Raw genomic sequence first — 72089 nt, 5'->3', positions numbered from 1 at the left:
GCCAGCCTGGGCAAATAGTTCAAGAGACTCTATCTCAAAAAACCGTATCACAAAAAATTGGTATAGTGGACTGTCTCAAGGTGAAGGCCCTGAGTTCAAGCCCCAGTCCACAAAAAGAAGAAAGAAAATCACCATTCTTTTAAAAAATAGGAAAAAAATTGGGACTCTGCCAAATTTATTCCACACCCCCTTGCCTATCAGGAGGCCTTAGTACAGGGTCTGTTTCTAGCCCAGTCTCTTTGCTAAGTGCTAGATGATGGGGCTCGGGTGTCTGGATAGCCAACCAAGAGAGACTTTGGTGAGACTGACAAAATCATTAATGGCGTTGGAGCTATCTCGTTAGCTGCCTGGCTGGTTAAGGAGATCATCTTGTCTGCAAAGCATTTGTGTGACTTGCTTATTAGAGTACATGCTGTTTTCTATCATTATTATTAAACCGATGCAGATATATGTTTTCACTGAATGTACTTTGGAATGAACAGTTGTGAATTCTGTCTGAGGCTGGTGGAGGAGATTTGAATGTCTTCTGCTTCTGCTCTCTACCCCAGCAAGCAGGCGTGTGGTGAGCTCAAAGGAATTGTAGAGGGAAATGCCCAGGAAAGAGGAAAGTAAAAATCAGCAAGAACTGATGGGTGTGTCCACTGATTTTGTGTTGCTATAGCAAAACATTGAGACTGGGTAACTTATGGAGTGAAGAGGGTTATTTGGCTTACAATTCTGGTAGCTGGAAGTTCCAAACAGCATGGCACTATCATCTTGGTGAACGCTTCTTGGCTGTGAAGTAGAAAGGGAAACAGCCATGGGCCGAAGAGGCCAACGCATGGGGTGGACTCCCTTCATAACAACCTGCTCTCCCAAGAAGAGTCACTCCTGTAAGTAAGGTCTCACTGTCCATGAGACCAGACTTAACCCACTGACACAAGAGGTGCCCCATGACCTGATCACCATCCCCTTAGTCTCACCTCACCTTAACACTGCCACACTGGATGGAGACCAAGCTTCCAACACATGAAACTGTGGGGGGACAAACTATATCTAAATCATAACACTGGGATAGCTAAAGAAAGGAAAGGAAGAGGGGAGAGGAAATGGCAAAATACTAAAGGAAATGGAGGAAGGCAAAGGCACAAGAAAATTATAAGAAATGACATGCAGTTTTTCTCCAGTACTTTGTGATAGTGCCCGGTGCTATCTTTAACACTGTATGGCTATTTGAGGCCAAAGGGCAAACAAGGTTGTTTACATCATCCTATGAAGCTGGAATCATGCCAGGACAGGGAGCTGATGGAGTGGAGGAGGCCTGTGACTGTCTATAAGACTTGAAAGGGCCTTGTGTAAAACAGGGGGGGGCTTCCTACTGTCTCTCCTTCTCCCCATGCCGGGCACTCTGCACAAGTCTTCCCACTTAGTCCTTGGGGTTGCTGCTGGAAGCAGAGCTAACCATTCCTGCTGTTTGGAGGGAAGGTGCAATGCCTAGGAGCACAAGGCTGGGGGAAGGACAGGGGATGGACCCAGAGTTTCTGACTCCTGTTCTTCCCACTCAGCACTATGATGTCTATGGTGGACCAGAACCTGTGGCTCCGGTGGGGAAACCTTTCAGGTCAATCTAATGGAACAGCCCTTTCCCCCAGAGCTGCTAGCAACAAAAGGGTCTGCCTGGGGAAGTGGCTGGTTCTTGGAAGGGCTCAAACACAGGCAGGGCCAGCAGGTACCTGGAAGGTGGAGTGAGAGGTTCAGACTTCACACAGAGTGGGGTGGGGTGGGGTGTGACAAAGCCAGGTGCCTTTGATTCTGGTGCTGAGGCCTTGGCTGTGGAGAAGTGTCACAAACGTGTTTCTCCAAGCTCCAGGGAGACATTTGAGCTGGGACTGACAGGTCTTCTGACCTCTGGTGAGGGTTCTCCCTGCCTTAACTGGATGCTTTAAGGAAGGTGCAGAAAAGTGAATGGTGAGAAGACCACAGAAGGAAAGTACAAAGACAGAGCAAAGGTGCCAGAGCAGAGCAAATACAGGGATCAGGGAGGCACGAGGGCAGGCCATCCCCACCATCTGTACCAGCAGGGGCAACGCTAGTGCCCCACCCTGGTATTGGGATACTTTGAATATCTTTTCTTAAGATTGAATGTAATACATTTTGTTGACCAAGAAGTTCCATCTTAGAGATTTATTCCTTTGGGTAGTAAAATTTTCTCAGTCCATCAGAATACCCCAGTTAAAATGTAGATGCTTCTGGAACAACTAAACACAAGACATAATATAAACAGTTGTTTTATCAATTCTGTCCCTGGAGGAGTAAAGGGGTCTGGAAATGGGACCCAGACTGGAGGTGTGGGGGGCAGAGAGGCAGCAGCACAGGGAGAAGGGCGAAGTGGCAGTGAGCTGATTTCTAAGCATCACTCCCAGTGAAAACCAAGACAGACAATTTCTGCTTTTTCTGACCCTTGTCTCTGAGCAAGTCACTCACCTGTCTGGCATGTTGCCATCTCTGGCAGACAGCAGAAAGATCAGCCCCTTCCTTACAGGGAAATGGGTGAGCCTGAGGGCTGAAGGTAGAGGAAGGGACACTCAGACAAAGCATAGGGTTCCCATGGGGCTTGCTGTCCCTGCAGTCCCCAGAGCATGCTCCTCTCTGGACTGTCTCTCTTCTGCACTATCTGTTGCTACTCACAAAGAGACACAGGGCACAGGCAGGACTTCTAATTCCCCATCCCTAGCCTCCACCTCTCTCATACCTCTGCTATTGTTGTCAGTTTGCAAGTGGCTTTGGTCTGAACCCCACCTACTGTTTTAGCTCACACCCTAGTCCACCCTGAGTCCAGTCCTCCTCCTTCTGTGGTTGGAGCCACAGAAGGCCATGTAGTACACTGTCTAGGGAGAGAAGTGGTCCACACCTTGACCTACGTCCCTTCACCAGAAGGTTCTGGATCTTTTCCCCCAAAGAAGACAGGGAAGAAAATCAGGTGAACAACAGCCACAATGGCCAGCCTCCCCAGCTTCACTTTCTTTGCCACTCAGGGACATGTAACAATAAAAATAAATAAAAAAGACTAACTTTCTGGCCAATCATAGTTCAGCTACCCTGCAATTAAACAAATCCACAAACCCGCAACACATATTTACATCTCATTAGCAGAAGCCAAATGCAACAACGGCATTAAAATTAAGAAATTAGACACAATTATCCTGTCTGCAGCAGTTGGGGGAAGTTGTCAAGGGCTGGTTTGTTCATTAGTTTGCACAGAAGTTCAGTAGCTTCCTAATTGTGTGCTGCTATTTTTTACCCCCTCCTCCTCCTGCTTTAAAAAAAAAAAATATATATATATATATATATATATATATAGAAGAGATCGTTGGCGGCTTCATTTCTCTGCAGTGCTGCAGCCTGAGTTGGCGAGGCTCCGGGGAAGCTTACGAGGGGCTTGGCATCTCTCTGTACTCTGTCCTCAGACCCCAGTCTGGCTCTGGCTGAGCTGTGTTGGTTGTCAGTCAACAAGGCCTGGGTGACTGCTCAGTGGCCATGTGTCCCCAGTACTCCTCTGGATGCCCAGGGAGGGCTCACCACCTCCCAATGCACTCTTACCCACTCACCAACTTTCCAATCAGCCTGCCGACGGGGGCCCACTGGGGCCAGCTGTGTCCTGGGAACACAGCTCCCTTTGGTGGTGCAGGCAACTGTGCCCATCCACAGCTCTTGGATGTTTCAGGTATGTTCATTGAGTGGATGAACGAGGACTTTCTTATCAAAGCCCCTTACTGCAGTGAGAAGATTCATGGCCTAGACTGTCCCCAGGGTGGGGTCAGGGCTCTGAGGATGGTCAGGGCAGTGGCCAGCCTCAGAGAGAGGCTTTGCTTGATGCCTTCCTGCCCTGTTTCCTCACCAGGATCCTCCCTCCCACCTTCTGGGGACTCTGGGTTTCCTCCCTCATCCTGAGTGTGTGCAGAGCCCAGATGAGCTCTGCCTGGTCTTGGGCCACTGATCCTTAAGGAGTGATTGACTCAAGTGGAGCATCCCTGTGGCCTTCGAGGCTGGTGATGCCATCCTCTGCACTTCCCTGTTATTGTCAGGGAATAGGGGCTCCTCTGTTAGCTTCAGCCAGTTCAGCCTGTTGGGTTCTGATGATAGAGGGGACAGGAGCTGGGACAAAGACTTGTTGTGGTTTCTCTTTCCTGATGGGATCTTGACACTGTTGTCAGGAACCACGCACCTGGCTGGCATCCCCAGCTGTGCTTCACATTGAGCCCTGGGTTTGGGAGTGGAGGACTCAGGGCAAGTCTTGTAGTGGCTGGTGTGTAAGTCACACGGTCAATTCTGTTGGCTGTGGAATGCAAGGGGTGCAAGTTCCTCCTTCCTCAGATCCAGATTGGGAGGTGCATTGCAGAATCTGGTTCCAGTGGGGACTGGCCTGTCTCTCCCCAGCAGGCCCTTCAGCTAAGACACCAGCATTGTCTGCAAAGTCTAGTGCCCTCTGCATGGTTGCTTCTCCCTGTTTAAGGAGAGAAGCTTCCTAGTATTCCAAGTACCTGAAGGGTCCAGATAAATGATGTGCTAAATATTCTGCTTTAATATTTATGTTCAATCAGTACTTATGAACACATATTTCAAATGCAAATGGAAATTAAGATATTAACCAACAAAGCATCAAATTTAGCATTTCTTTAAAAAATTTTTTTATCATTTTATTTTTAATTTATATCATATTGTTGTCCTGGGGTACATGTGACCTTTGCAAAAGTGCCTTCTCTTTTATCCCTCCTTCCCCCTTTCAGGAGGTCTCATTTTTCCACTTTCATACATGAATACATAATATTTTCAACATGTTCACCCTCCTACACAATTTCCTTTTATCCTCCCCCCTCCCACTGGTATCAATCTCCAGACAGTATCTGTTTTAACTTCCTTGTCCTCCTTTTTTGAAAAAGAGACATTTTTGTGTGTTTAAGATATCTATACAGGGAGTCTTACTATGATATTTCCATATATATATGTATTGTATCCTGAATTGGTTCACCCTCCTCCATTTTTCTCCTTTCTACCTTAGTTCTCTTCTTATAGTGATTTCAAAAGGTTAAAAAATTCTACATTCATACTTGTATAGAAAGCACATCAACCAAATTCACTTTCTTTACTTCTTCCTTTTACCCTCCCCCTTCCATTAGTGTCCTCCCCTTAGTGTGACCTGGTTTTTGTAGAGAGCTTTCCCATGAGCTCTTGTTCTCCTGACCTAACTGGGGGCGACTGGAGATGCAGAAAGGACCAAGGATAGAAGACAAGCTGGGGCCAGGTGTGCTGGGCGCTCAGATGGAGACACACAGCAGCCTTGTTGCTTTTTTACTTTGCTTCTTTTCTCTTATTCTTTAAAACTTTAATTCTAAAGTCTTTCTTTAAAACCTTGCTTCTTTTCTACTCTTTAAAGTCTCTTTCCTTAGACTCGCCCTGTCCAATGTTTTCTTTCATCTCTCTTAAAATATTTGCCCTCAGACTTGCACTGTCCCATGTTCTCTCTAATCTCTAGCATAACTCAGCAGCAACCAACAAAACAATCCCTCATTAAAAAACCTTCCATCAAAAAACTCTCACATCCTCCTTCAGCAAGTCTTTTATATCTATTGGTAAACAAGGAGGTGGAGCAACAGTTTTCAGGGAGGGGCTGACATTGTAACAAGAGAAACCTGCAATCTTACATCTCTGAACATAAACAACTTAGGAAAAGCAGCTGTGCTGCATTTTGCCTTTGACCCCTTCTGCAGCTGGGGCCATGCCAAACTCAGCCTGTAGATCATTGAGCACAACTGTACTTATGTCATGTTCTCATAGGTTTTTCATAATCTGCTCCTCACAGTTTTTCATTCATGTCTTTCATTGTTTAGGTCTGTTTGTGGCTCAGTGGAATTTTTGCCCTGGTGTTATACCTGTACATGCATTGTGCTTAGCATTTTTTTTGTGAGTGTGGCAGAACTGTAAAGGACCTCCCCTTCCCTAACTGCCATGACCACACTGTACCCATGCCACCATTTTGCATGGCTAGTGAAAAGGCACTTGCCACCTGTGTTTTCACTGTGACAGCCTCACCTTTCCTATTACTCTGAAATTCATTCATCTTCCTAATATTTATTGAGCAAATACTATTTTTTTCCTGCTTTCTTGATCATGACCTCCAGGGTTTGAAAAAGAACTTGGTGTGATTAAATTTGAGATTCTTGGAACCACACAACAGATAGGTAAGTGCTGAGGGGAGGATGAAGGCCAGGGTGAGAAGTGGACAACAAGAATGACAATGAGGCTGCAGGGTAGCAGGAAAGGCAGACAGAAGTGATTCAGGTGGGTCCGCAGAACAAAGAGCCAGGGTGGAATGTGGCATGTGAAGGACAAGGTAGAAGTGTGATGGAAGACAATGTCAAGGTTTCTTGTTGAGATAAATGGGGGGAAAGAAGAACAGCAAAGGAGGAGTGGGTTTGGAGGTGGTGTTGAGTCCAATCCTAATGTATTGTGTTGGGACACCCACAGGTTGTCTAGGGTGGTGTCTTTCTACTCTATCTCCTTATACTCCAACTGATGCAGCATTGCTAGTAAGAATTATGGGAGTGAAGAGTGGGAGAAGGTGAGGGGAGGTTTGCTTGACTTTGACTTTGGAGCCAGCCTTGAGCACCCCACACTATCCCTGTCAGCTGTGCTTTGCTCTCTGGAGTTTGCTGACATCAAATTGCCTGAGAGAGGGAAGGTATTTAGCCTTAGGAAACTCAACTAAGATTGAGTGATTTTTCCATAAGACATTATAAATAATTCTTAATATTTGCCAGTCAATAAAAAAGGTCAGAGAAACCTCTATCCCCTTTCCATCACTCACATAGCCTCTGTTCTGTGGTCTCACTTGGGGTTCCTGCAGCCTGAGGAAGCCTAACTCTGGCAGCCAGTCAATTGCCCTGGGCCTCAGGTAGAGGCCATCCTGCTCAGTACCAATGCAGCCCGGGCATCCTACCAGAGTTTTGAGGGAAAGAGTAGATGAGGGAAGAAAAGAAAAACCAGTGGCTTATCAGAGCCTTCCCTGGCTCCCAATAGCTAACCAGCCTACATTTCCGATCTACTTTGTTTCAGGTCTTCTCTGAACTTGGAGCCCAGCTTGTTGGAGCCAACATGGCTATTTTTCTGGGATTTACTATGTGTTTGGAATATGCTTTGGATTTCCTACTCTGGGGCCACAAGCAGCTTTCTGCAAGCTCAAAAGTGTCACAGACCTCCAGCTAGGCTCTGCAAGGTTTCCTATAATTGTGACCACAGAATGTAGGGGGGTAGAGGGGAAACTCTGTACCAGCTTGTTTCTCTGTAACTGGCTTGTCTTTCTGACCACCTGTGAACCATCTACTGCAAAACCCCCCTGGTTACATAACCCACCTGGGGGGTATATAACTCATCTCCTGACTCTGATCTGGGCTCAGGGCTTTGAGAAATTATCTCCCCTGAGTCTACTAGTGTAATAAAAATTCCTGCTTCCTGCAAAGTGGTCTCGGTGACTTTGTTTCCCTCACCGTTTCCTGCAACAAACTGACAGATTCAGGGAAGAGATGAGTCATCAAGAATGGTAAGGTTTAGAGAGGGGCCATTATAGTGTTGCCATCTTTATATTATTGGTTTTTAATGTATATTTTCTGCATATTTATTTTAAATCAAATACATTTAAAGTGCATTTTAATTTTATGGTAATTACATAGTTTTGTTAAAGTGTTTAGAAAATATGTATAAATTAAAGATGGAAATATCTTTCATAATATATTTTACAATCTCATGTCCCATTATGATTGGCATTTTGCTGTACAGTTGATCCTCCTTGTCTGTGGGCTTTGTATCTGCAGTCAACCAATTATGAATCTAAAATATTTTAATTGTGTCTGTACTAAACATATATAGACTTTTTTCCTTGTCATTTTTCCTAAACCATATGGCAAGACAATATTTACATAACATTTATCTCATATTAGATATTTTATGTCCTCTAGAGATGATTTAAAGTACACAGGAGGGTGTGTTAGGGTTACAAGCAAATGCTAGCTGTTTTATATAAGGGACCTGAGCATCTGTGACTTTGGCATCAGTGAGAACTAAGGGATGACTGCATAGCTTTCCAGAATGTCCAGATGCTTCAAATAGCTCTTAAATTTTATGTAAAATACAAATATGAACAGAAAAGAGGGCAAATCTTAGCTTTATATCTTCACTATCTGAACATACCTGGGTAATGAGCCCTCTGGCTAAGAAAGAGAATACCACCAGCCTCCACTAAATTTAATGTTATTATGGATCTGGGTAGGTTTATAGCCACTTAATTTCCTATTTGGACAATGTTTTGTGTTCATTTATCCTTCTTATCCTGAATTTGTTTGAATTCATCTATATTTATCTATTTGTTTTTAATCCCACTTTTCTATTAACTTGTTCTTTATGCCTTCCTTTATTATTTCATGGTCACTGTAGACAGTACACTATACATACATCTTTGACTTCATATCATCAAATACAACTAGTGTTTTTTAGTAAACACCTCTCTGATGTTACTACACCACCACTTTGGAATGCTTTGGAAGTGTTCACCCCAGGGATTTTATTATTATCCATTTCACCACCCAAACCCTGAAAGCCATTGCTGCTGTTGTTCTAATCCACAATTGATGTTCATCTTTATTTACCCATAGAGGTTCCCTTTCTAGAAACAATCATTATTTATTTATGCAATTCTGTGTTTCCATCTAGGGTCTTTTCCTCTAGCCTGATTCATTCTCTTTAATATTTGTATAGTTAAGACATTCTGGGCATTAGTTTGCTCACATTTTGTTATTTAAAGGCTTAGATTTTAAAATTTCATGAGATTTGTGTTAAAGAATCTCTCAGCATTTAAAAAATAACATTTTATTATCTTTTGGTTTTAATCCTTTCACCTTGAGACCTTGAAAAGTTTGCTTTTCTTGCTATTTCTTTGAAGGTAATTTCCTTCCTTCCCTTTATTTATTTATTTAATCATTGTACTGGGTGTAGGTACATTGTAGCATTTACAAAGGTTCTTACAATGTACCAAATATATCGTACTTGAATTCTCCCTCTCCTTCTCTCCCCTATCTCCCTTACCCTGATTCCTTGAACACTTTCAACAGGTCTTATTTTGGCATTTACATACATGCATATACATTGCACCATACTCATCCTCCTACCCCTTTCCCCACTACTTCCCCTCTCCTACCAGTGCCAATCTCCCAACCCCCCACCCTGTAGTACCTGTTCTGCCTTCCTGTTCTCCGATTTTGTAAAAGAAAAACATGAAAGTAAAATGAGAAACATGACGTTTTGCTAGTTTGAGATAAAGATAGCTACACAGGGAGTTTCCTTGTGTTGTTCCCATGCATATGTGTATTACAGCTCCAGTTGCTTGGCCTCTTCTAGTCCTGTTCACTCCTCCCCAGTCTGCTTCCCATGGTGGCCCCAGAGAATTAAGATTTCTACATTCATTCCTGTACAGTGAGCACCTTCTTTCCTTCTTTCCTTCTTTCCTTCCTTCCTTCCTTCCTTCCTTCCGATGCTGATGATTGATCCTAAGACCTTGTGCATGCTCGGCAGGAAATTTTCCTAAATTCTGCTTGTTTAAAAGATTTTAAAACATAGTTTTACTATACTATGTCTACGAGTAGATTTTTGTCTAATTTCATGAATGGCGATCCTCCTGATCTCTGCCTCCTGAGTATCTAGGATTACAGGCATGAGCCACTGGCTCTCAACAGTGCTTGTGTTCTGACTGTGACCCATCACGTGAGGTCCAGTGTGGAATTTTCCACCTGTGACATCATATTGCTGCTAAAAAGTTTTATATTAGGGATACTCAATGTATAATAATATTAAGGAGGCTTAGTTTAAAAAGCCAACAGAAGAAATAAAATGGAATGCTGAAAAATATTCATTTCACTAAAAATAAGATAGAAAAGAAGTCACAGAAGACCTAACACCAGAGGGACAAATGGAAACAATGGTGGATTTAGACCTGACCCTACAATGACAGTCTGTGTAAGTGAGCTATTCTAGTCAGAAAACAGAGATGTCAGGATGGATAAAGGCAAAACTCAGGATAGTTTCCTAGCTACTAAGGAGGTGGAGTTAGGAGAATTTCTGTTTGAGGACAGCTGGGCAAAAGCGTGAGACTACCTGAAAGCCAAACTAAAAAAGGGGATGAGGAACATTGCTCAAGTGATAGAGTGCTTACCTAGCAAGCGTGAGGCCCTGGGTTCAAACCCTGCCAAAAAAAGAGGCAAACTCATTTGCATACCATCTAGACAATATAGATTTTAAATACAAAGAGTCAGAAAGCAAAAGGAAGGGAAAACACTCAGCCTCTCTGTTGGCATGGCCTTCACCTCCTCAACCATGAAAGACTTGGGATGCCCAGGGCTACCTACCCTTCAGGGTCTGAAGCTGAGGTCTGGTTACTCAGCTCCTGAAAGTGCTTCTGAGGCAGCCCCTTCCCTCTAGCCACTGTTTTGCTGAATACAAGAAGCTTCTTTGGAGATCCCATCCTCACTTTTAGAAGATTAGGCCAGCTCTGGGCTGTGCCTACACCCTCCTTCCCTGAGTCCAGCCAGCATCCCATGATGGAAGGCATTGTGCCTTGAGGTGTATCAAACACAAAGCTCTTGCCTGCCCTGTGCAACAGTTGCAAACTCTGCTAACCCTTCTCTCCTGTGGTAGGGTTGTATCCAGCACTGTCATGGTTCCAAGCCCAGAATCAGCAAATAGCCGTGAGCCTCAGCAAACCTAGCCAGAACTCTTTTCTCTCTGGAATTGTAGTCACTTTAAAAACATGATTTTTGTAACTCACCCTGCTTATTTCAATTCTTGCAGAAAAAAAAGCATCTTCCTGTCCTGACATACTACCCTCTGACTCGGAAGCAGAAGTCTGTAACATTTGTCTGCTGTGCAACCTGCTGGGTGGACAGTTTTCCTTTCGCTTCAGTGGGACATCTGGCTGAGCAGGCCAGAGTGAGCACGTCTGATGAACGACCCTCTGCTGTGTACCAGGGAGTGGAGGGACCAGGGAACTGCACAGGGATGGGCAAGGACAGGGACTACACCTACAAACACAGGGAGAGGTGCACATTTGTCAAAATGGGCCTATGACCTGCTGCTCAAACCTTCCAGGACAAGGGATAGGTGGCTGAGAGAGACTCTGGTCTCTAGCTCATGAGTTATCCACAGCATCTGCATGTCAGATCAGCCCCTAGGAAAGACTTGCACAACTGAAGAGAAAAATTTCTTCTGCTGCTGGGAGACACAGTCAGTGTGGATTTTGAAGTAGAGGAATGGGGCTCTGTTTGCAGTTCTGCTATTTATTTTCTCTGATGTGACTTGGGAAAAAGTATGTAAACTTGTTAAGGTGAAGAAAAGAGAATTCCTTATATCAGGGCTGTTATGTGGATTAAATGAAGTAGAGTTTGCATTAGGTTTCTGAACTCTGCCACTGGAGTGTCTACTCATACTTAAAGCTTCCATTACTTAGCCAAGTGACCACAGAAGACTCTCTAGGAAAAAGCCACATCACTCATTTTTATTCAGAATCAGTAATCAATTTCAGTATTTATTTATTTGAATGAAATACTCTTGGATCAAAACAGCCTTCAGAGGCCAGGACTTTGAGAGCTAACAAACATCAAGAAAACAGACAAGAGCTAAAGTTCCTGAGGATCCAGTGGTGGCACTTTGGGGCGACTGAAGTCATTGGGGGAAATCTGAGAAGTAAGCTCATTCTAAGGCTGATCTGACCCTGGGGCAACTGGGAGGCTCCACCAGTGCTATGCATTATTCTGTTTTCTTTGCTGACCCTCCTGAGGAGCCACAGCCTAGACTGGAATTGCTGAACAAGCCCTCTCTCCAATACCTCGGCAGCCTAGCAAGCTGTTTTGTCATTGAATTAAGTGTCTAATTCTCCTCAGTTTTTAGGAAGCTGTTTTCAGCTGAGTCTCCAGCTGGATTTATTTTTAAAAAGATTATTGTGCAGGTGGAGGCTGGAACATCCTGAAAGACATCATGGGCAGTTTTCCCTGGCCTGGGCTTATCCATCTTTCTCAGTAGGACTAGGTGAGGTTGCAGAAGTAGAGGGTGGCTTGGATGGGAGACTGAGCTGGCTTCACCTGCTAGCTGGCTTTGCAGACATTTCCCTGCCTGGCTCCCAGAGTCTGACTCGGAAACTGCTGATAGGGCGATAGCCAAAGCGTCACTCTTTCCCACTTCTGTCTCTTCAGGGAAGAAACTTGGCAGCCAAATGTTTCTCCGACATCACTGCTCTGTCCCCACTCCTCATTTACACCTCTGTGGGCTGTTCAGTCCAGTGGCCTGACTGTGGCCTTTCTGGCTAGTAAGCAGTCCCTACTGTGTCCATGCCCCTGTCTACTGCAGCCCAGGCTGCACACCTTTAACTCTGAGGCCTCTGTTGTGAACGGTGGAGGATGTACACCAGCTGTCCTTGTTTCCAGCCTGGTGACAGAACAACAGAGGCAGGGTGGATCTGGGCTGCTTATAGCACCGAGGGTGCCTGGGGTCTCTCTTTTGGACAGGGTCGGATAGCTGCTTAATGTAGATTTGTGTGCTGCATAGTTTCTCTTGCAGCTACAATTGTGTTTGGTCATCAGCAGGGGATTAGTTCCAGGACCCTGAGGCTCAAGGATACCAAAATCTTCTGATGCTCAAGTCCCTTATATAAACTGTATATAACCTTCATGCATCCTTCTGTATCCTTTAACTCACCTCCAGATTACTTATAATACTTGTATAATACTTAAGACAATGTAAATGCTATACAAACAGTTGTTACCCTGGTTTGTTTAGGGAATAATGACAAGGAAGAAAAGTCTAGGTTGCAGTTTTTTCTATCCATCATTGGTTGAACCCTTAGATGTGGAACCTGGAGAAACAAATGGCTGACTTTAATGATAAGCGACTAACCACTGATTTGCAGCTGTTGTAGCAAATTGGTCATAGACAGTCTCTAAGGCATGGGTTTGGCTGCATTCTCTCATTCCATTTACAAACACAGGAGGTAGACTGGATTTGGTCCAAGGCCTTAGTGTGTAGCCCCTGCTCTCACCAGGCTCTCGAAGTACACAGGGAGGCCAAAGGTGAAACAGCACGAAGGCCCCTGGCAGCTGCTGCTATTCTTTGGGAGGGTGGGGACATGCTTTTCTGCATCCAAGCTTGTGCCTTGTCATGGGCCTGCTATGGAGACTGTGTGAGACACACAGCAGGGCTACCTCCTGATGGCTCGTGGCCCAGAACCACCAGGAGCAGTGATGGGAAGGTCCTCACCAGCCTTTCTCTTGCTCCTGTCTTATTCTCTTCCACAAAACTTTCTCTCCATTCACATCTTTAGAGTGGCTTCTTTAAATTTTGTTTCTTGTTCATCATTTAAAGAACATTTAATTCAGCACAACATGTATTTAATAAACATCTGTCTCATGTTATTTATGCAGGGAGCTATGCATTAGGGAAATATTGCTGAAGGCAGACGAGTCAGCCCCCTATAGGCGCAGGGGAGGGGCGGTCCCCCCAGGCACCTGCTTCTGCTCCACACCTAGCAGACAAGGTGTCTGAATCAGGTCACTGGACAGTTTCCACTGGTGCTCTCACTTGCACTGTCCCTAACCCCACAAAGTCTGTTGAGGATTTTCCATTTCTAACTGCTTTTCCCATGTGTCTCCTAAAACTGTTACCGACCTAGCCACTTCACTTCCCAGCTGTGTGACCTTGGACAAGCTACTCATGCTCTTTGTGCCTGGGTCTCCTCATCTGCATATGGGGATAGCAATTCCGGTCTCTTACAGTCACCTCAAAATGGGATGAAATGAATGTGGAGTTCTTGTCTGTATGGTGTGTTCCTGGCACAGGGAAATCACTCAGTTTGCAGAACATGGTCATTGCTATTGCAGACAGCCATGGGCTGAATGTTTACACCCACCTCCATTCACTTGTGGAAACCTGATACAGATGGGCTGCTAGGATGAACACCTTTGGCAAGTGTTCAGTCATGAGAGTTGAGCCATAGTGGATGGGGTTAGTGCCCTTATAAAAGAGGTCATAGAGAACACCCTCACTCCACTGCTTCCACCATGAGAGGACCAGAAAGCAGACCATCACCAGGCACCATATTTGCTGATGCTTTCATCTTCGATTTCCCAGCTTCTAGAACTTGAGAAATTAAATACGATTGTAAGCTACCCAGTACTTGGTTCATTGTTTTTTGTTTCTTTGTTTGTTGTTGTTGTTTTTTAATAGCTGCCCAAGTGGACTAAGACACGAACTGACCAGTGTCCTGTGAGGTAGGCAAAGCAGGTGTCATCTTCTCCCTTTTACAGAAGTATTGTGACTCAAGACTAAAGTGACTTGTCCAAACTAATAAGAGGTTGAGATCGGACCCCATCCTATTCCATTAATAGAGATAAATCAATTGTGTCACACCCATAGAATAACATTCTTTGCAGCTATTAAAAAAGAACTGGGTAAACCCTGTGTCCACACTGATGCGGAACAATGTGAAGACAGCATGGCATCCAAGGGGAGCTTGCCTACCTGCACCCACATCCAGCATGCTCACAACCTCCCCATGGGCCTGGCTTAGGACCTGTTTCAGGGGCAGTTGCAGGCACAGGAGACAGGAGGGGTGGCCAGCTCTGGGAATGAGGAGAATGATCTAGAGGACAACAAATTAAACCTAATTCAATCTATGGAAATATTTGATTACATCAATGCAATTAATTATGCAAAGTTCCCCTTTCTGATAAATGGAAGCTGCTTCCATAAGTGGGCTGTAACAGAAGGCTTTTCAGCAGGCAAACAAACCCAGCAGGGAGCCTGTCCAGGGCCCCTGGCTGTCCTCTCCACAGATCCACTATCAGGCAGACCTGGGTGGGGGCTGCCCAAGAGGATATCAGAATTCTGTGTCTCTTGTTTATCAGACCTGGCAATGTGACTTCAAGCATGTCCTTCCACATCTCTCCCAGCTTCCCTATTGAGAAAGATCTTTACATTTGCCAGAAATTTATCCATCAGAAACCCCTCATCATAGCACAAGATTTGGAAAACTCCTAGTAACAAATCTTTCCATTGTACAGAATTTGTGTATTTTAAAGGTTTTTTTTTTTTTTTTAAAATCCATCCCCCTTCCTGGTAGCTCTCACAACATGCCTGTGAAGTTAGTGTGGCAGATGTTACCTCCTGGTCTGACATCTAACAACAGGAGGTATAGAGGGTTAAGTGTCCTGTCAAATCACACAGCAGTTTCACCACTGTGGAGCTGAGACTCAAACCCAGGTCTTCAGCCTCCTAACCTAGCGCACCTTTCTGTTTGGCTTAGTTCTAAGCCACTGCCCTTCAGCCAACAGGGCTCTTGCCTGATGTCCCCTGATGCAGTGCCTATGGGATGGGAGGAGGATGCCACATTTTTCCAGAAGGAACTTAGTGGAGTGGAAAGAATACGGGTCTCAGAGTCAGGAAACCAGAGTCTAAGATTCAAGCCAGCTATGCATTAGTTATGCAACCTGAGATATTTGGAACATCCATCACTTTCAAATACCTACCAAGAGTTGTGTGTTATATTTGTGACTTAGTTTTTCCTCACAAAACACTGAGAATAGTAGCTTGAAGCAGGTAAGGAAACCAAGTCTCTGAATGGCAGAGAATTTTCATAAAGCCCTGAGCTAGCAAGTGTGAAAGCTGGGACACACTGTGTTTCTTCCTACCAAAGTTGAGCTAGGAGCTCTGGGCAGGGCCTCTTAGCCTCTAATGTCCTGAGTTCCTGCTTTTCCTTACCCAGAGGCAGCTGGGTTGTGATCACTAGTGCTGGAAACTTCTGCTTCAGGTGGAGGGTGCAGTAAGGAAGGCAGCAGAGAGGGGCCATCTTGTGTGAAACTCGGTCATGCTGGCACTCATCTGTTTGCCAAGTCCTCTGTCTTACTGTGCATGACCTGAGATGGACAATCTTTCCTCAGCTAGATTTCATCATGTTGGGCCTCATTCACTGAGCAGACAGAAGACCTTCCTGAGTTGTTAGAAAGAGTAGTCTTCACAGATCATCTCTTAGAAACCCTTATCTTACTGATGAAAAAACTCAGGCCCAGGAGGTTAGTTAATTTGCCTAGGGACACATAGTAGGTTAATACCAGACTAACAGAACCAAGTTCAGTCCCAAGGTGTTCTGGTTAAGAGATGTCCATTGTTCAAACTTCCAGGTACTTCTTTGACTCTCTTTTCTTCTGATGGTAAAATAGCCAGTGGAAGGGGTAAAGGATAAAAGTATTAGAAGAGCATTTAAGCAAAGGTTTTTGGTCAGAAGTCTTGAGAGGGTTTTGTGGATCATGCTGTCCAGGGCTGAGTTCAGTGTAAGCTCTCCATTCCCTCCCAGCACCCTGGGATCATTCTAGGATCCACACCCTGCTTCTGACAATCAAAAGCCTGTAGCAGGGATGGGCTCCCTTCCCACAATGCCCTCTGTTCCCTGCTGGGCTGATCCAAGTGCAAACCAAGGGAAGAGAAAGCAGTCCCCCAACTGAATGCAGTGACACCACATTTGCCATAAACAGGAGGGGGGCCTCCTGACCAGCAGGGACTTAATTGTTTTCCTTTATCTCCGCAAGCTGATGCTGCTTATTTGGCTTGCTATCTGAAGGTTGTTTAGTCTATGTTGTGTAATTACTCCCCTCTGTCTTTCACTCTGATGGCCGTGCCTTTTTCTTGTGCTTTCTTCTCATTGCATTGAAGCGCTGACCTACATTTGCACAGAAGTCAATTATATCAAGTAGTGTTTTGTGAGATGGTTTCTGGTCATTGTCTGGGTGCCTTGGCCCCTCTGATGGGAGGCTCTCAGGCTCTGAGTTTTACACATTCCTTGTCTGCTCAAACCCCAGAAGACTGATGAACTGGGGGAAGAGGAATGGCCTCCCCAGAACCCCCTTGCTTCCTAGGAGATGGGGAAAATGGGATGAGAAGCACAGCCTGGTAGGCTGGTGGCCTTGGCAGTGAGGACAGGGAACCACAGTGTTGTTTTCAAGATGCATAGTGGTGAAGTCTGAGTGAGTAGACAGATGTAAGCAGGCCAAGTCTGCTGGGGCAGTGCCTTGGACACATGGAGACCACCTTCTCCAAGTGGGAACTGTGCAGGTTCTAGTGTTAACTACAGGCAAAAGGGAGACCTATTTACAACCAGGACTTCTCAAAAAATCCAGGCTGTTATTCTTAGGTGGTCTCTTGGGTATCTGCAGGGAGCACAAATGGAGAGAGAGTGCTGTGACTGAGTTCCTGGCCAGGTTTCTCCAGTCATAGGCTGTGGATATTCTTGTAAATCATTCACCTCTGAACCTCATCATTTAGCATGGAGATGCTTCTGAGACTATTGTAATGATCAAATGCATTAAAGTGTTAAACCCTGGATAAATGCTACCAGTCAACAACTTTAGTTATCAGAACCAAGGGCTGCAAAAGATTAACAGAGAAGGTGTGTATCTATCTATCTATGCTTTTTTTTTTTATAACTGGGGTTTGAACTCAAGGACTCAAATTTGCTAGGTTGGCGCTGTACCATTTGAGCCATACCACCAGCCCTTTAAATTTTTTTTCATTTTATTTTTGAATTAGCATACATTAATACAATGAGGGATTCATTGTGATAATTTCATACATGCATGCAGTGTACTTGAACAAGTTCACCCCTCCATTATATTCCCATTCTCCCTTTCCTTCTCCCCCTCTTTTCAGTGTTTGATGGGTTTCATTATGCTGTCTTCCTGTGTATGTAGATATGTAGGTTACCCCCCAGTAACCTTTACTTTCTCCGTGTCCCTTCCCACTGATTCCCCCACTCACCCAAAGACAGTCTCTCTTTTGCATTCATGGTTCATTGTCATCACCTTCATCATTTTAGGTCTAGGTTTCACAAATCAGTGAGAACAGGTGATAAATTTGCCTTCTCAAAATGATGGTCTCCAGTTCCATCCATTTTCTTGCAAATGACATTAATTCCATTTTTAATGGCTGAATAATATTCCATTGTAGATATTGTTAGACTGAAAAGAGGCATGGAAGGATAGGCAGGAGACAGCTCAATATGTCAGCACAGGTTTTATTTGGGAGAAGGAACCTGTGGAGAGGGTCCCCAGCAAGAGAGCTAGAGCCCACTGTCACTTACAGACTCGGGGTTGATACAGAAGGTTGGTGGAGAAGTTCCAGGAAGTTTGCTGGTCAGAAAAATCCTAATTGGCCTTCTGTCCATCCCAAGATAATGTCTTAAGGGTGATAATTTGTCATTCTTCGAGGCCTGGTGGGGTGTTTCTAGTAAATGACTAAAGGTGGATGTTTGTTATTCTTTAGGGCTGAGTGAAGAGTTTCCAGTAAGCACCTGTGAGGGGGAGGAGGTCTGGTCCTAATGTGGCTGCCCTAAAGTCACCCTAACACATATATACCATATTTTCTTTATCCATGCATTGGTATTGGGCACCTCAGCTGATTCCCAATTTAACTATTGTGAACAGTGCTGTGATAAACATGGGTATGCAGGTAACTCTCTTGTATGTTGATTTATACTCCTTTTGATATATGCCCAACAGTGGTGCGGCAGGGTCATAAGGTAGGCCTATTTTTAGGTTTTTGAGGAATCTCCATACTGATTTTCATAGTGGCTACCTAGTTTACATTTTTACCAACAGTGTATCAGGGTTCCTTTTCCCCTGCATCCTCACCAGCATCTGTTCATTTTTTTGATGATTGGCAATCTGATGGAGGTGAGATGGAATCTTAGTGCAGTTTTGATTTACATTTCCCTTGTGGCTGAGGATGTTGGAATGTTTCTATGTATTTATTAGTCATTCATATTTCTGAAACAGGAGTTTTGGACCCCAGGTCCAAACCTCGCCCCTACATGCAAAATAAAGAGACATGGTAAGGGCAGAGAACGTAGATTTATTATATGGTCCTAGACATCCATGAGAAGAGGCTAAGCCCATCTTTGGGGCACATACATGTGCTTTAGCTTTAAATAGAGAAAGAATTACAAAAGATATGCATAGTTAAACAGTTCCAGTCAGAGGGATGGCCTGGCTGGTCGTTATCTCAGTCCTTGTTCTGGGAGAGGTTTTAGAGAAGTTGTTATCCAAGTTCCTGTTGCCTGCAGGAGGACCATGGTAGAACTGGACCCGACTCCCTTGAAGGTGACTTACTGGAAACTCTTCACCTGGCCCTAAAGAAAAATAAACTTCCACATTTAGCCATTTACTAAAAACTTCCCAGCTGGCCTAGAAGAAATGACCTACCCTTAAGCCATTATCTCTGGAAGGTCAGAGGGCCATTGAGGATTTTCCCACCTGTGACCTTCCTGGGACTTCGCCACCCACCTCCTGTATCTACTCCCAGTCTTTAAGTTGCTGTGGGCTCCAGCTCTCTTGCTGGGGACTCCCTCCACAGGGCTCCTTCCTGAATAATAAATCCTGCGTTGGCATTTGAGCTGTCTTCCTCCCTATCTATTTGGCTCCTATTTTATTCTAACAGTCCATCCTGAGAAGGCTCTACTTTTAGGGGTAGTTTTGTTTTCTTGGGAAGATGTTATTAGTTCTGTCCTTCCTGGGGCCATGGGATGATTGCAAAATAACTACAAAAAGAATGGCTTAGAGCAAGACAGATACAAAAGAGAGGAGATGCCACTTTCTCTTCTGAGAACTGTTCAATTTGTTTGCCCATTTGTGGTTTGGATTATTTTTATGTTGCTTATTTTTCAGATCTCAGACCTTGATCCTCTTACTTATTCCTCCTGTGTAATTGAGATAACAGGTATACACCACCATGACTGGCTTGTTTTTTTGCCTGGCCTGGTCTCAAACTGTGATCCTCCAGATCTCTGCTACTCACCTGGGATTACTGCCATGAATTACCTCTCCTGGGCAAACTTTTTATATCTTTTTAAAAAAAAAATAATCTTGGGGCTCAAGTGGTTGAGGTCTTGCCTAGCAAGTGCAAGGCCCTGTGTTCAAACATCAGTACTTCTAAAAAATAAAAAATGATCTGCACTGCCAGTGTTAGGTGCCAGTTAGCCATGAGTGATGGTTGAGGGAGGACAGATAGATGAGGAGATAGGAAAATTATATTTTAATAAATATTAAAAGGGCCAGACTCAGACATTGAAACTAGAAAGTAAAAACTAAAAAGTCAGAGAAGCTCAACACCTCCTCCCATCTTCCTTTTAGATGCTAAGTTGCAAGAGTCAGAGGCTTAAAAGGTTATCTGTGTCTTCCTTCCTCTTTAGGATGTTAAACAAGCTGCAAGGCTTCTTGGATGGTAGAGCAAAAAGAATGAAAGGCATGTCTAGTGAAGAGAAGTCCTAAAGCACAACTTTGTCCCTATGATTTGAGTAGGTCTGGATCACTCCTCCCTGTTTTAGCACCCATTTTAACCATCCAATCCAGTATATATTTGTGTATGTGGTTGTATTGGGGTTTGAACTGAGGGCTTCATGCTTGCTAGGCCACTTGAACCACTCCACCAGTCCTTTTTCGTGTTGGGTTTTTTTGAGATAGGGTCTTTTGAACTGTTTGCCAGGGACTGGCTTCAAACTGAAATCCTCCTGCTCTCTACCTCCTTAGGAGCTAGGATTACAGGCATGAATCATCAGAGCCTGGCCAGATCCAATATCTTTTTTTAATTTCTTTTATTCATATGTGCATACAATGTTTGGGTTATTTCTTCTCCCTTCCCCCTCTTCAGATCCAATATCTTAATGAGCGTGTGCGTCCCTCCAACTCAGAGAGTACAAGACTAGAGATGAGGACCATTTAGAGTCTCTACTCCCATTTCCTGCATGGGGAGCAGGAAATGTTTCCCTTTCCCCCCATTTATTCCCACTTCTATCCTATTATATTAAATTCCTTTCCTAATAAACTTTACTATTATTTTCACCTTGCTGGCCACAAGAGCTGTGGTAGCCACCAGTGCTAAACTTCCCAGTTACACCAGTGCTCACTAAAGAATGACATGACATGTTCCTCTGCTTAGCACAGCCTCACTCTGAAGCCAGGGTCAGACAGTGAACTGGAATCCAAATGACCTTTGCACTGCAGTGCCTGTGAACTCAGTGTGACCAGGACTTCTCTACCCTGTAGTCACGTTCATTGTGTTCTTCGAGCCCCTGCTGTACAAGAAGATCAGAGGCATAGCTAGGAATGCAGGAGGAAGGAGGTCGCAGCTGTGCCTGTGCATGGAGCTCATAGGCAGGGGGCAAAGTACAGATAAAGCCAGGAGGAAGCAGCATGGCAGCCCCACCTGCCTGCATGCCCAGGTAGATGCCTACCCAGTCCTAATCAGAGTCAGCCTCTCAGGGGACTGATGTCCCTGTTGGAGAGGTTGGCCAGCAGGCAATCGTAGGGCATGTGATACTCCCCAGGACACATTCATTCATTCATTGATTCTGTTATGTTCCAGTCTGTGAGGTGGTTGTGTGGGGTGAGAAAGATTTCACAGAAAAACAAGAATTGAAGTAGAAGCAAAGAAGGAAAGGGGCTGATACTAACAGGTACAGGACCAGAATGAGGTTCGGGCTGGGGTTTATAAGCATTTGAGATGTAGAGGTAATATTACTGTTGACCTGTTCATATTTGGCCTTTTTGTTTGTTTAGCTAGCAGTTCCAGGAAGTGGCTGGGGTGGCCAGTTTCTCAATATTTTGGCAAGGAGGTTTGCTAGGTGAAATATATTTTGACAAGATGCAAGTAGACTTCTTCTTGAGTTCAGAAAATTGATACCTGGAAAACAAAGCAAAACACTCTTTCTGCCTAACAAAATAAAGTCCTTTACAAATGGAATAGGTTAGAATAATTTGAGTTGGGGCCTTACAATTTGTTCATTTATTCACTTGTTTATCCAAAAACTAATTTACCAGAGACCTGATGTGTCCCAGGTGGTAGTGAGTGGGAGAGGAACTGTCTCTGTCCTCACAGAGCTGCTTTCTGGCAGTGCTATCAGTGGGTGCAGTCTCTGACCAGAAGATTTCCAATTTGTGTCCCACGTGGAAGTGTTAATGGCAACGGTGTAGTCTGTGATCAGAAGACTTCCAAATTGTCTATGTCCCGAAGGGAAGAATCCAGAGCAGGACATGTGGGTGTAAATGGAGCTTATTAAAAGTTAGGGAAGGAAATTACAAAAGGGGGCATGGCGGGCCCAAGTGGAAGCTGGAAGTAGAAAGCTGCTTCTCTTCTCCAGGTGCTTTAAAACTTATGCTAACCTATGGGAAAGGAGGAACCTGGTGATTCCCAACCAATAATTAATGAGTGGTGAGGGGCATGGGTGGTCTCCAGGCCAGGTGAGGGTGGTCTGAGCTGTCCCTGAGCCAGGGCGTGGTTTATCTGAAATGCAATATTAAGTCCTATATTTTCTATGAGGACTGAACTTTCCCTAATTCTAGCCTGCCTGAGAAGCATCCAGGCAGAACACATGGGTAATAGTAAGGGAGGTAATGGCATTTATGAAAGACTAAGGAGAGGAGTTACAAAGGCCATGGTGGGCCAGGTGGGAGCCTAGCAGAGAGTCTTTCTCTTTCCAGGTGAAAACCTATGGGAAGGGAAGAAACTGGTGATTCCTAACTATCAATAATCATTGAGTGGGAGGGGCATGGGTGGTTTTTGGTCCAGGTGGTAGTGTTTTGGACTGTCCCAGTGTAATTAACCTACACACATTTGCAATTGAAAAGAAGGCTCAAAGAAAAGAATGCTTAACCTGGATATAATATGTTTTAAGAGTTTTGAACTTTTCCTAAGTCTAGCCTGCCTCAGCAGGAGTGTATTGTTCAGGTAATGCTGTATATGTAATACGTAAACTCCGAAGATCAGTGACTCAGTACTATATAAATTCATTTCCCATTCTTGTAAAGTCTTGAATGTGTCCTAGAGCTTGTCTCTGTGATAGAAAATTGAAAGGAGTCTAGAGAATCCAGTGTGTATCCCAGTGTGACCTTGTGCTAGGCATCCATGCATGTGTCTATGTGACAGTGTGGCTGCCACTTTAGGATGCTGCTGGTGAGCTGGAAGGCAAAGCCCTGACCTGCTGGTCCCTGTGCACAGATGGAATGGTGCTGGCCCTGAGATGTGCACTCCAGAGAAGACAGGGAGGGGAGGTCTTGGGGAAACTTCGACTCTGCGTTGAGTTTGATGGGCATTTTATAAGAGGTGTTTAAACTGCTTTTGCTGAAAAGTACTGACTCCTAACTTAGGTCATCAAATTAACTAAAAGCAGGAGAAAATCATGGTATCTTTCCTTCGTTTTATATTTGTTAGGTCCCTGGCTGGCATTCTTGGGGTGGGTGGAAGTTCCCAAGGCTAACAGTGAAACCAGACCCCCTGATAAATGACCACTTGCCAAACTTCCCTGCTTGTTTTCCTGTTTGCAAAATCTCAGGAACTTCCAGTTTCTCAACTAGCCAGGAAATGTCGACCTGTTCCATCTGGTGGTCACAGATAATCAGACCAGAGACTCTCTCCCTCCCCCATGGCTTGGCCCCTCCTATAAAGCCCACTACCCATTCCAGCCAAGCTGCTGCTCCCTGATCTCGAGAGGGGCAGCCCAGCAGTCTGCCCTTTCAATAAACCTTTTTTTTTTCCACATGTGGCATGGTTTTTATTCGGCAGTTCCTTACAGTATTCATCTTTCTTCTAAGTCATTCTCTTTGCAGTCACTTTGCAATCACCTTGGATTCCAGAAGATATAACTGATAACATCGTCGGGAGAAAGGACTTAGACTTCCCCTAACAGTAGAGCCTGCCAGGGGATAATGACTCTGGCTAACAACTCCTGGAACCTTTCAGGAACAAGGACTTAGATAATGACCAACCAGATTCCATCCTTGACTGGGATTATTTAATTATGCGTACCTCTGTCTCCCTGCCCCTGAGTGAATTCATTGTTTACTTAAACCTATAGCTCATGTCTTTACCCCTGAGATGGCTGAAGATGGGCTGAGTGCTTTCTTTGCCTCTTCCCACAGCATGGCCACAGCCTTGTAATAAATTCCCTTTCTCTGCCCTTCACCTTGCCTCTATTTGGCTTACAGGGGCGCGTGGCCAAACCTGACATGGGAAAGCCCAGAAGTTGGCCCTGGGGTCCAAAACTCCAGTTTCCATTTGTCATAGATATCTGTCTCCACCACCCACATCTTAATCAGTGGTGCCCATTTCTCAAAGCCAGTTCCATCCTGGTCCTAGGAAATTCCTGTCACAGCAAGGAGGCTGCCATTTGGAGCAGCCAGGTGAGAAGAAGGGGGACAGCTCCATCCTACCTCCCCTTTCTCTTTCTATTTAATCATATAGAGATATTTGTAGGGCTCCCTCAGATTCCCTATTGTGAAAGTAAGGGATAAACATCCCTAGGCTGGGTGGGGGTGGGACTGGATCAAATCCAAGCCATTAACACCTTTGTGGAACTGGAGATACCAGTTGAGGCAGTGGATCCTACAGAGGTAGGGGGCCCAGCACAGTGATTCCCATTGTTGATGCCCTGTGCCTATAGCCTTTAAGGATGATAAATCAATGATCTAGAAGATCTGCTTCCTTCCCTGTTCACTAGATGTCAGAAGCCCCACCACCCATCAGCTAGTATTTCACTTCCCATCACTTTATAATTAGGAACAGTTAGGTGGAGAGGCAGCACACCCTGCACTGCCTTGACAGCCCTGTGCCCCACAGCAATTGCAGGGCATAGCCCCTGGCTGCAGACCTGAGGCAGAAGCCTGGGGAAGGGCACCCTGTGGGGTGGATGACTTTGAATGGTGCAGGCCCAGGATGGCAGATGTGGATGAGGTCTCCAGTGAGCTCAGGGACCAGGGAGGTGTGCCATCCTCCCTCTGCACAGCTGCAGAGCAGCCTCCGGGGCAGCCTACAACTTTCATCTGTAATGCTTCTTGCCCTCTAGTCTCTAGGGAGGACATGTGGACACTGTCATCATTTTGCTTACTGATGCTGATGGCAGAGAGGATGCCGGGAGCCTGGTACTTAGGGCCTAAAATTTGAGCCCTAGCCTGGCCCTGTCCTATGCATCTCAGAATTGGAATCCCTGCTTCTAGCCCTCAGAGGGTTCTGTTAGCATCAGGTGAAATTATGTTCGTGGCACCCCTTGGATTTGAGAAATATTAGTGTTTCTCAAAGAGGACATCTCAGGCCACCTGTGTTGGGGTTGTCTGGACTCCTCCAGTATCCATTAGATATCATTCTCTGCAGGTGTGGCCTGACACTCCCCAGACCATGTTCCTCAGGTGAGTCTGTCAGTCACACACATGATGTGCAGAGCAATGGCCCCAGTAATGTCTGAGATGTTCTGGTCCTGAATCCCCAATCCCAAGAACCCATGTTTGTGCACCTTAGGCAGCAAACAGGATTTGCTGATGGAGGTGGGTAGAGAGAGGAACATGAATTATTTCTGTGGCCCACTGTAATTATGTAAGTCCTTAGGAGAGAGAAATATTCCCAGCTATGGTCAGAGGGGTGTGGGACAATGGAGAAGAGTCCCAGATGTGGCATGGGAAGAACCTGACCCATCTACCAGGAATGGCTCTGAAGATGGGGAAAGGAATGCTTGGTGGCCTCTGCAACGAGGAGAAGGATGCAGCCTACAGTCACCTGACACCTGTGGTGACACCTGTGGAACAAGAACTGTGGGAAAAGACATCTGAAGCTTTAAGCCACTGCCTATTGTGGCAATTTGTTACAGTAGCAATAGGAAACTGATAGGCATACTGGTTTCTGCTTCTAAAAATACACTGTATTTTATTTTTGTGTTTGTTTATTATTTGAATAGACTATTTCTTAGAGCAGTTCTAGGTTCACCCCAAATTGAGCAGAAAGTAAAGAGGTTTCTCACACCACTTCTCCCCCAGCCTGCACATGCAGCTTCGCCCATCGCCCACATCCCCGCCCCTGGAGGGATGAACCTACAGTGACACATCATCACCACCCAGAGCCCCAGTTTATAGTGGTGCCGCACATTCTGTGGGTTTTGACAAATGTCTAGAGACATGCATGAGGATCTCATACTGGATCTGCATTTTCTAGATATAGGAATGCTAGACTGGACACACTAAAGACAACCTCATGACACTGAGGAGCTAGGGTTTCACGTTTCTTCCCTGACCGGAACAGCATTCAAATCATGGAACAGTCATTGTCCTGGTGATAGAGAGACCCTCAGGCTACCTGTCCTGTCCTTGGTACCTCAAAGGTCCTAAGAGGCACAAGCATGACACAGGCTGTATTTTAGCCCATCCAATCACCTGCATGCTAATCCATTCATCAGGACTGACTCAACACACTTGGAAACTGAGTAGACTGAGGTCAGTGTGGACTGAGGTGTGGTTATACAAGTGCAGTCATTGCCCCAGAAATTAAGAGGGTTTTATTCCACTAACAGAAAAGTTGTGGGAAAAATTAGAGACAAGTTTGGGGGAAGGTTTTCCTCCTTGATGTGCATTGTAGAGAAGTCACCACAGAGCATCTACATTTCAAGCCAGGAGCAAACAGAAAAGTTGAAGGGAGCTGTCCCCATTCCCAAGGCAATGGGGGTAGAGATGAAGGGGCAGTGTCTGATGCCAGCTCTGGGTGCTTTACCTACTGAGGCTCTGCCATGCCTTCTACTTCTGGCTAGAACCGTGCTCAATGACAGTCCTTACAGTTTTTTTATTTCACTGTTGGTGTTTTCTGCTATGTTCACTGCGGCAGATGGGAAGACATGACAATGGTGGTGAGAGGGGTGAGGACCCCATGCTGCAGTCAACATGGATTTGCTTATCATCACTTGATCTTGTGTGGCTGGAGATGGGGTGGGAACTGAAGTTCTCCCCTCTCCAGAAGTCCCGTTGACAACTCAGCTCCCACTAGTGCCCTATTTCTGATGGCAGTTTTCATGGAGAACTCCCGTGCTTGCTCCATGAGGCTGAATAAGGCCTGCCCTGCCTCAGCCCTTGCTGCTGCTGCCTCACGTGGAGAGAAACCAGCAGCACCCAGCTCCTGCCAGCTAAGAGCCGTCTTTCCTGAAGGCCCAGGAGATGTAAACTAATTCCTATCATCCATCTGAGAAATGGAGAAGAATTAATTACCCAATGAGCAAGCAAACACACACTCGCTCTTTAGAGAATTAGCTCCCCTTTGTACTTCTGCCCTTGCTTCTCAAAATAATGAAGAACCAGAGCAACAAATGATAAGAAATTTGGTTTTGATAGCCAATTACTAGAAGAAACATGGTTTTAGGGATTTTGAAAGTCTGTGTGTAGAACAGTTTTCATCCCAGGTCATGGAGCCAAGTCAGGATCATGATTCTGGGTCCTCTGGCTTTTCACTCCCTGCCTTGTGATTTGTTTAGTGCAGCATCAGGAGGAGGGGAAAGCTGGGTGGCCCCTATGAGTTGAAAGGGTGGATGGAAGATGAAAGGAAGGTCTGTCCTCATGGGTCTGGACTGCACCCATGGCTCACAGGCCAGCACTGATGTGAGGCAAGAATGTTCCTAGACCTGGGAGTCCTTGGGTCTCCAGCTACAGATTTTGGACTTGCATCCTCATAATCACAGGATCCAATTCCTTATTCTTTACAATAAAACTTTTTGTAGAGATTCCTGACTAATACAGAAAGCCACCCTTCCCTCTCCAAGAGTTAGTGTCTCTCATGGTGTGATGTCTCCGGGGACCCTGGCTCAGGTGGAATAAGAAGCCTTGGATGGAGCCGTTGCTGCCCACAGTGAAATGAGATGCTCTGGGAGCACTGGCACTCCCTTCTCCACAAGGCTGCTGTTTTATTGGGCCCTTCCAACTCTCTACCTCCCATCATCCTGACCTCTTCACGGGCCTGCCAGCACCCAGCTGACCAATCTGGGGCTTGTTCTCCCCTCTGGCCTTGGCAGAGAGAACTCCATGCTCTTGCTCCATCTTCATCTAAAGAGGCCGGGACATAGGCAGGGGGCATGCACAGCAGGGAGCTCTCCAGTGGGATGTTTGCCCCACTCAACTCTCAGAGCCATGTGATGCTGCAGAGGTCCTAAGACCAGAGAGAGAGATTGAGAGAGAGAGAGAAAGAGAGAACATATGACTGCGTGTACATGTGTGTGCTGCTGTGTATGTGTGTGTGTGTATGAGTATAGATGTATAAATGTGAGTGTGTATGCATGTATATGTGCATGTGTGTTTATATGTGTGTGCATGTATGTGTATGCATGCCTCCCAAGCCAGACAAGTCAAGCAAAGTAACTCTATTTTATTGTCTTACACCCCTTTTACACAGATGGTATCCAGGGGTCCTATAACCTCTGCTTAGTCAGATGCCAAGAAAAGAAACATGTGACTGTCCTTTAGATAGTATGTGGCAGGCTTCTCTGGAGGCAGAGGACTTGGAGTGAGACTTGGAAGATGACTAGAAGGTGGCCATGCAAGCAGAGGTGGGGATAGAGGGAATAACAGGTGGGAAGGCCCTGAGGCAGAAAAAGGTTTGGTACATCTGAGACCAAGAGTGGAAGCTGATATGACTGGAGCCATGAGAGTCACTGGAAGTAAGGTGTGAGACCCTGTAGTACTGAATGGCATAGGATAGAGAGGCTATGGGATCCACCCAGGGAAATCATTTCAATGCGGCACAAATAGTGCTACTACCCTGGGAAGCAGAGGACCAGGGAGGGGCACAGAGAAGGAAGCACTGCTCTACTGATTTGCACAAAGACTTATTGAAATTTGAGCTGGATTTTGAGGAGCTTTCTGAGAATAAAGAGGGCCCTGAGGCCCTAGAGTACAGACCATGGTTTGGGGTGGGAGTCCAATTACCAAGCCAGCCATGTGAGGAGGCTGCCCCTGCATGACTGCTAAGGAGTAGACACTGTTTTGGAAGGAATGGAAGTCACTGTCAGGAATGGAGAGCCTTGGCCAGGCCCTCATTCTCAGGGGGAGGGTGGAGAGGCACATTGGAGGCACATGACTGTAACTGGCAGGACTGCTGTGGAGTGTGGTGCCATCAAGCTCCCTGTAAGGCAGTGATGCTGCACAGAATGGAGGTGCCAGGAGTTGGTCGGGAACTATGATGCAGATGGCAGGAAAGCTAGAGTCCAGTCATCTGTGCACCTCCATCCCAGAGAATCTCAAGTGTCTCTCTATGTGTCTTTCACATTGAGATCCTCATGTATCTGTGTGCACCTCCTGTGGGTAACTGTGTGTCCAAACACACACCTACAAGCAGAGGCTATGATCAGAAACATCCGCACAGAGGCATCATTGCATACGTGTGTGTGCGTGCATGACTGGGTGCTGACGTGTACTGGGACTGCATGTGATCAAATGCTGACATGCAGACTGTGGCACCACTTTGTGGATGCAGGAACCCAGTGACAGGGAAGGGAGGTAACAGAAGAAATCCAGTGCTGGCTACAGAACAGTAGTGCTGGAAATCAAGTCCTTGATAACCATGCTGTGTTTCTGTGTAGACACAATTATGTATGTGCGGTCATGCAGTTAGGAGAAGAAAGAAAAATAAAGAGCTAGGTTTATTTTTAAAGCTTTCCCTATGTTTTGGACCCAGTGCCCCTGGATTTATAGCAACTTAGATTGAGTCTGTACCCAAAACACACCTAGCCTTGCTGGCTATCTCATTTCATCTCGAGAGAGAGAATCCTCACTAAATAAAAGCACCTGTCCAGATCACCTTGGTGTCCCTTTAACATGCCTGTGTGAGATATGGAGTGTCTTGCTCACCTGGTGCATTTTGACCTGGTAGCTGGTTACTACTAAAGGAGGGGGTTTTCCTTTGGCTTGCAACTGGAGAACAAATGAAGTTGACCATTGTAATCTCCTAATAATTCTGCTTGACCTGACAAGGGCAAAGCCTGGCTTAGGAATTGGATTGTGGGTCTGTTCATTGACAGCGAGAAGCCAGAAGCTGGAACACGTTCTCCCTGAGGCAAAGATGCTTCTTGCCTCTCTCTAGACGTCTAAGCCCATCCTTTTTGATTAATTTCCTATTTCTTTCAACTACTGAAAGAATTTCTTATTATCTAGACACTGCAAGAAGCAGTAATGGTCTTCCATATGCTATGAGAAGTAAGAAACTCACCAGCTGGAATATGCCAGAAAGTGGAATTTATGAAAAGATAAAAGACACTTCACCAGAGAAGTGCAAATAGATTTATTCCAAGGAAAAATGATGACCCAACCCAATAGAACACTCAGGTGTAAGTGTGTCACCCATCTTGTTACCCCAGAGTTTATAAGCTATAATGATGATGCAGTGCAAGCCATAACTGAGAGCCCATCACCTACTGGGTAGGAAGCAGACTTTACACCAAGTTCTGCCTTAGTCCCCCAGTCAGGGGAGATCTGTCACCATGAACCGGGAAACTTGTTCACCATTTCCAATTTCAGTGTTAGAGGATAATTGTGGGTCTTCCTAAATCTAACTGCAGTTTTTTTTGAAACAGGGTCTTGCTTTGTAGCCCAGGCTGTACTTGAACTCTCAATCCTCCTATCTTAGCCTGAGATGATAGATGTGTATTGCCATGCCCGGCTTTACTGTAATTCTTCCTGTGTACCCACTTTTCTCAACTCAGATCTCAGTGAACGAAAGGCAACATTGTTTTGCTCTGTCCCAGTACATGGTCAAACTTCTGTCTCAAATGATTCCTTGTCCACGACTTTGACAGTTTCGATGCCACTGTTGCTAGTTGGCTTTATTGAGGTCTGATTTATATCCGTTATTAACTGCATAATGAGTGAATTTTGACAAATGTGTCCAGTAGTATACTTATCACCACAAACAAAGTTAAGATATTTTCCTGACACCCCATGGCAGATGTCCTGTCTCCCATTCTGGGTCCTTGGCAATATACATTCATTTTTGTCACTAAATTCCTTTCTTATCAAGAATTCATATAAATTGATTCATACTATATGCATTCCTTTGTGTGTCTTCTTTAATTAACATAATGCTTTTGGAATTCATCTAGGTTGCAAGTATCAGTCATTATTCTGTGGTCACTTTCAGCCAGCTTTGTACAGATTCATTCTAAGCATGCACATCAAATTCTCAACAAAATCTCAGGGGACCTACAGTGATTTCTTGTCTGTGTAGTTATGCAGCTTGGTTTGTACTTCCCCTCCCTTCTGGATCTTGGAATTCTTTCTAGGCAGAATAGAAGAGTGATAGTGAACTCATCACAAACGTTTCTGTCCTCACAGAAACCACATCCTCTGCAATAACTGTCATCCCTGTCATCCAATGTTTCAAAAACAGTTGTTTGTTCAGGTGTTTATGGCGGAAGGTTAAATCTGTTCTTATTCCTTCATCATTGCCCCAAACTAGGTTTTGATATTTCCTTAACTATTGTCCTTGTCAAAAATAATGAAGAAGCAGCCTTGAAAGGTGAAAATGGTGTGTCTGAGCACTTGAACATTTCAGGTTTGGCAGGTTATTACTGAGAATGGAGGAGGATTTGAGAACCAAACAATTAATTCCAATACTGAATTTTTCTGTAGCTTTTCCTTGGGAAAATGACAACTGTTTTTGGTACCTAAAGGATGTAATGCAGCAGAGGAGAGAATGACAAAGACAGCCTTGCATATAGTCTCAAAGCACAATAAAGACTTTTCCTCGATCCCTTATTGGTGGTGTGCTCCTTTTATAGTTGTTGAATGAGTGAACGAACCAATGACTGAGTAGATAAATGTGCTATGAGTTAGGTCTTCGTACTCTGGAAAGTTACAGATCCTACAATGGCAGGTGGTTTAGTACTGGAATTGTGTGAATAATGATACTTTGAACAATTCACTTTGTCCTTTCCTAATGGTCTATGAATAGGGAAGCTGAATAACTTACCCAAGGCCACTTGCTAAGTAGTGAAGAGTCAGGACCCACCGAGTGCTCTTTTTAGCACATCAGCTCTCTAAGGATCTCCTGGAATGTAGCTTACACTTAGTTTAGGGGAGAACCCTGGGCTGGAGATCAACATGCCATAGGTCTGCTCTGTCTTGGTTAAGGCATCATCTCTGTTCCATGGGAAATATTTCTCTCCTTGTCACTTCTTTATCCCCAGTGAAGTCAAATCATCCTTGTACCAAAAAGTCCTTTGTGATCATTCTGTTTTTCATGTGAGCCCTTTACCTGCCTTATTTCTACTTTTGTCATAGGATTTATGACCTTCGATAGCTGTTGAACAGGAAAAGTGGGGGTCATTGCTGCCAAGTCTTTTCCTCTCCCCTCAGTCCCTATGTGTAGGGGCAGGACTGCCATACCTGTGGGACAACAGGGCCTCCTGGGTGGAGGAGTAAACTGTACATTAGATGGGCCTGTACAGGAAGCAGGATTTATCTCATTCAGGATGCTGGGCAACCAAAGTGTCTCCCGTCCCACACAAGTTTGTCCTAGAAACCTAACTGAGGGCAAGGGGAGATGTAGAGAAGACAACAGACAAAGACAAAACATGCATAAAGCTGGGGCCAGGTAGGCTTGTGTGCTCAGAAGGAGACACAGCAGCACCCCCCACCTCTAGTGTGTTTATTATAAACAGTAGCAACATGAGGCGGCATTTCTCGGGGGAGGGGGCATGACACTGTGATCCTCGGGAACAGGAAGAACCTGTGACAGCTTCTCTCCAAATGTAAACATTAAAGGAAAAAACAGCTGTATTGCATCTTGCCCACTTGTGCAGCTGAGGCTGTGCCAATCAAGCGTGCAATTTTGAAGGGCATAACTATACTTGCTTCTTTCTGTGGTTTGGGGCTGTGCCAAACTCAAACACGCAGCTTATTCAATACACCTGTTGGCACCCCACAAAAGCGTATTGCCCATCTTAACATTTTTCTTTTTGGGGCTGAGGATTGAACCCTGGGCTTTGTGCATGCTAAGCACAGGTTCTACTGCTGAGCATCACCCCAACCTTCTCTTAAAGGCATGTTGGTTCCTGTTTTCACTGAATGCCTCCAGAGAACAAGGTGAACTAGATAGTTAGATGTGAAATTAGACGTAAAACATGTTAGGTCAGACTAATCCCAGATTTCCCACTGACCTGTAAACTCCGAGGCTGGGTGAGTATTGGTAAGCTTCCTATAGGGATTTGCCTCATCCAGAATGCTTCTGACTCATCTGACACCATGTTAGCAAGTCTGGATGTGTTGGGCTAGGTGTTCGTTTCCTTATAGCTCAGGTACAGGAGTAGGGAGTACAGGCAGGCAGTCCATCAGTGGCCTCCATAAAGAGGGGCTCTTGGAGAATGAGGTTCCTAAGATGTAAATACCCTTGGGAATTGCCCCACAATTCCCCTCATCTTACACGTTACACTTTAGCTCTTGCTCTGCTGCCACTTAACACTTGAGGATTAGAAGGAATAGTAATCAGAACAGAGAAAGGATAGATTTAATGTGACTGAGTGAGTCTATCTTTTCAAGAAGAATCACGGTGATATCATAGAAGATCCCAGACACTTCTCATCATTTATCTTTCTACTTACAGCCTGGCCTGGCCTACAGTCATTTTCTTGGCAACCCATTTATACTTTTCAATATTATTGGCTTCAGCCCCATGCCTGACACGTGCCTGTCTGAGATACTCAGTCTCTGTCAATTTAAAAAAACCTTCTTGAAATCATTCAGATTCCCCAGTGTATCCTGTTCTAGTAGCTAATAGCTTACATTTACATATTTGTTTGACTGTTTGTTTACTTACTTATAAAATATGATCTGAGTTCTCTAACTCTGATTTTATTCAATTTTACTGCAAATGGCCAGAGGCACAGCTTGGAATGATGCACAACCTCCCTGCTTTTGTGACTTGGGATTAAAGCCAGCCTGCCAAGATTTGAATTCTGCTCTGCTCATTATATACTGTGCAGCAGGGCAGAGTCAAACTGAGAGTGGATTTCTGGCATACCACAGCAAGTGCACAGGAAGACCATAGGCAGCCAGTTGCAGTCTAATGTAATGTTCTTATGTCCTCTTCCTGCAGGTGGGCAGCCAGGCTGCATAGACGTCCTAGGAGCAGGGTTGTTTGCCCGTCAGACTCTCTACCTGCAGTTCCAGTCCACTGTGCTGTTGGTTGTACTTATCTGTCCTGCACCAACAGGCCCTCTTGTGCTCTGGCTGCAGTTGGGCTCTGCAGTTGGGAGAATTGGTCACAGGGCAGAAAGGAGGCAGGAGTGAGCCAGGGAATTTTTCCTCTGACTCCTGCAGTTCTGTTGGCTGGCTGGAAGGATAGCCAGTCCTTCTAGGTGACTTTGTTTCCCACATGTCTTTCTTTCTTCAGCCAACCTTGCTTATAGGTGGTGATAGTCACTGGGAAGTCCTTGTGTTGGGTTCAGTGGCCAAACAGAAAACAAACATTACCTTTTGTTCATGGTATGCTTTGAGCTTCCCCAGTCTACTTTGCATTCATTCTCTCTGTCCCAGGATTTCTGTCTCTGCCTCATGCAGGTCCCTGCCCTTGGGAGACTTTCTTAAGAAGTTTGTACACAGATGCCTTTCTACGGATTTCCACCCTGGCCTCCCCAGCACTCATTTCTCCTCACATGGCTGTCTTCCTACTTGATTTTACCTTCTCTTTTTCTTTATGATCTTTCTTCCCCTACTAGAATATAAGCACCTAGGAGCAGGGACTTCTCCTGAAAGTCTTCCTGAAGCTGCATTGAGAGCAGATCTCCAGTCCCATCCTGTATCGAACCCCATCTGACCTTTTTTCCCTCCTTATCATTAGTTTGGCCTTCATCAAGAGGGCAGCTACTCCCTCTAGCCTGACCATTGCGTAATTTGTCAGGAACTGCTCCAGGTCAACCTAATCAGTGACGAGAACAGCCTGAGGACACAAAGATCTGGGTTCTTGAGGTTTGTAGAGATTAAACACCTCTCCTGAGCCTACAATTTGGATTAGACTGACATCATGTAGTCTGCCCATGGTGAGAAGGCTCCCACCAGCCTGGCAACTCACCCATGTAAACCACTCCCAAATTAGGTTCTCAGCAAGGTGGACTTTGTGACAAGAATCTTCTCACTTCACTTTTGAAGTTGTCTTTCTTGCCTTAACATCTTGCCTCCAACTTCCTTGGCCTACATGCAGTGAGCAGTCAGACTTGATTTTGGTAACAATGCACATGTGTAGTGGCTTAGGAGACAGGATGTGGGTCCTCTGCATGCATTATCTACCCTATTCCCCTTTTCTCTGTGTAGCAAGAGCTCGAGTCATTTGAAGGCAACAATGTGGGCCTCTGACTTTGGGCTTCTGGTCAGCTCCAAGAGGATTTCTGTAAGATTTGAGGGTGCCCTGAGTCCTGGTAGTGCCCTTTCAACTTACCGTTATTAAAGCTCCCTTCCACTTTCATAGCCCTGGCAATTACAATATTACCTGTTGATTTCCCTATTTGCAGATGCCCACGCTTGTGTAATTATCTCCTTTATAATTTCTCCTTGTATCACTAATCATACTGCTCTTTTGTTTCATGGTTGAACCTGACTGACCTTAGCCCATGTTCTTGGTATATATTAGAGGCCTGAGAAATAATGATTGAATGCTGTCCAATGATTGGAATGTAGGGATGCCAAATAGGGCTTGTCCCACAGTTCTGAAAGGACTATTTTCTTAAGCAGCAAGATTATTGTAGTATCTCCAACCATACTGATGGGACATGAGTTCCCAAGTTGTCTCAGAATTAGAACCAAAGGATTTCTAAGTGATTATGCTTTTTGTGTTTCTAACAATCAGAATGGAGAATACATTTATAGATGAGGCTTATTAAAAAATCTACAAATTTAGGGTTAGGTATGTAGCTCAGTGCTAGAGTCCTTGCCTAGCTTGCATGAGGTTCTAGGTTCAATCCCCAGCAGCCCCAAACATAAATCTATAAACCCTAAGTCCTTTTGGGTGCTTCAGCAGCCATATCCATATTTTTCTTGTTCTTATTTTATCTACCCTAGCCCTAAAGGCCTCAGATAGAGACGTACTCATCTGGATTCTTCAGAAGCTGAATTAATACTTGGTTTTTCCCACATCTTAAGCAGAACTCACAAATAGCCAAGGCAAACAAAGGCCACTTTGACAGCTGACCTATTACAGCTTTTCTCTGTTGCATGTTATAGTTGCTGTGCTGGGCCTTGTGTACCACCTAAGGGCTTGAGCAATCTGGACCTCCTGATGTAGGAACCAACTAGCAGAAGGTGCCTCCAAGATAAAGCACTGCATTGAGTATAAAATTGGATGAAGGAGAGCCTGCAGAACAAGGCAGGGGCCATAGGGATGACTGGGGGAGGGGACAGAGCCTTTGTTTTGCTTCTTGTCTAACAGAAGAGGGAGCGCAGATGTGACATCAGAAAAGCTCTTCTGATTCCCCTTCCTTCTAAAAGTCTAAGGGAAGCAATTTCCTAGAAAAATGACCAACAGAAGAGGATAATGATTGAATCTCATATAATGGGTTTTCTTTTCGGTTCATTTTGAATTCACTTTTACTGTCCATATTTCAGATGCACAACATGTTTGATATCCATCTACACAGTAAAATGACTACTACCATCAGACAAATTACCCTATCTGTCATCTTCCATAGTTACTTTTTATGGTAAGAGCCCCTAAGTCTATAACTTTGCCCATTTTTAACATGCAATACGGTAAAATTAACTGTGGCATTCAGGCTATGCATTACATCTCTAGCTTTTTCGTTCCAAGTTCAACTTTGTACTCGTTGATCTGCTTCTACCTATTCCTCTCCCCATCCCTGGTAACCACTTTCTACTGTCTATTCTATTTATCTGACTTTTAGTCCTGGAGCTACTTATGTTCCCATGTTTACTGCAGCAGCATTATTTGATAAACAATACATGAATCCTGCCTAAATGCCCATCAGCAGATAAGCAGATAAAGGAATATAATTCATCCTTAAAAAAGGAAATTCTGCCATCCACAGCAACACAGATGAACCTGGAGAATGTTATACTAAGATTATACTAAGATAAGCCAAACATACAAAGAAAAACACTATGTGGTCTCATTTACATAGGAACCTGTGTTTTTATAAGATAAATAAGAATAAGGAACAAGATTTTGTAGTGGTGGCTTTGTGGTCACATATTGTTTTAGTTTCTGCTTATCATGGAAAACTTTTATTGCTCCATCTATTTTGAACGATAGTTTTGCTGGGTACAGTATCCTGGGGTTGAAGTTATTTTCATTCAGTGTCCAGAAGAAGCTCTTCTTGCTTTTAATGTTTCTGTTGAGAAGTCTGCTGTGATTTTGATGGGTTTACCTTTGTATGTCACTTGTTTTTTCTCTCTTACAGCCTTCAATATTCTTTCCTTAGTTTCTGAACTTGTTGTTTTAATGATGATATGTTGTGGGGTAGTTCTATTTTGATCTGGTCTGTTTGGTGTCCTGGAGGCCTCTTGCATCTGTATGGGAATATCTTTCTCTAGATTTGGAAATTTTCCGTTATTATTTTGTTGAATATATTACACATTCCTTTGCTTGCACCTCTTCTCCTTCTTTGATGCCCATGATTCTCAAGATTGGTCTTTTGATAGAGTCAGTGAGTTCTTGCATTTTCTTTTCACAGGTCTTGAGTTGTTTAATTAAATAGCTCTTTGGTTTTTCCTTTAATTACCATTTCATCTTCAAGTTCGGAGATTCTGTCTTCTGTTTGTTCTAGTTTGCTGGACTGGCCTTCCGTTTTGTTTTGCAGTTCTGTTTCGTTCTTTTTTCTGAGGTTTTCCATATCCTGGCTGGTTTCCTCTTTAATGTTGTCTATTTTTGTCCTGAGTTCATTTATCTGTTGATTCATCATGTTCTCTGTTTCACTTTGGTGTTTATACAGTGCTTCTATGGTTTCCTTTATTTCTTCTTTTGCTTTTTCAAATTCTCTATTTTTGTTGTCTTGGAATTTCTTGAGTGTCTCCTGTACATTTTGGTTGACCCTATCCAGTATCATCTCTATAAAATTCTCATCGAGTACCTGTAGTATGTCTTCTTTTAAATTATTCTTGTGGGCTTCATTGGGTCCTTTGGCATAGTTTATCTTCATTTTGTTGGAGTCTGGATCTGAGTATCTGTTTTCTTCATTCCCCTCTGGTTCCTGTACTAATTTTTTGCTGTGGGGAAACTGGTTTCCCTGTTTTTTCTCTCTTCCTGTCATTGTCTTTGGTGTTGTTACTGTCCCTGTACTGTGTGCAATTAAGTATTTTCTAGCTTGTAATAATAACAATGGTAATATTTAGAATGGAAGGGTGAGCAGAGATGGAAAGCAAGAAGTTAAAGAAAAGGGAAAAACAAACAAACAGACAAGAAGGAGAAAACAGAACAAGGAATCAGACAAGAAAGTTTCAAAGGTATAAACAGGGAGCGTTAGTGTACTAATCGACAGTAAGCTGAACAGGCATTAGAGAGACAGAGAGAGGATTGAAAATAAAAAATAAAAAAAAGATAAGAATAAAAATAAAAAATAGGTAAATGAAAGAAATATCTTGTCCACGTCTTCCCAAGCCATCTGGGCGCGGGCGACTGGTGGCCTGGGGGCCCTCCTTGTTTCTCCATTTAACGTGAAGTAGAGATTCTCTGCGCCAGCTGGAGGTGTGGAGGGGTCAAAGTTTTGCCTCTTCTCAGTGATTTTGCATTCAAAGTGTGTCTCCAGCGTCTCTCCAAGATTTCACTATAGGAGGCTCACTTTCTGCTTCCTCCCTCTAGCCACCATCTTGGAATTCTCCTAACTCTATTTTTAAAGGCTCTTTCGATTTTGCTTTGTGGTTTTTTCTTTATTTCACAGTTGCATGCTAGAATCTTTCATTTTCATATTTAAATCTACTATCTTGAAGATTATTTTTGCTTGCTGAGTGAATTAAACATTAAGATTAATTTCCCCTTCTCTTTATCCTCTGTTTCTCTTAAACCATAATCTATTGGGTTTATTTGCTCTTAGATTCTCTTTAGTTCAGTGTTCATTTTAAAATTTATACCTCTTGCATTCCTATTTCTTTTCTCAGTTACATTGCCTCCTTCCTGAGCTCTTCTGATTCTTTTTTATTCTGATTTTTATATCTTTCACTATTTTCTTAAGTGTTTAGGGCTTGCTTTGAAATATAAGGTTATAATTTTTATCTGTATTGTAGGTATGTATTTCTGACATTCTTCCTTTAAAGAAGAACTGATACCAACCCTCCTTAAACTGTTCCACTAAACAGAAAGGGAAAGAAAACTGCCAAACACATTTTATGAAGCCAGTATTACACTTATCTCAAAACCAGGCAAAGACACCTCCAAAAAGGAGAACTATAGGCCAATCTCCTTAATGAACATTGATGCAAAAATCCTCAACAAAATAATGACAAACCGAATTCAGCAACACATCAAAAAGATTATTCACCACAACCAAGTAGGCTTCATCCCAGGTATGCAGGGGTGGTTCAACATACGAAAATCAGAGCAATTAGCCAGAGCAATTAGGCAAGAAGAAGGAATAAAAGGAATACAAATAGGTAAAGAAACTGTCAAAATATCCCTATTTGCAGATGACATGATCCTATACCTTGAAGACCCAAAAAACTCTACTCAGAAGCTTCTAGGCATCATCAATAGCTATAGCAAGGTAGCAGGATATAAAATCAACATAGAAAAATCATTAGCATTTCTATACACTAACGAGCAAACTGAAAAAGAATGTATGAAAACAATTTCATTTACAATAGCCCCCCAAAAATCAAATACCTAGGTGTAAACCTAACAAAAGATGTGAATGACCTCTACAAGGAAAACTATAAACTTCTGAAGAAAGAGATTGAGGAAGACTGTAGAAAGTGGAGAGATCTCCCATGCTCATGGATTGGTAGTATCAACATAGCAAAAATGGCTATACTCCCCAAAGTAATCTACATGTTTAATGCAATTCCCATCAAAATTCCAATGACATTCATTAAAGAGATTGAAAAATGTACTGTGAAATTTATATGGAAACACACAAGGCCACGAATAGCCAAGGCAATACTCAGTCAAAAGAACTATGCAGGAGGTATCACGATACCTGACTTCAAACTATATTACAAAGCAATAACAATAAAAACAGCATGGTACTGGCACAAAAACAGACATGAAGACCAGTGGAACAGAATAGAGGACCCAGATATGAAGCCACACAACTATAACCATGGATGGAGAAATAGCAGCCTCTTCAACAAAAACTGCTGAGAAAACTGGTTAGCAGTCTGCAAAAAACTGAAACTAGATCCATGTATATCACCCTATACCAAGATTAACTCAAAATGGATCAAGGATCTTAATATCAGACCCCAAACTCTTAAGTTGATACAGGAAAGAGTAGGAAATACTCTGGAGTTAGTAGGTATAGGTAAGAACTTTCTCAATGAAACCCCAGCAGCACAGCATCTAAGAGATAGCATAGATAAATGGGACCTTATAAAACTAAAAAGCTTCTTTTCATCAAAAGAAATGGTCTCTAAACTGAAGAGAACACCCACAGAGTGGGAGAAAATATTTGCCAGCTATACCTCAGACAAAGGACTGATAACCAGAATATATAGAGAACTTAAAAAACTAAATTCTCCCAAAACTAATGAGCCAATAAAGAAATGGGCAAGTGAACTAAACAGAACGTAATCAAAAGAAGAAATTCAAATGGCCAAAACACACATGAAAAAATGCTCACCATCTCTAGCAATAAAGGAAATGCAAATTAAAACCACGCTAAGATTCCACCTCATCCCTGTTAGAATAGCCATCATTAGCAACACCACCAACAACAGGTGTTGGCGAGGATGCGGGGGAAAAAGGAACCCTCTTACACTGTTGGTGGGAATGTAAACTAGTACAACCACTCTGGAAAAAAATTTGGAGGCTACTTAAAAAGCTAAACATTGATCTACCATTTGATCCAGCAATACCACTCTTGGGATATACCCAAAAGACTGTGACACAGGTTACTCCAGAGGCACCTGCACACCCATGTTTATTGCAGCACTGTTCACAATAGCCAAGTTATGGAAACAGCCAAGATGCCCCACCATTGATGAATGGATTAAGAAAACGTGGTATGTATACACAATGGAATTTTATGCAGCCATGAAGTACGAAATGTTATCATTTGCTGGTAAATGGATGGAATTGGAGAACATCCTTCTGAGTGAGGTTAGCCTGGCCCAAAAGACCAAAAAATCGTATGTTCTCCCTCATATGTGGACATTAGATCAAGGGCAAACACAACAAGGGGATTGGACTTTGAGCACATGATAAAAGCGAGAGCACACAAAGGAGGGGTGAGGATAGGTAAGACACCTAAAAAATTAGCTAGCATTTGTTGCCCTTAACCCAGAGAAACTAAAGCAGATACCTTAAAAGCAACTGAGGCCAATAGGAAAAGGGGACCAGAAACTAGAGAAAAGGGTAGATCAAAAAGAATTAACCTAGAAGGTAACACACATGCACAGGAAATCAATGTGAGTCAATGCCCTGTATAGCTATCCTTATCTCAACCAGCAAAAACCCTTGTTCCTTCCTATTATTGCTTATACTCTCTCTACAACAAAATTAGAAATAAGGGCAAAATAGTTTCTGCTGGGTTTTGAGGGGGTGGGGAGAGAGGGAGGGGGCAGAGTGGGTGGTAAGGGAGGGGGTGGGGGCAGGGGGGAGAAATGACCCAAGCCTTGTATGCACATATGAATAATAAAATAAAAATAAAATAAAATAAAATAAAAATAGAGTCAGGAGCCCCTGAGGATACAGGACTGAAGATTCTAATGGCTGCTTGCAATGTGAACTTTGGTCACCTCCTCTTTTTGGCTCAAGCATCAGGAATGAGCCTTACAAATGATCAGGCAAGTCACTGTGCTCAGAGATACAAGATGGAGTCTAAGGGGGTATTGGACTCTTGCTTTGTGGGCATGTACGATGCACATACATCCTTTCTCTTCTATCAGTTAAGTAAGTCCTGTTCTTTTTCAACATTCAGTAGCCCAGGTAAGTTCCTACTTCTCCCTGCCTCCCTGGTAACACCTATTCAGAGCTATCTGAACCTGTGTCTTCTAAGTTATAATTCCTAAGACTCCAAATAAAGTTCATTTTCCCCTTATACTGTCTGAGTTTGAACCAGTCAACAGAATACAGAAGAATGTCTTGATAAACTTAGGTGGGAAGACAAGATATATGAAGCAAAACCTTGATAAGTTGGATTACATTAAGATAAAGACATTTTGTTCATTTAAAGACCACTACAGTAGCTGGAATCCTAGCTACTCAGGAGGCAGAGATCAGGAGGATCATGGTTCAAAGCCAGCCTGGGCAAATAGTTTGTGAGACCCTATCTTGAAAAAACCCATCATAAAAAAGGGCTGGTGGAGTGACTCAAGGCGTAGGCCCTGAGTTCAAACCCCAGTACCACACACACAAAAAAAGACTACTACAAAAGTGAGAAATTGCCCCTCCTACCTCTATAGATTCATTGGCATAAACTGAGAATAGACAGATTAAATGTAAGAAAAGGCATATCAATTTCTAAATGTGCAATAGGAAAAAAAATCACATCATGGGGAAAAATGAGGGGTGTGATTATCCACTAATCCAACATGATTCAGAAAACCCATTTTCTATAGGAAGGAGGAGAAGGGGGAATAGTAAGTGATTTTTTAAGGAAATTCAGAGGGATTGGGGAGCATATACTGGCCTGAGACAATGTCCACTGTATTTGCAGAACAGACAATGGTTTGTAAATGGTGCTCTATGAAATTGAACTATGGGACAATGGTATGTGAAAAGTCTGTAAGGTGTATTCACAAATTTTAGTTTTCTTCCTACAACGTGGATTTCAAATTCTCTGGTTAATAACATTTCAGTAAGAAGACTGAAGACAATTATGTTTTTCTTTTTCCAGCTCTGGTCAGGCAGATAAAAAGAATTTTTTAGAAAGTCTGTCCCTGACCTGGGAAGGAGAAATGAGCCACAGTCAGAGGGATCTTGATTCTGAGGTTGGTTTTTAACCTCTCAGCAAGCAGAGCACAAATCTTTGGATATTGTTTTCTAAGCCCAACTGTGTATTAGAAGATATTTATATTATTATATTGAGCAAAAGATCTTTAACCAGAACAAAACTTTTCAAATCAATAAATAGAAAAAAAGAGCAAAGTACTTAAAAAAGCATATCATAAAACAGGATCTCAAAGTAGACAACAAATATATGAAATAATGCTCAATATAGTTTGTCATAAGGGAAGTACAAAATAAAGTTATAAGTAAGTAAAATTATACACACACTGGAATGGCTAAGACAAAAAAAAATGCAGCACCACCAAGTGCTAGAGAATGTGTGGAACAACTGTAGTCTTCGTTCTGCCTGGTTGGGATGTGGGTTACTGACACAATTTGGGAAACTGATTGACGGTATCTCCTAAAGTGTAATGTAAGTGTATACTCTGGTCATCCAGAAAGTTCACATCCTGGCAATGCTTGTCACAAACACAAGATGCATGAAAACCCAACCATCTACAAGACTGGGTGTGGCATCATGTTTAGAAATATCATCCAATGAGAAGTGAACCACACTGTCACCAACAGTAGAAGGCATTGTGATATGTTGTTCATGTAATGGGAGAGTATATTATACAGCCATGGCAATAAACTACTGCAACATAATAGAGGTCTTTTACAAACAAAACTCTGAGCAAAACTCCAGGCAGAAATGAAGGATGGACTGTCAGAGGTCCCAAAAAGTAATAATTGGCCAAGGAGACACTTCTCCTTCCCAGGAAATGTCTATTTGCACCTGAGAGACATCTCTACCCTTGGGCAATACAAAAAGGCTATAAAACCCAATTTCCATTCTGACCCATGGGACCACTGGTTTCCAGTCCCACAGCATGCCCCCATGTAGCCTTTCTCTTCTCTTCTTTACAAATAAAATCTTCCTGACCTCTGCTGCTGGAGTCCACCTCTGCTTTCAATCTCAGAGTGGACTCATGAACCCTGAACACCCAAAAATTCCTGTGTGTCATCTGTGTATCATCTGGTGACCATGAAGGGACACTTCTTCATCTGAGGTTGGTAGAAATTGTGCCAAACTGGAGGGGACTGCCTCAGAAGTGGCCATGATTGTCCAGCACTCTGATGGAGTCTGTCCTCCAGGAGAGCTCCTGCCACCATGGCTTAACTACAGTGGATCTCTCAGGCTGACTCTCTCTCTCTCTCTTGCTAAGAAGAGTTTCTCCCTCCAAAACCTGGGGAAAAACTCTGAGCCCTCTACAGCTGTTAAGACAGGCAACCTGAGAAATCGGGGGCAGCCAGGGGCTTATACTGGACTGCCAATGCTATGAGGGAGGAGCTTAAAACCTCAGTGCACCAAGGCTTTTTTTCATCTCAACTCTTAGCTCCCTCACTCCTTAAACTCTCTCCCTTTAAGATCACTAAAGAGGAGGTTGAAAAACAGGAAAGTTTCTTTTCAAGCTATAAGGTTGCTCTGGCCAGGGAAATTTCCCCGTGACACCCAAAGGTTGAAGAGGCAACTTCCTGACCCCCCCTGAGGCTCCAAGGGTGGCTAAGGATCAGAAAGAACCCCTCCAGCCATGTCTGCAGCACACAGACAATCAGATCTCTACACTTTCTTCACAGTTCCCGGCTGAGAGTGGAGGTCGCCCCTCTCTTCCAGTGCTCCAGTGCTGCCTCGGGTGGGATTGACCTGGAGAGCAATGGTGGCTAATAATTCCTCATGCATTGAGCCTGGGAACTTTTTTTCTTCCAATCCTCAGCTTCTTGTTCTTTCCCAAGTAGATTATGATGAGTGGCCTCCCCCTTTGTCCTAAACAGCAGTGGGCTTCCATCTTCAGCCAAGTCTGGAAGAGATCCCTACATTCCCTGTTCAAAACCTAATCCTTAGACCATGTCTTCAGGAGCTCCTGTGTCTCTTCTGCAACCCCTATTTCAGTTGAGTACACCAGAAAGTGCTACTCTCTAATTTGAACTTAATTGTTTTTGTTAGGCATCTGGTTGATCTTGTTAAGCAGATCTTCCCTCAGAGGAGGAAAGAGTTAAGGAGATAGAAACCTCAACAGTCTCAATTTTTGTCCCTTACCACGATGACAACAACAACAAAATGCCTTCAGATGCTCCCTCTCTTCTTATAGAAGATATACATCTCACAGGATTTATAGGAGGACAAACGTCTACCTCATCAAAAGTCCCCATCCATGCCTCCACAGGGGTCCTCCCTCTGGCCATGCAAACCCTCTTGGTTACTTTGATAGAGTTGTTTTTAAATTACAAGGCTTCAGCTAGTAGAGGAGAACCAGGTACCTGGGTTGCAAGGCAAACAGGCAAAAAAATTGATCAGGGTCACTCCGGTGGGGTGACTGCAGCTGGATGTACCTAAATATCTTCCCCATGACTTTAGCCACAGGTGGCAGTGGTGGGAGAGCATGGGAGAGAGGGACACTCTAGGTAAAAGGAGAAAACCTCTGTTAAGATGATTAGTTTTCTCTTGCTTCCCTTTTTCGATGGGGAATCAAGCTTCCAGGATCCCCCCATTCCGTGCTTACTAAAACATTGGAAAGATCTTGATCCAGAAAGTCTTCAATGAGAGTGATTCAAGTTTTACTACATCCAGGTCTGGCCACAATATCCTCTGGGAGATGGGAAAAAATGGCCAGAAAGAGGGAGCATTAATTATAATACCATTCTTCAATTAGATATGTTCTGTAAAAAGGAGGAAAAGTGGACTAAAGTCCCATATGTTCAACTTTTCTTTCTCCTAAGAGACCACACAAGATTCACCTAAAAGGGAATCCTGATCCCCAGTTCCCACAGGAGATCAGGCAATACCTACATATGATCCTAAGTGGGGCCCTGAAAATGACAAAGATGAATGAACTGTAAACACTTCATCCACTGCATTCTTGAGGGTCTAAGGAGAACAAAGATAAAACCCCTTAATTACTCCCAAGTTATGGCTGTACAGCAAGGACCCTTAAAAGCCCTAGGAGCTTTCTTACAGAAACTTAAGGATGCTTTGCAAATCATACCAACATTGTACCAGAGTCACAGGAGGAGAGTCCTAAAAGATAAATATTTAACATAGTGTCAGATATTTGTAGAAAGCTTCAGAAACTAGTGGCTGAAGGGATCAGAGATCTAGATCAATTGGTCCATGTACCAAATTTGCATACAATAATAGGGACTTAGAAAAAGAAAAGAAGTACCTGGAGAGGGAAAAGAGAAAGGATAAATGGCAGATGGCACTGATCACAGCAATCAGAGAGGTTTCCCTGGGGCAGAGTACAAATCTGAGGACATGTTTTTAATGTGGTCAGACAGGCCATTTTAGGAGGGAGTGCCCCTGGAGGAAGCCACTTCTGGGACCCTGCCCCATTTGCTGGAGAAATCAGTGGGAGGCATACTGTCCTTGGTTTCCCAGAGGAAACTTTCCCTGGGAGGCCAGAGCCTCCCACCCAATGATGGGTCCCAGGTCTCCCATCCAGACTCCTGCAACCACCATAAAAGCAGAGGAGCCCTGGATGGTACTTACTATTGAAAAACACAAGGTCAGCCTCCTTACCAATACTGGAGTCAACATTTCAGCTATTCCTTTCTCATCCAGATCCAGAGCCTCCAAAAAAAAATTACTTTTGGGGCATATCAGGCCTGGATTTAAAGGATGCCTTCTTTTGCATTCCCTTACACCCTAAAAGTCAACCTATCTTTGTCTTTGAGGACTGGAAAGGCTGGACAGGTCACATGGACTGTCCTCCCTCAGGGATTCAGAGACAGCCCCATCTCTTTGGGTTGGCTCTAACCTAAGACTTGGCATAGTGGCAATAACCACAAGCTACTCTGCTACAATATGTAGAAGACCTCCTCCTCCGTAGACCAACTTAGTCTGTCATTTTGGAAGCCACTAAATCCTTACTAAACTTTCTAGCAGATAGAGGTTATAAAATCTCTAAAAAAAAAAGCCCAATTGTGCCAGTCTAGGGTTACATATTTAGGTCTTGTCTCAGAGAAAAAAATGAGAGCTCTAGGAGAAGATAGAATCCATCTGCTCCTGATGTTTCCTCTACCTAAGACTCTAAAACAATTGAGGGCCTTTTTGGGGGTGACAGGATACTGTTGAATTTGGATCCTGGGATATGTAGACCTAGCCAGGCCCTTATATCAAATCCTTAAGGAAGCACAGAAAGATCCCCAGCCCTTTATTGAATGGGATGACAAGTCAGAAAATGCATTCCACCAATTAAAAAGGCCCTTATGACAGTTCTAGCCCTGGGTCTACTGGTATAGGACAAGTTTCAATTATATGTCTGTGAAAAGGGAGGACTGGCCCTGAGAGTGGTGACTTAGCTCCTGGGCATCACTCCCCAGCCAGTGGGCTACTTAAGTAAAGAGTTAGATCAGGTAGCCAAGGGATGGCCAGGATGTCTTCGAGCAGTTGCTGCAGTTAGCCTTCTAGTGCCTGAAGCTCAAAACTTATCCTAAACTGGCCTCTGTCAGTTTATACCCCACACGACCTAGGAGGAATTTTAAACTCAAAAGGAGAACTTTGGCTATCTGACTACCATCTAATCAAATACCAGGGCCAGATGCTTGGAGGAACAGAAATAACTTAAAGGACCTGTCAGAGCCTAAACCCTGCATCTCTTCTACCAGAGGCAGAGGGAAATCCTAAATACTCATGTGAGCAAGTGCTTATGGAGAATTATGCTGCCTGCCCTGATTTAACTGATCAGCCCTTAAAAAGCCCAAATCTAGAATTATACACTGATGACAGTTTCTTTTTCAAAATGGCATCAGACATGCAAGGTTTGCATTTGTGACAGAATTTGGCATCCTCAAATCAGGTCCTCTTTCTCTTAATACAAGTGCTCAACTGGCAGAATTAGTGGCCCTAACAGAAGCCCTAAAACTGTCAAAAGAACAGAGAGTCAACATCTATATAGATTTTAAGTATGCCTTCTTGATCCTACATGCTCATGCAGCCACGTGGAAGGAAAGGGAAATGCTAACTACAACAGGATCTCCCATTAGACACACTCATGACATACTAACCCTTCTAGATGCTGTTCTACTACCTAAAGAGGTCTCAGTGATTCATTGTAGAGGTCACCAAAAAGGGGAAGATAAGATAGCAAAGAGAAACAAAGTGGTTCACGAGGCAGCTAAGCAGGCAGCCATGCAAGAATATACAGCTGGCCGCCCTCTCTTCTGGGAGGGGACTCTCTTTCTCCCAGAGAGACCACAATATTGATCAGAAGAAAGTAAACAAACCTCAGTCCAAGGGTACCAGTTCGATCACCAGGGCTGGTGGGTTTCCCCTGGAGGGATGCTATGGCTCCCTGGGGCACTCCAATGGAAAATTCTTAAGATTCTCCACCAACTTTATTATTTGGGCTTAGACAATACTTTGGTTTTGGCCAACAAAATGTATGGGGGAAATAAATTAAGGGACACTACCCAACAAGTTGTACAGGGATGTGAAAGATGCCAAAAAAAATCCCAATAATAAAAGACTCCAGATGCCAGGGGCACAGAGGCAGGGATCCTATACAGGGAAGATTGGCAACTAGACTTCACCCATATGCCAGGGGGATCAAAGTCAAAACGACTGTTAGTATTTGTGGACACATTCACTGGATGGGTAGAGGCCTTTCTTTGCAGTACAGAATGAGCCAGGGGGGTGGTTCAAGTTCTAATCACAGAAATAATCCCTTACTTTGGTCTCCCCAAAAGCCTTCAAAGTGATAATGGGCCTGCATTTAAGGCAGAAGTAACTCAGGGACTCTAGTGCACTATGCATAGAATATCACCTCCACTGTACCTGGCATCCCCAATCATGTGAAAAAGTAGAAAAAGCAAACAAACTTTTAAAAAGATACCTGGCTAAATGGGCACAAGAAACCCACTGCCCCTAGACAATGCTCCTCCCTAATGCTCTCATCAGGCTCAGAAACACTCTGTGCAAGCAGGGACTAACCACTTTTGAATCTCTATATGGCAGGCCCTTCCTAATCTATCACCTCCTTCTTGACCAAGAGACAGCTCAGTTAATTTCTCATGTCAATCAACTTGCCAAATTCCAACAAACATTCTCAGAGATCAATCAAGCCACACCTAGGGAGGATACAAAGGGACCCCTTCTCTTTTGTTCTGGTGACCTAGTCCTAATAAAGTCTCCAAATCCAACCTGGGACTTAAACACCATATCCACTTATTTTGGGAGGGGCCATATCCAGTTATTCTGTCTACCCCAACAGAAGTGCAAGTGACTAGTCTGGATTCCTGGATCCATCACTCAAGAGTCAAGGGCTGGAATCCCCTTGTGAATGTCACATCTCCACCTCTGGACCCAGAATTATAGCCTGCCTCCTTCTCAAGTGAACCTTTTGATGGATTAAAACTGCTGTTCAAAAAGAAAACACCTACAGATACAGATAAGTTACCTCCATGAGCTTCTTTATCCAAACCTCCAATACCTCCTAATCAGTCTAGTCATTCTGCTTGTAATTACTTTGGGAACAGGACTAGCTACTACAGCTCCTTCTAATTGGACTAAAACCCAAAAGGCAGCATTAGCATGTTCCTTTTATTTGTTAACTATATTGCTATAGGGTTGGGTCTTCTGGGTATGCTAGTACCCCTACATGGGAAAAGCTACAGCCCTTCATGGAAGACCAATAGGTTTTTAAACCTCTCTTGAGCATTTTCCCTTCCAAAATCTCCACTAAAGGACTCTTGCATTTGCTTTGAGAGACCAACAGCCACTCACTTGCTGGCATGGGTCCTATTAAATTTCACTCAGGGTCCTTTCCCTTCTTTGATATTCAGGCCAGATAACTTCTCCTATGCCATGGTTCCTCTTACAGGGGTCCCATGGAAGAACCAGCCTATTATGTCTTACTCTTGGCTTGGGTTCATCTCTCAGATAAAAATTCGGATGTTTAATGTTTCTGTCTCAGATAGCTATATACCAATTTGTCATTCATCAGTAGAGGGCCTAGGGCCTACATACCAAAGAAAAGACATATTTGACTTCACCACTCTTAAAGGTGACTATCACCTGACAACCAGCTGATGCTATATAAATAACTCTAAGGGCCCCACTTTTATGGGTCCCATTGTGTTTAGGGCTAGTACTTGTAATGAGAACCTTGTCTCCAAGTTGACCAAGTCCTCAAACCTCACTGGTAAAAACTCTTATTGCATACTTTCTACTGGCCATCACAAATGTATCTCAACAAAATATACAACAGGAGTTAAAAAAACCTGTATAACTACCTTTCCACCCCCTGTGCCTCCATCTTTTACCAGCAGCCTTAATGTCCCTGACTACCTGTTTCCAGGAGACACTTCTCAGGCCCAGGATAACAACACCTAAGGTATTTTATGCCTTGAAGAAGGATATCTCTTTTTAGGGAGGTTATGGAAAAAGACTGGGAATCTGGGCTGCCATGTACACACCCAAACCACACTTGAGGAAATTGGGCAATTGCCCAACTGATACCTAATCCTGAACATATCTCTTTTTGGAATAATACTATAATACCACAAACTGAATTTTCCCAATGAACAGGAAAAACTTCCCACAGAGATAAAAGAAAGATTACGCTAATAGTTTTAGGGATAACAGCACTGATTGCAGCCCTATGGGGTGATTGCCAATCATGCAACTGCAAAAAACCTAACCAAAGTAGTAGAAGGCACCTCAGACCAGGTAGGCCTTGCTGTTAAGGACATGCAAAGGTCTTTGTCATTCCTTGCCTGTATGGTCATGGGCCACGGCCTGGCCCTAGATTTTCTTTAGGCTAAACAAGGAGGGATATGTGCCATCACCAATACCTCCTGTTGCACATATATAAACACTTCAGGCATTGCAGAGGAATGTGCAGACTACATTCTCCAATAGGCTAAGTGGCTCTGGGAACAGTCCCTTGAAACTCAGGTTTTCTATACAAGTATGGGACCAAATAAAATCCTGGCTTCCCTCCAGGACACAGTTCCTACCCTTTCTGGAGCCTTTGCCATTATTTTCTTACCTGTGTTTGGACCTTATATTTTAAACTTGTCAAGTTTGTTTCCTCTCCCTAGAATCTATCAAACTACAATGTGGAGAGTGGAAAGGCCTATGAGGACATAAGCACAGTACTTGATATTCTGCAGGTTGAGTTTGGCATAGCCCAGCCACAGACTAGGGTAAGAGTAAGTTGCAGAGCAGCTGCTTTTCCTAAGATGATTATGTCAAATATCTGCAGGCTGAGATTTGGCACATCCCCAGCTTCAGAACAGAGCAAGAAGGTGAGATACAGCACAGCTACTTTTCCTGAGTTATTTACTTTGAGAGAAGGAATGCAGGTTCCCCTTGTTACAATGTCACATCCCTCCCCAAGAACCATTGCTCCACCTCCTTGTTTACCACTGGATATAAAAGACTCTCTGAGGGAGGACTTTTTGATAGGGGGAGGCTTTTGGATGGGGGAGGCTTTTTGATAGGGAGATTTTTGGCTAAAGGGAAATTGCTGGAGGGAGGATTGCTGAAGGAAAAAGAATTGCTGAAGGGGAATTGCTAAAGGGGAATTGCTAAAGAGGGGTTAATAGAATTGGTTGGCAGCTTGTGAGGGATCTGCCACTGAATGACAAGGGCTGCTGTTGTTTGTCTGCAAGTCTGAGGGCCAAGACTTTAAGAAAGCTGAAGAGAGAACATGGGTCAATGCACGTCTGCACCAAGAACTTTACACATAGGCTTTAGAAAAGCTAAGCTAAAGAAAAGCTAAAGAGAACATGGGACAGAGCAAGTCTGAGGGCAAAGACTTTAAGAGAAATTATGCTAAAGAAAAGCTAAGAGAAAACATGGGACAGAGTGAGTCTAAGTAAAGAGACTTTAAAGAATAGAAAAGAAGACTTTTAGAAGCAAGAATTGTAAAGGAGTAAGGCCTTAAAGAAAAGATAGAGAAAAGAAGCACAGTAAAGAGAAGACATTAATAGAGATAAAAAGCAATGAGGCTGTTGTGTGTCTCCATCCAAGCACCCAATACACCTGATCCAAACTTTCTGTCTGTCTGTATATCCTTTGTTCTTTCTGCATCTCCTGTTGGTCCCAGTTAGGCCCAGTTAGGTTCAAGAGTGAGAAGAAGCTCACTCCACTACAGATGCCCCTAATGGAGATGAAAACAACCTACTATCATGGTCTCCTCGACAACCGCTCTCATGGTCAACCCTGATGCTGTGGGCCCCTTCATCACCTCCTGTCAGCAGGAAGCAGTCACTGAATAGACTTCATTGTCTCTATTTCTAACAGCAGTTAGGGTGATTATTGAGAAGGGAGACTTGAAGGACGAACTGCAGGAGGTCCCAAAAGGTGATAATTGGCCAAAAAGATACTTCTCCTTCCCAGGAAATGTCTGTTTGCCCCTGAGAGACATCTCCAATCTTGGGCAATACAAAAAAACTATAAAACCCAATTCCCAATCTGACCCATGGGACCACTGGTTTCTGGGTTTCACTGTATGCCCCCATGCAGCCTTTCTCTTCTCTTCTCTACAAATAAAATCTTTCTGACCTCTGCTGCTGGAGTCCACCTCTGCTTTCAATCACAGAGTGGACTCAAAAACACCTGAAAATTCCTGAGTGTCATCTATGTATCACAAAGGCATATGTACTGTTATACTCCATGGTCAAAACCAACTAGAAGTAGCTTTAGTGTTAGAAGGCAGAGTGTTGTTATGAAGAGGATATAAGCAGTGGCTGGAACTGGATGAGGGGATTTACTCATTGTTTTGGTGGTGGTGGTTTCTTGGGTATGTTCCTTTTATGAGGTTCATCAGAGTATGTCCATACATATTTATGTACTTTTATGTAAGTGTGTGTTTTCAGCATTCCATTACTATAACAAATACCTGAGATAAACTTATAAAGAGAGAGGTTTATTTTGGATCACAGTTTTAGAGGTTTTAGTCTGTTACTAATTGGCCCTGCTTTGGATCTGTGTTAGCATATCATATTGGAAGTGTGTGATAGAGCAAAACTGCTCACCTCATGGCTGAGAAGCAAAAAAGAGAATAAGGAAAAATAAGGATTGTGACAGAGTCCCACAATCCCTTTTGGGGCATGCTTCCCATGATCTAAAGACCTCTCCACTAAATCCCACCTCTTAAAAGTCCTGCCATTTCCCAGTAGCACCACCCTGGGGATCAAAATAGCATGTGGGTGATTGGGGAGGGGGTGCACTTAACATCTAAACTACAGAAGCATGCTGTTAGTCAATTTAAAAGTTTCTTCAAGGTTGGGTATGCTGGTGCATAACTATAATCCCAGAACTTGGGATCATGAGTTTGAGGCCAGCTGGGCACACAAAAAAAAGTTTATTAAAAAATCATGAATATATTGTTGGAGAATAAAGTGTCCCAATTCCAAATATGTTTCTTTGGCATATTTTGAGCTGGTTATTTAGAGAAGCTATAGATTTCTGCAACCATAGGAATGGCTCTGAAAGTTATCCTTCCTTAAAAGGAAATCTACATCTATATTAAGAAAGGAAATAACAGTACATGGAGGTTTTCTTCTCTCATCCTGTTTCTTCTTTCTGCCTGGGAAGGACCTTTTCACAGGAAGAAAAGATTGGGGTCTGACATGTGGACCAGAGAGAGGTGACCCCAGGTGGGACACTTTTTTGTGTTACTCAACAGTCCTGCACATCCTCCCCCGAAACTTCCACCCATTGGATCACCTTTCTTGTCCCCAAAGCCCAAGCCCCTATCCCTGTAAGCTTTATATAAGGGTCTGCTATCTTGCCTGTCCTTTGAGTTTAATACTTCCATACCTCAGACATGTAATAAAATTTGTGTTTTATTTTTCTTCTTTCTGTCTGTTGTCACTTTATGTCATAGACTAAAATATTTGAACCTCCAGAAGGAAAAGAGTAAACTTAAAACTTCCTTTTAATATCTATACCTCTGTGATAGTTACATAATATACACAATTGCACTTCTTTGCTTAAAATTAAATTCTTCTTTCCCTCTGACTATACTTCTCATGCGGACTAGCAAATAGTACTTCCATTTTGAAAACCAAACCCAAACAACTCTATTAGGACTCTTTTATCAGTCCTCATTAGTATCTAAGCATTCATTAGTCAGGTACCCATTAAGAGTGCTTTTAGATGAAAATTTCAAGGTGTTAATTGACCCCCCAGGAGCATTTGAAATTCACTTTCCTTTTATGGTTTCTTTTAAACTTCCATTGGCTCCAACAAAATGGCAGCAACCATTTATGTAAGTTGAATCTCTGATCTGGTTGACTGAATATATAAAAGATCTCAGTGAATATGCTTAAAATGAGATTGGCCTGTATTTCTTTCTAGAAATTTCTTTCTAGTATCTCTGTTACTTTCTGGAATTCCTCCTTGTGTCTGGATTATAGGACATTAGAAGCTTTAAGGGGACTTGGAAGCTGGCACTCACTCAGTGGGAGTGTAGACAGCCTCAATTGGAGGTAGGAGGTTTCTCTCCAGAGCTGACACATTCAGTTATTGTCTGAGATGATGCAGGCCCCAGAGCTGGTAAGAGTTATAGTGTTTCTTGAAAGCCTAATCATACGTTATGTAAAACAGAAATTAGGGACCAGAAAATGATAACCCAAAGCCTGGAGCTCACATGTAGTGAGGCCTTAGAAGCTGCCTCAAGTTTAATGTCCATCTTACCTTATATTGTCATCCATCCCTGCTCCCCACCAAGGGCACAGAGAGGTTCTCTAGTTTCCCCTCATGTGCATTAATGCCAGACACACAGAAAGGAACCCAGTTGCCTTATATCACCATCTTGAAATCTCATTATCTATCTCAGTAAAGAAGACTAAGGGTTGGGAGTGGTGGTGTTTCCTTTTAATTTCAGAATTTGGGAGGCTGAGGCAGGAGGATCTGACTCAAGGTCAGCCTGGCTACATAGTGAAACTTTGCCTTAAACAAATAAGCAAATAATCAACCCCCCCCCCCCCCCCCGACAAAAAGACAAAAAAACAACTCCCTTAAAACCCCTCTGAGGAATGTAATCACACCTGGATGATGGGCTTTGATTCAAGATAATGTCTGCCTCAGGCTAATTTAAACTATAAACAAAATCATTTTACAAAGGAATTTCTGTCTATAGGTCCATTCATTCCTCTAATGATCATTTATAATACTTCAAAATCATTACATTCCCCACGTCACTCTCCCCTGTGTAGAAGGGTGCTATGGTGTAATTCTGGGTCTCCCAAAAGTGCATATGTTAAAAACTTGGTGCCCAGGGTGGTGTGATTGGGAGGTGCTGTGGGTTTTTAAGATGTGGCTAGTGGGAGGCCCTTAGGCATTCCTACAAGGGGACTGTGCAACTTTGGTCTCTTTTTAGCTCTTGGCTTTCTGGCTCATGAAGAGGTTTCCTCTACAAAACTCTCTCTGCCATTGCCATCTGGTACCTTCCCTGGAGGCCCAAAGCAATGAGACCTCCCTGTCTTGTACTGGAACTCCCAGAACCATGAGCTAAATAAAACTCTTCTCTTTATAAGTTAATTGCCTTAGGTATGTTTTTGCAGTAACATGAGTTGAGTAATACAAAGGAGTTATATAAGCTTCATTTATCTAGCTCTCTTCTGTATCTCATACATTGGATATTACTGCCTTGCTGCGATTTTCCTTGGGCACATTTGTAAATGTGTGTGTATTTAATTCATCAATCATTAGTTCATTTCAGCCAACCTTCAGAGGATGGACGGGAACTGTCCTACTTCTCCAGTAGTTCTGTATTTCCATCTCAGAAACAAGACAAATAATTCAATAATCATAAACACTTGCAGTGCCCTATTAAAAGCCATCTTTTGCAAGGTTGGGGCTACCAAATGGACAGACCTTGTCATAAAGTGAACTCATAAACTGGTGGGCAGTCAGGGTAGCAAGCCTTTAACTGGAGCTGTGCAATGTTCTCACAGTGCCAGGTGTAGCTTAGAGTCTGACTAGCTTAATATCCCCCAAAACATTAATTAGGGTGAAATAGAATAGTGGTCTTGTGCTCCTGGAAGTACTTTAATAGGCTCAGGGCATTTGGGAACTGACTCAGCCCAAGCTGTATGTTGTACTCTCAGAGTCAACATAGCAGCACTCTGCTAGCAGATGGCAGCAAGCTTTTCTTCAGTGCTTATAATGTCAGGGTCTATGTTAGAGAGGTGTGTGTGTGTGTGTGTGTGTGTGTGTGTGTGTGTGTGTATGAAAGAGAGAGACAGAAAGAGAATTATGACAGCATAACTGCTTATTAATTTGAAAAAATTAGAGGAGAGAGGGGAAAGTGGTGAATTAGAAGTGTCCACTATTTTGACTGTATTCTGAAGAGAGACCATATTCTGAAGAGAAAAAGAGCATTGGCGATCACCAAAGAGGTTAGGAGAGCAGAAAAGCACAGAGAAACTGAGGTAATAGAAAAAAGCAGCCAACAGTTCTGAGCCCATCCTTGGTTTCCAGAAGGGGAAAAGATGCCATACCAAGGTGAGCAAGAAGTCTATGGCAACAGATTGGAAATTCTAGTTGTAAGATAACCCCACACTTCCTTCAAGCCTTAAACCCAGTGAGGGGATTTGTGACTCTTCTGGTGTGTAAGGCTAGTCTTGGTAAAGAAAGATATTTTGTTGCTCACCTTATCTTGATGGGATATAGGAAGGCTTATATTGAGAGAGCCTATTGTTTGAGACTGAAATACTCTGAGGAACTGAAATTAAGGAATACTCACAGCTCAGGGAGTCTTGGGACACTCTGCCATAGTGTTTGGGTGAGATGGCCACAAAAGGTGGTCAAGAAGAGGGAGAAGTTCCGCCGTGGTCCTTCAAAGAAGTTCAAGCAGTGGGGAGCTCTGCCAGCAGCAAAGGCCACTGTGGTGGTCAGAGACCACACACTCTTTGGCAAGAAGTGAGTCCTATTGCCTGAGGATTGGACAGAAACAAAGTACCAAGCCTGTAGCTGGCTTAGTGTTCAGTCTCCAGTGCCAGTGCTCCTGGTTACATGTGATGACTGTTAGGTGGATCAGAGCCCTGTGCCCAAATTCTCTGAATCATGATACCCACGGCCTCCTCCTCCTTACAAGAAGGTGAATTGTCAAGCAGGAACTGCTTCCTGGTGTGTGTTTTATGATGGTCTGGACTGTGGGCCCAGCACCATGAAACTTCCACAGCCTGCTTCCACAGTTCACCTCCTCTGCACAAGGAAGTGAACCACTGGAAGGGGTCTATACCATTGAGATCAGTAGGTAGAGAGACTAGGTCCTTCAGTTCTTCCCAATCAGTTCAGAACTCATGTCTTTGTTTGCTCTGCCCCCCCACTCTCTGATGCATTCAGGGTTGGCTCAGAGATTTGGACATTTGGTTCCACTAGGGACACAAATGAGGGGGAGGGAGGAGACTTGTGGAACAAATAGGAATCTTCCCAGTCCATAGCTATAAAACTCTCTGAAGTCAACAGAACCTCCCAGAACACAAAGGAAGGAAGCTTCTATAGGGAAAGGAGCTCAGAAGCAAAGAGCTTATCCTTCTGCAAGAGACTCCAGCTAGTTACCTCAATCTGAGCAATGATGGGGACCAGGCCCTGTGCCCTGGGCATATAGGTGAATGCTTAGCTACTGACCCATACTCCCCAGTTCGGTGGTGAGAAATAGCACCTCAACCCAGCCACTACACTGAACTGCTTAAACATTGAGACTATTTCAATGGAAAGACTACAAGTGATTAAAACTTCCAACCAATGACTTGTCTTCAGATGCATAAATTCCAATGCAAAAATAGAAGCAATATGAAAAAACAAGGTAATATGTCTGCTCAAAGAGTCAATAAAAGACTTGAGCAATAGTGAAATGGATGACATTTCAAACAATAAACTCAAAAGAGCAATGATAAGAATGATCAATGAAATTGAGAAGGATTCAAAGAGGATAAAAATGAACAGCTGAATGAACTCAAAGAGAGTTCAAATAAATAGCTGAATGAAACAGGAAGACAATATAGGATATAAAAAAGAAATTCAATAAAAGTAGAAATCCTGAAAAAAATCACATTGAAATTCTGGAAATGAAAAGCTCAATAACTCAAATAAAACACTTAGATGAATTCCCTACTAATAGAATGGGACAAGTTGAAAATAGAGTATCAGGGGTTGAAGATAAAGTAGAGAAATTAGATCAATCAGCCAAAGACGAAGAAAAAAATACAAAGAAAACAGGAATGGGACATATAAGACCACTGGGACACCATCAAAAGGAAACACCTGTGAATCATGGATATAGAAGAAAGGGAAGAGATACAAGCTAAAAGCATAGAAAACATATTCAATAAAATAACAGCAGAAAAATTTCAGTCTTGAGAAAGAGAGCCAAACAGTTACATGAGGCTTTCAAAACACCAAACAGGCACAATCAGAAAAGAAAAACTAGACATATTATGTTTAAACACTAAATACACAGAACAAAGAAAGAATATTGAAAGCCACGAGAGAGAAGTGCCAAATCACATTTAAAGGCAAACCCACCACTAAAAGCAATAAGGCCGTGGAATGATATATTCCAAGTCTTCATTTAAGCTGCCAAACATAGATTACTGTATCTAGCAGAGCTATCCTTCAAAATTGAAGGAAAAATAGAACCCTTCACAGTAAACATAAATTAAAGGAATTAATGACCACTAAACCAGTACTGCATAAGATACTTAGAGGCATCTACACACAGAAAAGGAAGATAAACACAACCAGGAAAATACAGGGAAGAAGAAATCTCACTAGATGAGTAGACTAACAAATGAGGATTAGGAAAAAAGCAAACATCACAAAACAGCGAAATGACAGGAAATACTGCATATTTCTCAATATTAACACTGAATATTAATGGTTTTATTTCTCCAATCAAAAGACATAGAATGGCAGGTTAGATTAAAAGGCAAGACAAGGTCATTTGTTGGCTGTAAGAAAGGCATCTCACTGACAAAGACAAACACTGGTTTAGGATGAAAGGATGGAAAAAGTTTTTCCAAATGAAAGGACTCCAAATGTGGTAAGGAGTAGCTATCTATATGTGATAAGACAGACTTTGAACCAAAATTAGTCAGAGGAGATGAAAAATGTTATTTTATATTAATAAAGGTAAAATCCATCAAGAGGGATAAGAATTATTAACATATATGTACCAAAATGTTTGCACACCCTATTTCATTGAACAAATGCTACTGGACTTACAAGCACAGATACACACCAACACAATAATCATGGGAGACTTCAGTACCCCACTCTCACAAATATATAGGTCATTCAGACAAAATTCAACAAAGGATCAAGTGGACTTGACAGATATCTATTGAATATTTAATTCAGCAGCTGTACAATATATGTTCTTTGCAGCAGCCCATGGAAGTTTCTCCAAAATACTTTAGGACATAAAACAAGTCTTAACAAACATAAGAAAAGTGAAATAAAATCGTGTATTATATCATCTACTATGGAATAAAACTAGAAACCTGTTGAAATTATTCCAGGAATAAAGGAGAAGGATGGAAGGGGGGAATTCAACTATGATGTATTGTAAGAACTTTTGTAAATGTTACAATGCACATTCTGGGTTTTTTTTTTTAAACCCAGAAATCAACAGCAAAAGAAATTACAAAAAAATACTAAAACACATGAATTCTGAATAACACATTGTTGAACAGCCAGTGGGTCATTGAAGAAACAAGGGAGAAATAAAAAAATTCCTAAAATTAAATGAAAATGAAAACAGAACTTACAAGGATCTCTGGGATACAGCAAAGGCAGTGCTAAAAGGAAAGTTTATAGTTATGAGCACCTACATCAGAGCAACAGCAGCAACAACAACAAAAAATAGAGATAGATTTCAAATAAATAATTTAATGATGTACCTCAAGCTCCTAGAAAAACAAGAATAAACTAAAGTTAAAATTAGTAGGTAGAAAGAAATAATAAACATCAGGGAAGAAATGAATGAAATGGGGACTAAAAAATATAAACAATCAATGAAACAAAAAGTTGGTTTTTTGAAAAGACAAACTGGATTGATAAACCCTTAGCCAAACAAACCAAAAGAGGAGGGGAAAAGATCAAAATTTATAAAATTGCTGATGAAAAAGGGGATATCACAATAAATTCAGATCATTCAGGAATGCTTTGAAAACTGGAAAATCTAGAAGAAATGGATAAATTTCTAGATGCATTTGACCTACCAAAATTGAACTAAGAAGATATAAACCACTTAAACAGATCTATGCAACAAGCAGTGAGAGTGAAGCAGTAATAAAGAGTCTCCCAACAAAGAGTGCAGGACCAGATGGATACACTGCTGAAGTCTAGCAGATCTTTAAACAAGAACTCACATCAATGTTCCTCAAACTATTCTGTAAAACACAAAGACAAAGAATGTTACCAAATTCATTCTATGAAGTCAGTATTAACCTGTTATCAAAACCCAAAAAGACAGCACAAAAAAGAAAATTCTAGACCAATTTCCTTGCTGAACATAGATGCAAAAATTCTCAATAAAACACTTGTAAACTGAATTCAACAACACAGTAAAAAAAATCATACACCATGATTAAGTAGTTTCAGTTGAATGATGCAAGGATTGTTCAACATACACAAATCTGTGAATGTAATACAGCACGTAAATAGAATCAAGACCAAAAATTACCTGATCATCTCCACAGATGCAGAAAAAAGCCTTTTGTCACTTTCATGATAAAAGCACTGAGGAAACTAAGAATAGAAGGAACATACATCAATATATTAAATGCTATTTATGACAAACATATAACCAATATCATACTAAATGGAGAAAAACTGAATCATTTCCTCTAAAGGTAGAAAGGAGACAAAGATGTCCACTCTAATTCAATATGGTACTGGAATTCTCAGTTAACACAGTATGGCAACAGAAAGAAGTAAAAGGGATTCAAATAGGGAAGGAAGAAGTCAAATTCTCCCTTTTTGCTTATAATTCTATACATAGAAGACCCTAAATATTCTACCAAAAAACTCCCTTTGGCAATGTAGCAGGATACAAAATCAATATATAAAAAGTAGTAGCTTTTTAATATACAATAACGAACAGACTGAGAAGGAACTAGAGAAAACATTTCCATTCACAATAACCTCAAAAAATACCCTGGAGAAAAGTAAGGAGGTGAAAAACCTCTACAATGTAAACTATAAAACCTTGAAGAAAGAAACTGAAGAAAATACCAGAAGATAGAAGACTTCCCATGTTTATGGATTGGTGGAATTAATATTGTGAAAATGGCTATATTACTGAAAGCAATCTATAGATTCAATGCAGTTCTCATCAAAATCCCAATGTCATAATTTGCAGAAATAGAAAAATCAATCCTAAAATTCATAAAAGACCCTAAATACCAAAAATAATCCTGAGCAAAAAGAGCAGCACTGGAGTTATCACAATACCAGTTTGCAAATTTTGCTGTAGACTCATAGTAACAAAACCAGCATGGTACTAGCACAAAAACAGACATGAAGAGCAATAAAACAGAATAGATCCATAAATAAATACACACAGCTATGACCATAGGACCCCAAAACATACATCAGAGAAAGGGCAGCCTCTCTTAACAAATGGTGCTGAGAGAACTGATTATCTACATGTAGAAGTTTGAAACTAAACAGTTATCTCTCACCCTATACAAAAATCAAGTCAAAATTTATCATTTTTTTTTTTTTTTGTGGCAATGGGGTTTAAGCTCAGGGCTTTGTACTTGCTAGGCAGGTGCTCTACCACTTGAGCCATACCTCCAGCCCCTTTTAATCACTTTTTAATTGGGGTTTTGCTTTCTAATTAATTGTTCAGTTTTGAGAGCTCCTTATCAAGCAGGCACCTTACAAATATTTTATCCCAGTTTGGCTTCCTTCCTTCCTTCCCTCCTTCCTTCCTTCCTTCCTTCCTTCCTTCCTTCCTTCCTTCCTTCCTTCCTTCCTTCCTTCCTTCCTTCCTCCCTACCTCCCTTCTTCCTTCCTTCCTTCCTTCCTTCTTCCCTCCTTCCTTCTTTCCTTCCTTTTTTTTGGTGGGGGGGGCAGGGTCTTACTGTGTAGCCCAGGCAGGCTTCACACTCATGTTCCTCTTATCTTATTCTTCCAAGTGCTGGGATTATAGTTGTGTATCACCATGCCAAGCAGTTTTTCATTTTTGATAGTGTGTTTCACAGAAGAAATGTTTTTAATTTTAATAATGTTCAACTTATTGATTTATTGTTTCCTAGGATATGCTTGATGTTGTACCTAAAGTCATCACTAAATCCATAGGTACTTAGATTTTTTTCTATGATACCTTCTAGAAGTTTTAGAATTTTGTTTTTCCCACTTAGATCTACTATGTATTTTGAGTTTCTTGGGAGAGTTTTAAGATGTGTGTCTGGATTCCCTTTTATTTATTTATTTATTTGTTTGTTTTGTAGATACACAACTAGTCTAGCATCATTTTTTGAAAAAAAAAACAACCATTTTTGTCTCTTGACATGCCTTTGTTCCCTTGTTAAAGACAGTTGACCATATCTTAGCTCTCAAGTAGTCTGCACTAAGCCTACAGCAAGTTATCACATTCAGTTTAAGTGTTCCTGCCAGTACTGGGACCAATGGGCTTCTGCTCCTGGACCTTTTTCCCAGGAAGCTGTGAGTGTCTTTATTCACCTGTCTCTTTACTTTTAGCCTTTTAACCCATTCTCTGAGAGAGCTAAGGAGAGCTGCTTTTCAGTTCAGCATTTTTATTGATGGACCTGATGACTCCCAAGCTCTTTCCATGTTGGACTGGCAATGGAATTTTGAAACTGCCTTTTCTAAGTTGTTTTCAAATGTGTGTCATGTTCCAAATTTCCCTCAGCCTGGAGAAAGCAGTAAGATTTTTCTTCGATTAAAGGAGAATGTAACTGTCATAAAGCAGAGGCATAGTTGTGTTTAAATCTTATCTTTTGTTGCTGGGCAATGGTTCCCACTTCTGAAGATGTGTGTGGTTGAATGGGTGTGTGGAGGGCTCCCAGGAGGCTTTGTTCTTCTTTTATGGGGGCTTTCTCATCTCTGTATAGATTTTGATGAATTTATTAGCAAACCTGCCATGTTGTTTTACAATGCATAACAACACTGAAAATTTATCTATAGAGTTACTTCTTGCCTTTGCTCCCTCTTCCTCTTCCCCTTGGTACATTTGACTGTACATCTGAGGAAATATCAGAGATCTGCCACTCATCCTTCACCTGCCCTGGAAGTTGGGGATTTTGGTTAAGAACGCTATGTGAAGCTCAAATATTTTTAATAAAAACAATCTCTATATGCCTTGGCTGTAAGTACACAGCAGTTCAGAAATTTCAGAGGGCAGAATAAAACAGCAAGAGGTATATGGACTGCCATGGCCAGGGGGGTGTCTTGTCCCTAGGACTGCTATCCAGTGCTGCCTCCATACCACTCAATTTCTGCCCTGTGTGGAGCTGTTGATGGTCCTGCAACATGGCCACCTTCTTGCTGGTCAACTGGCATTGACAGACTCTGTCCTGCTGTGGCTCTGACTTAATCCCATTTTAGATAGGACACAGATAGATAGCATGATTAAGTAAAGCAGGAATTATGTGTAGGCCAAGTGGTCAAGGCCCATGATGTGCTCTAAAATGTCATCTTCATGTGTCACTAATAATAATGTAGCTGCATTTTCTGACCCTTCCTAAGTGATAGACACTGCTCTGAACAACTTGTTTATCTGATCTAGTTAAATCATCACTGTGGCCTTATGTGATAGGTACTAATAATTGTCTGTATGTTAAAACAGTAGCAACCTGAAGCTTAGAGGGGTGTGGGGTTAGTTTAAGGAAATCCATCTTGAGTTGTATAATTTCAGGCTATTTACCCAAAACTTCTAATTCAGGACAAGAAATCAACAACATGGTAATGAATTCCATAACCTTCAAGAATGCCATGTCTGGATAGAACAGATAGCCCAGCAGAAAATTGCATCCTTGAGAAGCCTGGCAAACTCTCTTGGGGTATGAACAAACATTCTCTTGGGAATGGTCCCATGTTTTGAGAGCAGGTAATCTCAGGAGCCCTTTGTTGTCTTGAGTGATAAAAAGTGGGACTCCTGAAAAAGTCTGACATCTCACTCACCAGGGTAGATGCACTGCCTGGGATCTTTCCAACTGGGCCTCTGGCCAGCTGTTTTGGGACTTTCCCAATTTGGTGATGATCTAAACATTTATGTTACTTTGTCTGTATTTTCTGCCTTTCTTAGTGCTTCTCTTTCATAAATAAATCTTTATTGTTGGAAACAGAAAGTGTGTGTCCCCTTCTTTCAAAATGAAAGCAAAACAAGTGGTTAAGTAACTTAGCTAAGGTTGTGTAGCCAGTATAGGGACAGAGGGATTCCCTCTTCTGCCATTTTCTTAAGTGGGCTTTTTTGACTAGATTTAGGAGTCAAATTAATACAATGCTGACTGATAAGAGAAAAACTTACAATTTTTACATGTAAAGTTCACAAGAGAGTGAAATCTGACCAAAAGCAAGATATGTCTATACTTTCTAGACAAGGAGCAATAAATTTGTGAAGGAATGACAGGACAAGTTAAATGCTAGTGTGTCATTAAGAGATATGGACAGTGGGTGAGTTGTAGAAGCTAACAGAAGATGACAATTACTCCAATGAGTTAATTATAGTCACCACTACCAGTCTCTGGTGATTAAAACCACTTTCTTGCCTTGGTTTGTGAAGGACCCTCCCCAAAGAATTTTTACATCTCACTGCATGTGGAAAAGACAGGACAGGTGGCTTCCTGTGCTTATAGCTCTTCAGGTGAGCTCAGCTTGAAAAATCAATATGCCAATTTGATATATTTGAAGGTGGCACATCTCTACCAGCAGCAAATTAAATCTGGTTTTATTTATTTATTTATTTTTTTTCCAAGAAATACTTGAGTATACATAGAAATTTTATGGACAATTTTCACTACTCCGCCCCCTCCCTCTCCCCCCCCCAATACCCAGCAGAAACTATTTTGCCCTTATTTCTAATTTTGTTGTAGAGAGAGTATAAGCAATAATAGGAAGGAACAAGGGTTTTTGCTGGTTGAGAAAAGGATAGCTATACAGGGCATTGACTCACATTGATTTCCTGTGCGTGGGTGTTACCTTCTAGGTTAATTCTTTTTGATCTAACCTTTTCTCTAGTACCTGTTCCCCTTTTCCTATTGGCCTCAGTTGCTTTAAGGTATCTGCTTTAGTTTCTCTGTGTTAAGGGCAACAAATGCTAGCTAGTTTTTTAGGTGTCTTACCTATCCTCATCCCTCCCTTGTGTGCTCTCGCTTTTATCATGTGCTCATAGTCCAATCCCCTTGTTGTGTTTGCCCTTGATCTAATGTCCACATATGAGGGAGAATATACAATTTTTGGTTTTTTGAGCCAGGCTAACCTCACTCAGAATGATGTTCTCCAATTCCATCCATTTACCAACGAATGATAACATTTCGTTCTTCTTCATGGCTGCATAAAATTCCATTGTGTATAGATACCACATTTTCTTAATCCATTCGTCAGTGCTGGGGCATTTTGGCTGTTTCCATAACTTGGCTATTGTGAATAGTGCCGCAATAAACATGGATGTGCAGGTGCCTCTGGAGTAACAGTCTTTTAGGTATATCCCCAAGAGTGGTATTGTTGGATCAAATGGTAGATCGATGTCCAGCTTTTTAAGTAGCCTCCAAATTTTTTTCCAGAGTCGTTGTACTAGTCTACATTCCCACCAACAGTGTAAGAGGGTTCCTTTTTCCCCACATCCTCACCAACACCTGTTGTTGGTGTTGTTGCTGATGATGGCTATTCTAACAGGGGTGAGGTAGAATCTTAGCATGGTTTTAATTTGCATTTCCTTTATTGCTAGAGATGGTGAGCATTTTTTCATGTGTTTTCTGGCCATTTGAATTTCTTCTTTTGAGAAAGTTCTGTTTAGTTCACATGCCCATTTCTTTATTGGTTCATTAGTTTTGGGAGAATTTAGTTTTTTAAGTTCCCTGTATATTCTGGTTATCAGTCCTTTGTCTGATGTATAGTTGGCAAATATTTTCTCCCACTCTGTGGGTGTTCTCTTCAGTTTAGAGACCATTTCTTTTGATGAACAGAAGCTTTTTAGTTTTATGAGGTCCCATTTATCTATGCTATCTCTTAGTTGCTGTGCTGCTGGGGTTTCATTGAGAAAGTTCTTTTTTTTTTTTTTTTTTTTTTATTTATTTTTTTTTTTCATTTTTCTTTTATTATTCATATGTGCATACAAGGCTTGGTTCATTTCTCCCCCCTGCCCCCACCCCCTCCCTTACCACCCACTCCACCCCCTCCCGCTCCCCCCCTCAATACCCAGCAGAAACTATTTTGCCCTTATCTCTAATTTTGTTGTAGAGAGAGTATAAGCAATAATAGGAAGGAACAAGGGGTTTTGCTGGTTGAGATAAGGATAGCTATACAGGGCATTGACTCACATTGATTTCCTGTGTGTGGGTGTTACCTTCTAGGTTAATTCTTTTTGATCTAACCTTTTCTCTAGTTCCTGGTCCCCTTTTCCTATTGGCCTCAGTTGCTTTAAGGTATCTGCTTTAGTTTCTCTGCGTTAAGGGCAACAAATGCTAGCTAGTTTTTTAGGTGTCTTACCTATCCTCACCCCTCCCTTGTGTGCTCTCGCTTTTATCATGTGCTCATAGTCCAATCCCCTTGTTGTGTTTGCCCTTGATCTAATTGAGGAAGACTATAGAAAGTGGAGAGATCTCCCATGCTCATGGATTGGTAGAATCAACATAGTAAAAATGTCGATACTCCCCAAAGTAATCTACATGTTTAATGCAATTCCCATCAAAATTCCAATGACATTCATTAAAGAGATTGAAAAATCTACTGTGAAATTTATATAGAAACACAAGAGGCCACGAATAGCCAAGGCAATACTCAGTCAAAAGAACAATGCAGGAGGTATCACAATACCTGACTTCAAACTATATTACAAAGCAATAACAATAAAAACAGCATGGTACTGGCACAAAAACAGACATGAAGACCAGTGGAACAGAATAGAGGATCCAGATATGAAGCCACACAACTATGAGCAACTTATCTTTGACAAAGGAGCTAAAAATATACGATGGAGAAATAGCAGCCTCTTCAACAAAAACTGCTGGGAAAACTGGTTAGCAGTCTGCAAAAAACTGAAACTAGATCCATGTATATCACCCTATACCAAGATTAACTCAAAATGGATCAAGGATCTTAATATCAGACCCCAAACTCTTAAGTTGATACAAGAAAGAGTAGGAAATACTCTGGAGTTAGTAGGTATAGGTAAAAACTTTCTCAATGAAACCCCAGCAGCACAGCAACTAAGAGATAGCATAGATAAATGGGACCTCATAAAACTAAAAAGCTTCTGTTCATCAAAAGAAATGGTCTCTAAACTGAAGAGAACACCCACAGAGTGGGAGAAAATATTTGCCAATTATACATCAGACAAAGGACTGATAACCAGAATATACAGGGAACTTAAAAAACTAAATTCTCCCAAAACTAATGAACCAATAAAGAAATGGGCATGTGAACTAAACAGAACTTTCTCAAAAGAAGAAATTCAAATGGCCAGAAAACACATGAAAAAATGCTCACCATCTCTAGCAATAAAGGAAATGCAAATTAAAACCACACTAAGATTCCACCTCACCCCTGTTAGAATAGCCATCATCAGCAACACCACCAACAACAGGTGTTGGTGAGGATGTGGGGAAAAAGGAACCCTTTTACACTGTTGGTGGGAATGTAGACTAGTACAACCACTCTGGAAAAAAATTTGGAGGCTACTTAAAAAGATGGACATCGATCTACCATTTGATCCAGCAATACCACTCTTGGGGATATACCCAAAAGACTGTTACTCCAGAGGCACCTGCACATCCATGAGAAAGTTCTTACCTATACCTACTAACTCCAGAGTATTTCCTACTCTTTCTTGTATCAACTTAAGAGTTTGGGGTCTGATATTAAGATCCTTGATCCATTTTGAGTTAATCTTGATATAGGGTGATATACATGGATCTAGTTTCAGTTTTTTGCAGACTGCTAACCAGTTTTCTCAGCAGTTTTTGTTGAAGAGGCTGCTATTTCTCCATCGTATATTTTTAGCTCCTTTGTCAAAGATAAGTTGCTTATAGTTGTGTGGCTTCATATCTGGATCTTCTATTCTGTTCCACTGGTCTTCATGTCTGTTTTTGTGCCAGTACCATGCTGTTTTTATTGTTATTGCTTTGTAATATAGTTTGAAGTCAGGTATTGTGATACCTCCTGCATAGTTCTTTTGACTGAGTATTGCCTTGGCTATTCGTGGCCTTTTGTGTTTCCATATAAATTTCACAGTAGATTTTTCAATCTCTTTAATGAACGTCATTGGAATTTTGATGGGAATTGCATTAAACATGTAGATTACTTTGGGGAGTATCGACATTTTTACTATGTTGATTCTACCAATCCATGAGCATGGGAGATCTCTCCACTTTCTATAGTCTTCCTCAATCTCTTTCTTCAGAAGTCTATAGTTTTCCTTGTAGAGGTCTTTCACATCTTTTGTTAGGTTTACACCTAGGTATTTGATTTTGTTTGAGGCTATTGTAAATGGAATTGTTTTCATATATTCTTTTTCAGTTTGTTCATTATTAATGAATAGAAATGCTAATGATTTTTCTATGTTGATTTTATATCCTGCTACCTTGCTATAGCTATTGATGATGTCTAGAAGCTTCTGAGTAGAGTTTTTTGGGTCTTTAAGCTATAGGATCATGTCATCTGCAAATAGGGATATTTTGACAGTTTCTTTACCTATTTGTATTCCTTTTATTCCTTCTTCTTGCCTAATTGCTCTGGCTAGGAATTCCAGTACTATGTTGAATAGGAGTGGAGATAGTGGGCATCCTTGTCTGGTTCCTGATTTTAGAGGGAATGGTTTTAAGTTTTCTCCGTTAAGTATAATGCTGGCTGTAGGTTTGTCATATATAGCTTTTATAATGTTGAGGAACTTTCCTTCTATTCCTAGTTTTCTTAGAGCTTTTATCATGAAATGATGTTGGATCTTATCAAAGGCTTTTTCTGCATCTATTGAGATGATCAAGTGGTTTTTGTCTTTGCTTCTGTTAATGTGGTTTATTACGTTTATTGATTTTCGTATGTTGAACCACCCCTGCATCCCTGGGATGAAGCCTACTTGGTCATGGTGAATAATCTTTTTGATGTGTTGCTGAATTCGGTTTGCCATTATTTTGTTGAGGATTTTTGCATGAATGTTCATTAAGGAGATTGGCCTATAGTTCTCCTTTTTGGAGGTGTCTTTGCCTGGTTTTGGGATAAGTGTAATACTGGCTTCATAAAATGTGTTTGGCAGTTTTCCTTCCCTTTCTATTTCATGGAACAGTTTAAGGAGGGTTGGTATCAGTTCTTCTTTAAAGGTCTGATAGAATTCAGCAGAGAATCCATCAGGTCTTGGACTTTTCTTTTTGGGGAGACTCTTGATTGCTGCTTCAATTTCATTTTGTGTTATAGGTCTATTCAGGTGATTAATTTCCTCTTGGTTCAGTTTTGGATGATCATATGTATCTAGAAATCTGTCCATTAAATCTGGTTTTAATCAAATGGTTTGAATCAGAAGAATTCCTGCCTGGCCTCTGTGACTCATGGCCAGAAAGCTGTAGGGTCTTAGCAGGCACCAGGCACAGCCACACGATGGGAACTTTCCATCCTCCAGTTTCTCTGGAGTGGCTTCTGCATCTCTGATCACATGCAGGACATCAGTGGCTCTGATGGTTCATTTCTCTCCCGTAATCCCATCAGATCTGCCTCCTGGACACTTCCATTGTTGTACCTGCTCCTGTTGAAATCTTTTGACAGCTTCCTATGTCACTTAAATTAAATCCAAATTCTCCTCCATAACTCTCTCATCCAGACACAACCCAGACCCTCCCTTCCTTTGCCACCTTACTTGCATCTGTCTTCCATCTCATGTGTGGCATTTCTCTGTATTCTCCATGTTGCAATTGTGCAAAGTTTCCTTGTGGCTATGATTATACCCTCGTCTTTCTTTCTGAAGTCTGTGTGTCTGACTCTTCATCACTCATGTCTCAGGTTCCTTTGCTAAGGAAGATCTTATCCCTCCAGTATCTCTCTCTCTGGTACCTTAGTCTCTCTGTGTATGTGTTTTCTTTATAGCAATCTGCTCTATCTGCAATCACTTTATATTTATAGCAGTCACTCTCTGTAACTATTCCATCCCATATTCTACATTTTTAAAAATTTTATTTATTTAGACAGGGTCTCTTTCTATATATAGAGAGGCCCAAGTTGATTTCAAATTTGTGGTCCTCCTGTTTCAGCCTCCTGAGAGCTAGGATTACAGGAGTATGCCACGATGCCTGGCTTCCATATTCTTGTCTACTCATTTATTATCTTCCTCCATAATGGAACATGATTTGTATCAGTGTGGAGATCTCATCTCTCTGGATTACTGGTGCTTTATGAGCCTTTTAGACAGCTCCACCTTGGTGCTTACTACAGAGGGTCTCCATATATCCTTGATGAGGTAATGACTAAATAAATGCTTTTGCTCATTTAGAGCAACACATAACAAAGCTTTCACATTGATCAAGGCAGGCTATATAATTTGCAGGGTCCTTTTCAAAATGAAAGTGGAGGACCTTTACTCATAAGTGATTAAGAATTCCAAACTGTTGTCAACAACACTGTAAATCCAAAAGCCCTGGTCACACCCAGGGTTCCAGTGCTTCTGTTATTTGTCCCTCAGGCTAACTTCCTGGTCCTTTTTTCTTAGGACATGGGTCTTCCATAGGTTGGGTATGGTTTGAGTGTGTCTCCCAAAGGCTCATGTGTTGGATGTTAGGTCCCAAAGATGGCAGTGCTGAGAGATGGTGAGATCTTTAAGAGGTAGGGTCAAATGGAGGTCCTTAGGTCATTGGAGTTGTATCTTCAAAGGGCATTGTAGGACCCCAGTCTCTCTATGGCTTCCTGTTTGGCAATATGCTCCTGCCATAATGTGATACAGCTAAGAGCTCCCTCACCAGAGCTAAGCCAAGGCTAACACCCTGGCCTCGAACCTCCAGAACAGTGAGCTAAATAAACTTCTCACTAATGTTAGCCTGTGTAATAGTTTGGATCTTGAATGTCCTCTAAAGGCCCATGTGTTAAAAGCTTGATCCTCAGGGTGGCGCCACTGGGAAGTGACCTAGTGGGAGGTCTTTAGGGTATTTAGGGTGAACCCAAGAAGGATATAGTGGGACCTTAGCCTCCTTCCACTTTCTTTGGTCTCTGGCTCATAATATAAGTAGTTTTGATCTGCTTCTTGCCTCTGCTATGTTATGCTGCCTTGCTGGAGGCCCAAAGCAAAAGGGCCCACTGGATCAGGACTGAAGTCTCCAAAACTGTGAACCAAAATAAAACTTTTCTCCTTGTAAGTGAGCTAATTTAGTTATGGTGTTATAATAATGAAAGCTGGCTAATAATGCATGTCTCAGGTATTTTGTTACAATAAAAACTAAAACTAATTAGCACATTATTATCTGATGGTGTCCTCTTTTGTAGTTCTCGAGCTTCCCATGGAAGTGATCCATTCATTAGCTTGTCCTCAGTTTGTGGTCTCATTGGTTCCTGGAGGGTTCTCCTGGAATCCAGGGGGATGATTGTCTCACTCACCCATTCTGGATGTAGCAACTGAGCTTTTTATTCACACAGACTCAGATTTACTTCTGTCCTTGGCGGCACTGGCATTTGAACTCAGGGCCTCACACTTGTTAGGCAGGCTCTCAGACCACTTGAGCCACTCTCCCAGCTCAGATTTACTTCTGGAAAGGGCATCAGTGTTGGCTGGCCATTAATTTACTCTCACGTACAAGCCCTTTTGTTTGTGCTATAAGCTGGGTTAATAGCTCAGGCATTATAGTTGATGAAGCCTTAATACTAAGTGTGGACCACAGTGAAATTATTTTTGTGAATTTTTACATATCAAAGACTTTCTGGA

The sequence above is a fragment of the Castor canadensis genome, chromosome 2 (assembly GCF_047511655.1).
Source record: "Castor canadensis chromosome 2, mCasCan1.hap1v2, whole genome shotgun sequence".
NCBI classification, from domain to species: Eukaryota; Metazoa; Chordata; class Mammalia; order Rodentia; family Castoridae; genus Castor; species Castor canadensis.
The sequence above is the reverse complement of the archived record's forward strand: the minus strand, read 5'-3'. Positions refer to the sequence as shown.